Source organism: Arachis ipaensis, chromosome B3 (assembly GCF_059453495.1).
Source record: "Arachis ipaensis isolate K30076 ecotype BB chromosome B3, ASM5945349v1, whole genome shotgun sequence".
In the NCBI taxonomy this organism is placed as follows: domain Eukaryota; kingdom Viridiplantae; phylum Streptophyta; class Magnoliopsida; order Fabales; family Fabaceae; genus Arachis; species Arachis ipaensis.
This window is the reverse complement of record NC_142438.1, coordinates 29120078-29192166: the sequence shown is the minus strand read 5'-3', so window position 1 is coordinate 29192166 and position 72089 is coordinate 29120078. Positions and strand designations below refer to the sequence as shown.

General features: G+C 35.4%; 4 protein-coding genes and 1 pseudogene across 5 annotated transcripts in view; 3 read left to right on the top strand and 2 right to left on the bottom strand.

The window, feature by feature from the left end:
- LOC107630097 (chlorophyll a-b binding protein 13, chloroplastic) overlaps positions 1-1115 on the bottom strand; it is a 1440-nt gene extending 325 nt beyond the window's left edge. Inside the window, exons 1-3 of the mRNA XM_016333138.3 lie at positions 663-1115; positions 339-500; positions 1-253 (exon numbers count right to left, since the gene is read on the bottom strand). The exon at positions 1-253 is cut by the window's left edge and continues 325 nt beyond it. Coding sequence (XP_016188624.1) covers positions 1-253; positions 339-500; positions 663-800 — 553 coding nt within the window. The 5' untranslated portion in view covers positions 801-1115. The remainder of the gene's footprint in view (positions 254-338; positions 501-662) is intronic.
- Positions 1116-17886: 16771 nt separating this feature from the next.
- LOC107630098 (Pentatricopeptide repeat (PPR) superfamily protein) lies at positions 17887-24197 on the top strand. Its single transcript, XM_021118564.2, has 5 exons — positions 17887-18326; positions 19817-20399; positions 20635-20675; positions 21803-22430; positions 22531-24197. Exons 4-5 carry the CDS (start codon positions 21805-21807, stop codon positions 24125-24127), a joined length of 2223 nt encoding a protein of 740 aa, XP_020974223.1. The 5' UTR covers positions 17887-18326; positions 19817-20399; positions 20635-20675; positions 21803-21804; the 3' UTR covers positions 24128-24197.
- An 18478-nt stretch (positions 24198-42675) lies between these two features.
- LOC148570153 (uncharacterized) lies at positions 42676-43248 on the bottom strand (annotated as a pseudogene).
- A 6825-nt stretch (positions 43249-50073) lies between these two features.
- On the top strand, positions 50074-54473 carry LOC107630099 (uncharacterized). Its single transcript, XM_016333140.3, has 6 exons — positions 50074-50409; positions 51259-51498; positions 52423-52534; positions 52637-52811; positions 53311-53551; positions 53776-54473. Exons 1-6 carry the CDS (start codon positions 50226-50228, stop codon positions 54054-54056), a joined length of 1233 nt encoding a protein of 410 aa, XP_016188626.1. The 5' UTR covers positions 50074-50225; the 3' UTR covers positions 54057-54473.
- Positions 54474-55689: 1216 nt separating this feature from the next.
- LOC107630100 (uncharacterized) lies at positions 55690-61562 on the top strand. Of its 2 annotated transcripts, XM_021118559.2 has the most exons (8): positions 55690-55935; positions 56138-56300; positions 56418-56512; positions 58545-58609; positions 58703-58732; positions 58824-59805; positions 60020-60286; positions 61208-61562. In XM_021118559.2, exons 4-8 carry the CDS (start codon positions 58563-58565, stop codon positions 61274-61276), a joined length of 1395 nt encoding a protein of 464 aa, XP_020974218.1. In that variant the 5' UTR covers positions 55690-55935; positions 56138-56300; positions 56418-56512; positions 58545-58562; the 3' UTR covers positions 61277-61562. The 2 variants fall into 2 exon arrangements, with proteins under 2 accessions (XP_020974218.1, XP_016188627.1); XM_016333141.3 differs by lacking the exons at positions 55690-55935; positions 56138-56300; positions 56418-56512 and adding an exon at positions 57963-58219.
- The last annotated feature ends 10527 nt before the right edge of the window (positions 61563-72089 follow it).

The window sequence follows — 72089 nt, the reverse complement described above, 5'->3', positions numbered from 1 at the left end:
CGCCGGGGAGGCCGTTGATGCGGAAGCCCTCGACGAGGCCCATGAGGACAACTTGGAATCCAAGAACTGCCAGGATGCTCTGTGCATGGGCTAGATTTGGGTTGCCCAAGTAGTCGAGGCCGCCTTCGGAGAAAATTTGTGCTCCTGCTTTGAACCAAACTGGCTCCTTGAAGTCCACTCTGACCCACTTTTCTAGCACTTCTGGGGTGATGCACCCTAGTGCTCCCAGCATAGCCCAACGTCCATGGATAACCTAATTATGTCATGTCACATAATGCTTCAGTTCATCTATGTGAGAATTCAAGCAAATGAAAGAAAAGAATACAAGTGAGAGTGACCTCAAGAGCCCTGTTCCTGGCAAATGCTTCAGGATCAGCAGACAAACCAGCAGTGTCCCAACCATAGTCTCCTGGGAACTCTCCAGTCAAGTACGAAGGTGTCTGAGCTGAAAAGGGTCCCAAGTATTTCACTCTGTCTGGTCCATACCACAATTCATTTCCCTGCTCATCATTATTCATCAACACAAACCCACTTCATAAGCCACGCAACACACCCAACAAACATTAAACATGTTAAAAATTATTGCATGCCATCATTTCTCATCATCAATCAGAAGAGCTGTAAGAAAGAAACTATAAACATTTTTTTCCGGGAAAAAGTACCATGGTGTATTTCCCAGTTCCCATAGAGACAACATCTCTAAGAGGGTTAGCGTTGGATCCCCTAGTCTGACCAAAGAAGGGGGTTGATTTCAGGACAGTGCCAGAGCTAGCTGTGGCTGCCATTAATGTTGCTGCCATGACTTCCAAGCTTCTAGGTACTTCAGTTCAAAAATTGAAAGCTTATTAATTTGCTTAAATAGGAGACACTAAATTGATAACCGAAGCTTGTAGAAAGGAGGTCTCGGTGAGTGTGACATCATTTGTAGGAAATAAAATCGTAGGGAATGTGTGATTAGGAACACAAGAAGGGTTGCAAGTTTTTGTGGTGGGGATGGGTGTTGCTTGGAGCAACCAATAAGAAGGCTTCAAAAGATTTTTAGTATCTTCAACACATATCTTTCTATCCGCATTTTATCCTTGCCTTAATACAAGCGCTTTTTAATTTTGGGGTTAATACTCAAAGTCGTCCCTAAAAGATCACGCGATTTTTATTTTTGTCCTCGAATGATTTTTTTAATCAAATTAGTCTCTGAATAATTTTTTTAAATCACGCTCGTCCTTCCATTAACCTCGTAACGTCGCCGTTAGAAATCTGCTGACGTGGAATGTGAGTTAGCAACCCACCCAACCAAATGACGTCATTTGGCACCTTGAGAGCCATAATTTTAAAACGTCACTGTTTTGTGACTAGAGTGTAACGTTTTACACTTTGTTTGTGGAACAAGTCTTCACTTGTTCTTCTTCATTCTTACCGTGACTTTCTGTTTCTCTGACCCATAAGCAACCATTAGGAAGATGAAGACGACCGCGCCATCATCCGCAACCATTTGAATAGTCATGGAGCATTGTTCGTGCATATGTTTTGGAGCTTGGTGGAAAACTTGAAGGCAACTACACAGCATTGTCTCTGCGTTCGAAGTGAGAGGTAAAGTTTTTTGTATCTTGTGAAAAAATTGGTAACGCTATGTAAACCCCTAGTTTTCGCATTATATGATTGAGTCATCGTTAAGAATCTATTAGTACATAGGGTTTAGGATTTCATCCCAGAGTTTGGTTTATGATCGGTTATATGCGTAACTGAGGAAAGACTCTGTTTTTGTGGCTTAGAAAAATGATAACTATTGTTTGTGTTAATGGTGTAATGGTTTCTGGTTTAGTTGCTGTGTTGGTGATGATTTAGTGTTTTTCATGTTCTGTTTTAAATTTTTATAGGGTTTGGAGGCATTGCAAGTCTTAGATGGAGGGTCCTCCGATGACATTCATATTTCATCATGGTGAAAATTTTAAAAATAATGAGAAAGAAAGTAGAATCTACGAACCAGATAATACAAAAGTCTTGATGGGGGTTGATGGGGATATGCTTGATGTGTTTTTTGTTAAAGGATACTATAAGGAACTGGGATATGCTGGGGGGGGGGGACATATGTTGGTGGAAAGTTCCTTGGCTGTCGCTTGAGAGTGGGCTGAGAAAGTTGGAGACTGATAAAGATCTGCTGAAAATGTGTAAGACTTGTAGAAGGAATCACAATGTCATGAACATATTCTTTGAACATGGAGTTTCAGAGCCACATGTGGTAGAATGCATGAATGAGGATGATGAAGTAATTCTGCCAACGAATGCCTCTTTGTTGAAGCTGCCCAGCACACAGCCTGCAATGCAAGCAACGAAAATTGCATCCCAGCCCACAAAGAGCTACTCACAGCCAGTGACAACTAACTCTTTGCATCCCACTTCCAAAAATAAAGCCAAAACCACTCCCAACTCTACTGGACCCAATCCTCATCCCAAGAAAATGGACTATGTGAAGCCCAAAACAAGGTCCTCCCAGCCCACAGCAAAGTCAAGTGACAAGCCCAATTCTCAACCCACTAGAAAGTGTAGTTCTCAGCCCACAGAAAAGCCCAAACCCCAGGCAGACTAAGGTGAGGGGAAGACCACCAAAGCTTCAAGTTTCTAAAGGAAAAGGAAAAAGAGTTGTCTCTCCCCAACCTCCTCTAACAACTGCAACAATTCTAATTTCTGCTGGAATAATCAAAGGATCTAGTGCTGTGACAACCAAAAAGCTTGCAAGTTTCATGACCTTTGTGCTGACTCCGGGGTTCAAACGGCCAAGGAAGAAAGATAACACCATCTGAAGACCTTCATCGAAACATATGCTTTTTTATTAGGCTATAGATTAGGAAAGATATGTTTGTGTTAAACACTATCAAGTCTCACTGTTTTGTAAGTCCTTTATTTTGGATGCATGTTTTGCCTTGGTATGAAGTGTTTCTGATGAATCACTTTTAGGAACTTTACTACCTTTTGTGGTGACAAACTCAATGTTGGAAACTTCATATTCACACTTTATATTAAGAAATTTAAGAAACTTTATTATCTTGTTATGTCTCTGGTTTGCCATTTACTTCTTTACATATTACAGTATGACTGATGCATAAATATATTTCATTCAAAGGTGTACTCAAAATCCAAGTTGCCATTTATAACCTCTAGTCTCAGATTACAATAGTTTAGCCATTGAAGGTTGTGGTAGGCTTAGAGAAGGGGGGTTGAATATATGCCTTCATTTTAAGTTGCTGTTATGGCCCTTTTTTAAACAAACTTTCAATTCTGATTCTGTTTGAACTCAGCAGCGGAAATTTATGAGACAATTTATTTTTGTCTCATGAATATCAGAGAACAGAACACAGCAGAGAAGAGAAAAGCTAACACCAGCATGTATCCTGGTTCGGTTGCCTTGTGCTATGCAACCTACGTCCAGTCTCCTCCACAACAATGGAAGAATTTCACTATAGTTAATAGTATTACATACACCAATTTCACAGGATTGACACAGTCCTTTCACACTCAAGTTCTATCCTAACTTGACATTGGCTATGCTACTACCTAACTATTTTCTCTTAGTGCTAACCCAACTAAGAAAGGGATACCTCACAGGTACAAGATACAAGACATAGACATACCTAAAGAAATCTGAAAATAACTCTAGGCTTTTCTCTCAAGTGTTTCACTCAGCCTTTTTCCACTCATGGCTTTTACTTGAACTTTCTCACAATGCCTTTTCTCACAAGAAATTACAGAAAGATAAACATAGAAAAGTAAATCACAATCTGTAAAACATGAAGGAGATTGACTTCATCAACAGCCTTTGTGCTATGCGAAAAACCAGATTAGCAAGCCTCTGATTTAGTTCTTCATACTGGCGGAATGCACCTTTGATTAGGTTACACTGTCCAGTTAGTTGAACTTCTTCAAAGAGCTCTCTCAGAACAAAACCTCTATTCACTGGTTTTCTCTCCTTGGTTTCTGAATGAACAGCAAACCTCTTTTATTTCCTTGCATGTTGTTGGGTTCTTCTTCCAAGGTCAACACCTTGAGCCTTGAGCTTCACCAACCCACAGAGTCACTTTTTCTCCTTAATCCCCAGAGTAGAAACTTTGCTTCTGACTTCCTCATCTTGACCGAAAGCCATAAATTAGCAGCCATAGAAATCTTCCCATTGTCAACTTGATCTTAGCCCTTGAAAACCAACTTGGTCCCCAAGTCATGTTTAAGACCGTGGATACACAGCAGAGAAGAACAGAAACTATATTTCCTTTGTATCCCATTTCGGATAGAGCAGAGAGTTGGGAAGAAGAGAAGAAGATCCGATGCATGTAAGAGGAAATGGTTTACCTTTGATCTTTTCTTAAGCTTGATTTGGCTTGAACTTGTTGATTTGACATTCTGTCTTTCAAGCTTAAACTTTCTCTCTCTTGCTTATTTGGTTACTAGCTTAGGGAAAAAGCTCTTTCTCTCTTTCTTACTTTTTTGAATTTCTGACCAACTCTTCAGAAGTGAACGTTGCTTTTGGTAAGGCAAAAGAGAGGGATTTGCTTGCTGAAAGAGAATCAGGCTTGGATCGGGTAGTGATGTGCTTGGCCCGTTTTGATTTCTTCAGCTTTGATTTCTTTTGGGCTTTGCTTGATTTACCAGCCCACCAACCTTGTTGTATTCTATTCATTCCAATTTTGGGTTGTAATTCAAATTTTGGCCTACAACAATTTATGAATAATTAGTAATATGTAATTATAATTAATCAACACTAATTATTTATTTTGCCCAAAAATAATGTTTGTCAACCCTAATTAATTTGGTTAATTTCTTAACTCAACAATCTCCCTCTTGTGACAAACATGATTTAAGCAATAATAAAAAAGGAAATGAGTTTGAGTAAGGTTTAGAAACTCCCTTTGATTTTTGTCATTTGCTTTTATGTTGCTCCCCCTGTCCTTTTCAGGATTAGCTCCCCCTGGATTTGTGCTTTCCTCTTTATTCCTGTTTTTCATTGTTCTTAAAGAGAGCACAATAGAGAGCTAAGGATTCAGCATGTGAAATCAAGTTTTAATGCAGCAAACATACAAAAATCCCAAAAAAATACTAGTAGCTGCAGCAAATGCCAACAAATTCCTAGGACATATTTACCATCCTATTGCTATTACTCCCCCTTTTGTTATCAAGGGCGGATAACAAACAAGATCAACAAAAACAGTTTCTTGAACCCTGCAGAAAAGAGTTAGAGCACAGTTCAAAGTACTAACTAACTTATCAAGAGTGCATCAGTATTTTTAGAGTTATTACAGTCATCCAAAATAAAACAGTTTAACAGTAGCAAAAAAACAGAAATCATGAGACAAAAAGAGAGCAGCAGCAGTTTTCATGAGACAATTTCTAGGCATCAGAACCATTCCCTTCCGAATTAGCTTCCTCCTCAACATCAGTGGCAGGGTCTTCATCTTCTTGAAGGTTATCGATGAATGACATGAACACAGCCACTCTATCCCTTGATTTCTTTAGAAAGTTCTCATGCTTGCTAGCCAGCTTCCTTTGCTCTTTGCTCATAGCAATAAAGTGATTTGATTGAGAAACAAACTCCTGAACAACATCTTTGACCACATTCAGCAAGGCAGATTTCTTTCCAGTAGAGATGGATGTACCCTCAGTAGAAAGAGCAGGAGAATCCTCAGGGAAAAAGTCATCATCTTCATCATCTAGGACAACCCTTTTCAGATCTAGTGGGTCCTTTTTGCTGTTTCACTGAACCACCCCTTTTTAGGTATGAATGTCTATTTTGATATTCCTCATTGGTCAATTCAACACCAAAATAATCAAATATGCAAGTTAGAAACATGCCATAAGGAAGTGCTTTGTCCTTTTCACTCCTAACAGAGTCAAACATATATCTAACCATCAAGTATGCAAATGAAATTTTAGTTTTGGTGAGAAGGGCATATAAAACAAGAGTATCAGTGTAGGAAACCCTTTGATATGAGCCGCTTTAAGGCAGAATAATGTGGTTGACCATTCGATGCAACTGAGCACGCTCATATCCTAGGGCTTTGTGAGTAGGTGTAATACCATCAATTAAAGAAACATGTTCACAAATGTGAGCCAATGCATCATGATAAGAAATTTCAACTCCTTCATCCCACTTAACCGAAGTGTAAGCACAAGGCCCAACATCAGTATACTTCAATGCATCACTGATAGTTTCATTGTTTAAAACTATGTCTCGGCCCTTTACATATGAATGAGCAGTGCCTTCATGATAAGTCATGTTTGCATAAAATTCTTTGACCAATAAGGGATAAACAGGCTTTTTGATGTCAAAAAGATGATTCCAATCCAGAAAAATTAAGTTATCAACAAATGGAAAACCTTTTCTTTTCAAAGATAGCAGATCAGCGAGAAAAGATGGACATAGGGTATGATACTTGATAACCCCATCATAAAAGTCATTTTTCATGGCAGATTTGAATCTATAGGGGTTATAGTTCGAGTTAGAGGTCAAAAAGTGAGCTTTGTGATCAAAAGGTCTAATGTCTGGTTCTTTAACATTTTTGAGAGGGACTCGAGTGTTACCTCGTTGAGAGCGCACAGGAACCGACCTGGATTTGGGTTGTGTTGGTTCAGGAATAGGTTCCTCAGCCGCCGGACGTTTGCCCTTGGAGGAGCTAGGCTTTGCAGAACCAGGTTTTGAGGAGCCTGGCTTGGAAGGTGTGACCTTCGGTAGTGGTGTCGGCTTGGCAAGGGCAGGGTACCTTGGCGTGGTCTTGGTTCGTGCCATGGGAGTAGTGCGAGGAGGAGAGGTAGGAGGAGAAGGAGATGGAGTAAAGGTCCGGTCTTGGGAGCGAATGGAAGGCTTTGTGGGAAGCTTGTACAGTTTTTCACGAGGAGGCCTTTTAGCAATGGTTTTCTTCCTTATTTGGTTAGTTTCAGTCTTTTGAGGGAAGATAAGCAGTAAAGTGAGTGGAAAGAAACCGAAGAGTTGGAGGAGAAGTTATGGAGGGAAGAGAGGGAGTGTTGGTAACCGTACCCAAAAGAAAGTTTCTCAAACCATCCAACTGCATCATCTATTGAAACGACTTGAAAAGACATGACCTCATTCAAGAAAGATTTTATTTGATTTTAAAATAAAACAGAAAATTAATTTTAAATTTTGAAAGACAACAAAAATAAACTGAAACACCTTTTGGACTAAAACAAAAAAAATTAAATTAGTTCGAAAACCTTTTGGGCCACAAAACATTAAATGAAAACCCTTAAAGAAGACTTAAACACACAAGTCATCACAAAATCAAGCAAACAAACATGTAACATTCATAATGGGCCCAGATGTGGTTTGAATTAAGGAAACACATTGGACCACTCATGATCTGATTTTGAGGTTGGCCCAGATTAACTTCCACTTTAAACAAGCCCAGAACACATTGGTTTGAATGGAAACGTTTATCACCTGCCCAGAATTGTCTCATACCTGTTTATGAGACAAAAACGCTCCAGCAAATACATCAGCATTTTTCAAATAAAGAATCATAACTCAAAATTTCTAGACAAGTCCTAAGCATGCAGAATCTGTCCTCAGCTAATGGTTTTGTGAAAATATCTGCTAATTGTTCCTCTGATTTAACAAATTGAATACTAATATCCCCCCTTTGGACATGTTCTCTTATTGAGTGAAATTTTACTTCAATATGCTTAGTCCTAGAGTGAAAAACTGGATTTTTAGAAATATTAATGACACTCATATTATCAGACATCAAGAAAATATTTTTAGCATTTAATTTATAATCAGCAAGCTATGTTTTTAACCATAAAAGCTGAGAACAACAAGAAGAAGCAGCTATATACTCAGCTTCTACAGTGGATAAGGCCACTGTTGGTTGCTTCTTACTTGACCAAACATTTAAGGACTTTCCAAGGAAGCAACATAAACCTGAAGTGCTCCTTCTATCAACTCTATCACCAGCAAAATCTGTATCACAATAACCAACTGCAGAAAAATCATCAATCTTAGGATACCACAGACCGAAATTCGATGTGTCATGAACATATCTAATGATCCTTTTAACTGCAGAAAGATGTGACTCTTTTGGTTTGGATTGGAACTTAGAACACAATCCAACACTTTGCACAATGTCGGGTCTAGAGGAAGTTAAGTACATAAGAGAACCAATCATTCCTCTATACCTAGTCTCATCAACATCTTTCTCAGTTTCTCCCTTATCTAATTTAGAATTAGGATGCATGGGAGTTCCCATGGGTTTGGCATTTTCCATACCAAATTTCTTAACTAATTCCTTGGCATACTTCTCTTGGTGAATGAAAATACCATTTTCAGTTTGTTTGATTTGCATACCAAGAAAAAAATTAAGTTCACCCATCATACTCATGTCAAATTCACTTGTCATGAGTTTTTCAAATTCAGAACAAAGGGATTCATTTGCTGATCCAAAAATAATGTCATCAACATATATTTGAACTAGAATGAAAGAATGATTAGAATTTTTAATAAATAGAGTTGTGTCAGTGGTGCCTCTTTGAAAACCATTTTTCAAAAGAAATGAGCTAAGTCTCTCATACCAAGCTCTAGGAGCTTGTTTTAAACCATAGAGAGCTTTAGATAATTTGAAAACATGATTAGACTGCTATTTATTTTCAAAACCAGGAGGCTGCTCCACATACACCTCTCTATCAATCACCATTCAAAAATGCACATTTCACATCCATTTGATATAATTTAAAACCACAAAATGCAGCATAAGCTAAGAGAAGTCTTATGGCTTCCATTCGGGCAACAGGGGCAAAGGATTCATCAAAGTCTATTCCTTCTTCTTGGTCATATCCTTGTGCCACCAGCCTCGCCTTGTTTCTTGCAATGCGACCATCTTCTCCCAACTTGTTCCGAAATATCCACTTGGTGCCGGTCACTTTCTTTCCACTTGGCCTTGGAACCAAAGTCCATACTTGGTTCTTTTGAAACTCAAGAAGCTCATCCTCCATAGCTTTAACCCAAGAGGGGTCACTAAGTGCTTCCTTGACGTTTTGAGGCTCTATTTGTGAGAGAAGGGCAATGTTTGATCCTTCATTTGCCTTTCTAGTGGAAGACCTTGTTTGCACTCCATGAGAGACGTCCCCAATGACAAATTCCTCAGGATAATTCTTCAAGAATCTCCATTCACGAGATCTGGTGGACTTGGAGGCAGATTCAGTTACCAAGGGATTCTGGGTGCTGCTGGCTTCAGAGTTTCCTTCAGATTCGTGAGACAAATGGAATTGTCTCTTAAATTTTTAGCAACAGCAGTTTCTGGTTCAGTTTGAACAAAATTTCCATTCTCTTGATTTTGCACAAGTTCAACTTCCTTTTGAGCTTGATTTCCTGCATCACAATCTTCCAAAATGCTTTGTACCAAGTTAGTATCACAAAATGTAACATGTATGGACTCCTCAATAATTCTAGCATCTTGATGATAAACCCTATATGCTTTACTAGTTGTGGAATATCCTACAAACAAACACTCATAAGTCTTTGGATCAAATTTACCCAAATTTTCTTTGTTATTTAAAACAAAACATTTGCATCCAAAGATGTGCAAGTAATCTAAGTTTGGTGGGTAGCCTTTCCAAAGTTCATAAGGGGTTTTCTTAAAAAATTTCCTTATGATTGTTCTATTCAAAATGTGGCAAGCTGTGTTAACCGCTTCAGCCCAAAGGAATTTTGGAACATTACTCTCACAAAGCATAGCTCTTGTCATCTCTTGTATGCTTCTATTTCTTCTTTCCACAACACCATTTTGTTGTGGTGTTCTTGGACAAGAGAAGTTGTGAGATATTCCAAATTCCTCACAAAAGGATTCAAACAAATTATTTTCAAATTCAGTTCCATGATCACTTCTTATAGAAGAGATCTTTAAATCCTTTTCATTTTGAATTTTCTTGCAAAAAGGTTCAAAGGCCGAAAAGGCTTCATTTTTGTGTGCAAGAAATAAAACCCAACCAAACCTAGTATAGTCATCCACAATTACTAAACCATAATGTTTACCACCTAGGCTTTGAGTTCTTGTTGAACCAAATAAATCAATGTGTAGCAACTCAAGTGGTCTTTTAGTCGAGATGTCTTCCTTTGGTTTAAAAGAACTTTTTGTTTGTTTTCCCATTTGGCAAGCATCACAAGTGATGTCTTTGTCAAACTTTATCAAAGGAAGGCCTCTTACTAATTCTTTCTTTACAAGTTTGTTTATTTGAAACATACTTGCATGGCCTAATCTCTTGTGCCATAACCACTTTTTAGATTCTTTAGAGTGAAGACAAGCTACATTTTGATCCTTTAGTTCATCAAGAGTAAGTCCATACATATTATTGAAGCGCTTGGCAACAAACATCACTTCATTTGTCTTTTCATTAACAACACAGCATTCAAATCTTTTGAAGTCACTAAATATCCTAAATCATACAGCTGACTTATGCTCAAAAGATTGTGCTTCAAACCACATACCAAAAGTATATCATCAATGAAAGTAGATTGCTCATTACCTACTTTTCCAACAGCAATGATTTTACCTTTACCATTATCTCCAAAGGTCACAAAACCTCCATCATACTTATTTAGTTTGATGAAGTAAGTTGACCTTCCAGTCATGTGCCTTGAACATCCACTATCCATGTACCACATGTCTTTTTTGTTCTTGGATGCTAGGCAAATCTACATGATGAGTTTCACGTAGCCTTAGGTATCCAAATTAATTTGGATCCTTTGAAGTTAATCCATCTTGGTTGCCCAAGTGCATTGAAATCACATACAACATTGTAAACTTTGTTTCCTACAACTCTTTTTTCAATGAAACATTGTGCATATGAGTAACTAAATTTCTTGCAATTGACACAATGATTTTCTGATGTATGTTGCTGAAATTGAGGTGAGTTATATTGCTTGAAATGATTGAAGTGTTGAAATTTTCTGGTTTTTGGAGGAGATGCATTTCTTTTGACAAACTGATTTTTATTAAAGTTGTTCCTCTTTGCAAAAGCATTTTTACCAGAATTTCTTTGAACATTTTTAACTTTCGAATATGAGGTTTTGTTGTAAAATAGTGGTTTCTTGAAAATAGCCTCATTTTTCGAAATGTAACCCAAACCTGGCCGGTTTGATCTCGGATCAGTTCTTGGTGAAGGCTTAGTTTCACTTGTGTATACTTCATCAAATTTTTCTTCAAGAGTTGAAACATATCCAATACCCGATTTGTTTGGTATGGATTTGGTATTTGATGAAGAAGCCACAAATTTTATAGAGGAAGTGTTGGAAATTGCATCTTCCTTGGCTATGTAGCCTAAACCAGATTTTTCAAACAATGGTCTTTGACTTGCAAGTAATTTGTCCAAGTTACTAGAACCTTGAGCAAATTTTGCTAAGTCACCATTCAGCCTTTTAATCATATCATTTAATCTTTTATTTTCAGCAATTAACTCATGAGAAGGATCCACAATGTGCTTTCCTTTTAATTTTTCAAGTTCAGATTTTAGAAATCTGTTTTCTTCAATGATGTCCAAAGCACATTCAGTTTTCTTCACTTTTTCTTTTAAAAAATCATTTTCAGCTCTTAACACATCTCTTTCAGATTTGCATTCATTGTACTTGTCAAGCAGTTTTGAGGTGTTTAAAGTGAGATCATCAATAATAGCATGTAAGTCCTCAATGGTCAAATCATAATAATTTACCTCATCAAGATTGTTGTTTCCAGCCATGAAGCATTCTTTGTCATCTCCTTCAGATTCTTCTTCTTCATTTGAGTCGTTCTCAAGATCCTCCCAAGCTGGCATGAGTACTCTCTTCCTTTCCTTCTTTCCTTTGTCCTCCTTTTTGAGTTTTGGACAGTTTAGCTTGAAGTGTCCAGCCTCCTTGCAGTGATGGCACGTCACTTTGCTCAAGTCGATCTTGTGCTCCTTTGAACTCGAACCCTTGTATTTGCCCTTGTTCTTCATCATCCTTCTAAATCTCCTAGCAAAAAACAAAAGCTCGTCATCTGAAATACCATCACTAGACTCACTCTCTTTCGGTTCTATTTGTGACTTGAGGGCTATTCCCTTTTTCTTTGAGTTTGTGTTTGTGTGTGTGGCTTCATAGGCAAGGAGTTTTCCTCTCAGCTCATCATAGGTTATGGGACTTATGTTGTTACTCTCGGTTAGGACAGTGGCCGTATTTTCCCATTCTTTTGTGAGGCTTCTAAGGAGTTTTCTCACTAAGGTTTGTTCTGCATAGTTTGTACCCATAGCATCAAGGTTGTTGATTATGATTGAGAATCTCTCAAACGCTTCATCAATTCTTTCTCCATCCTTCATGCTAAACATCTCGTACTCTTTTCGCAGCATATCAATCCTCGTTTCTTTGACTTGTTTAGTGCCTTCGTGTGTAACCTGGAGTTTTTCCCAGATTTCTTTGGCTATCTTGTATCTAGACACCTTCCGGTACTCTTCAAAGCTGATAGCATAGTGAAGAAGGTTGATTGCTTTAGCATTCAGCTCTATCTTCTTCTTATCATCTTCATTCCATTCAGCTTCTTCTTTTGGAGTCACCACTCCATCAGCACTTGTTTTTGTTGGGATCTTGGGACCGCTCACAACAATCTTCCATATATTGTAGTCAATGGATTAGATGAAGATCCTTATCCTTTCTTTCCAGTAGGAGTAGTTCTTCTCGTTGAAGAAAGGTGGCCGGTTGTTTGACTGACCTTTAGTGAGGGTGTAGGCAACTGTGGTTGTGCCCAAGTTGTTCGCCATTGGATCTTTGCTCCAAGCGGTTAAGCTTGATTCTTGAGACCTTAGCTCCTGATACCAATTGAAGGTTGTGGTAGGCTTAGAGAAGGGGGGTTGAATCTATGCCTTCCTTTTAAGTTGCTGTTATGGCCCTTTTTTAAACAAACTTTCAATTCTGATTCTGTTTGAACTCAACAGCGGAAATTTATGAGACAATTTATTTTTGTCTCATGAATATCAGAGAACAGAACACAGCAGATAAGAGAAAAGCTAACACCAGCATGTATCCTGGTTCGGTTGCCTTGTGCTATGCAACCTACGTCCAGTCTCGTCTACAACAATGGAAGAATTTCACTATAGTTAATAGTATTACATACACCAATTTCACAGGATTGACACAATCCTTTCACACTCAAGTTCTATCCTAACTTGACATTGGCTATGCTACTACCTAACTATTTTCTCTTAGTGCTAACCCAACTAAGAAAGGGATACCTCACAGGTACAAGATACAAGACATAGACATACCTAAAGAAATCTGAAAATAACTCTAGGCTTTTCTCTCAAGTGTTTCACTCAACCTTTTTCCACTCATGGCTTTTACTTGAGCTTTCTCACAATGCCTTTTCTCACAAGAAATTACAGAAAGATAAACATAGAAAAGTAAATCACAATCTGTAAAACATGAAGGAGATTGACTTCATCAACAGCCTCTGTGCTATGCGAAAAACCAGATTAGCAAGCCTCTGATTTAGTTCTTCATACTGGCGGAATGCACCTTTGATTAGGTTACACTGTCCAGTTAGTTGAACTTCTTCAAAGAGCTCTCTCAGAACAAAACCTCTATTCACTGGTTTTCTCTCCTTGGTTTTTGAATGAACAGCAAACCTCTTTTATTTCCTTGCATGTTGCTGGGTTCTTCTTCTAAGGTCAACACCTTGAGCCTTGAGCTTCACCAACCCACAGAGTCACTTTTTCTCCTTAATCCCCAGAGTAGAAACTTTGCTTCTGACTTCCTCATCTTAACCGAAAGCCATAAATTAGCAGCCATAGAAATCTTCCCATTGTCAACTTGATCTTAGCCCTTGAAAACCAACTTGGTCCCCAAGTCATGTTTAAGACCGTGGATACACAGCAGAGAAGAATAGAAACCATCTTTTCTTTGTATCCCATTTCGGATAGAGCAGAGAGTTGGGAAGAAGAGAAGAAGATCTGATGCATGCAAGAGGAAATGGTTTACCTTTAATCTTTTCTTAAGCTTGATTTGGCTTGAACTTGTTGATTTGACATTCTGTCTTTCAAGCTTAAACTTTCTCTCTCTTGCTTCTTTGGTTACTAGCTTAGGGAAGAAACTCTTTCTCTTTTTCTTACTTTTCTGAATTTCTGACCAACTCTTCAGAAGTGAACGTTGCTTTTGGTAAGGCAAAAGAGAGGGATTTGCTTGCTGAAAGAGAATTGGACTTGGATCGGGTAGTGATGTGCTTGGCCCGTTTTGATTTCTTCAGCTTTGATTTCTTTTGGGCTTTGCTTGATTTACCAGCCCACTAACCTTGTTGTATTCTATTCATTCCAATTTTGGGCAGTAATTCAAATTTTGGCCTGCAACAATTTATGAATAATTAGTAATATGTATTTATAATTAATCAACACTAATTATTTATTTTGCCCAAAAATAATGTTTGTCATCACTAATTAATTTGGTTAATTTCTTAACTCAACAGCCATGATACTGGAAACAAAAAAACCAGCTCCTTAAATCACACCACCATATCACATTCACTCACTCCTATTTGTACATATATGACATGCAAAGTAAAGCTCCTATTAAGATGACTAGCATCAGACTAGTGAACATGAAGCACATTAACATTCTATGTACTCTGACTTCTGCTTCTAAACTACCTATTCTCCATGCTAATTTAACCTTCCAATCTTCATAATCAATGTCCAGTTCTTCTTCGATTTCTAGGACACCCCTAGAACCTTCTGCAACAGCTATATTTTCATTTTCTTCGACCCATTTAAAAAAATTGCAATGACTCCCTTTTTGAAAACGTTGAACAAAACTGTTAACCCCACATAAAGAGTGAAAGCCAAGATGATCCTATCATTCATACAAAATTAAACTCACCCGATATCTTGGACAAGTATGAAACAACAGATCTGGATTCTTTTATGTCCCAGATTTCTTAATCAAAGTTTTTAAGCCGCAGAAACAGGTTTCCTCATGGTTTTGTCTTCTTCTTCGCATGGACGAGCTTGAAGTATAACTACCGTGTGAGTGCGACGGAAACCCACCACCGGACCCTCCACTTCCACTCCCCATCATGGCGCCGAGATCAACTTCCTCCTCCCTGAACAGCAGTTGGGTCTGCGACAACGCTAAAGCAAGGCAATCATGTTCTTTGGAGGATGGCAATTAGGGTTTATTTATTTGAGACTTAGGGACTAAATTGATACAATACCCTAAACATATCTCGTCAACAACACAGACACCATGCCAGGTGTTACTCATATTGCCAGCTCACATTCCACGTCAGCAGATTTCTAATGGCGGTGTCATGAGGTTAACGGAAGGACGAACGTGATTTAAAAAAAATTATTCAGGGACTAATTTGATTAAAAAAATCATTCGGGGACGAAAATGAAGATCGCGTGATCTTTCAGGGACAAATTTAAATATTAACCCTTAAATTTGGTGTTAGGCTGTCAAAGATGTATTTTTTTTTATGTGAAGACCATAAATTTAAAGATTAGATTTTTAATTTTTAATTTTTCTTAAACATGTAAATTTGAGTACTAAATTTAAATTTTTTTATTTTAATTTTTTTTAAATATACAAATTTGAGAGTCAGATTTATATTTTTGTATTAAAAAATTTTTTAAATGTACAAATCAGACATTGAATTTGTATTTCAGACAAAATTAAGCCTCAAATTTGTTTATCACTTTTATTATGTCACAAATCAAATTCTAAATTTTGTATTTCAGGCAAAACTGAATCTCTAATTTATAAATTTTAATTTAAAAAAAATATTTCTATATCTATAAAAAATACGTCATAATTCTCTAATTATACATAATGCATACTAGGTGTCTATTACTAAAAAAATTAGCCTAACACAAGTATACTATTTTTTATTTTTGTTTTCATGATGTATCCGTTATCTCATCATTTTTTTTTGAATTAGAATTAAAAGATATTTAGAAAAAAAAGTTGAAAGAAAGGTGAAAAGAAGGTTAATTGATTGGGAAAGATGGTAAGAAAAATATTGGAATAAATGCATAGAAGTATATACGAAAGAGTTACATTGAAGATTAAAAAATATTATACTACATTCAAAAAAACAATTTAAAGGACAAAAATATCATATTATTAATGAAGTTCTCTTAACATTGAGTGAACGTGTATATTACATAATTACTAAATTTATTACGTAAACATTCACTTAATATTAACAGAACTACTAATAATATGATATTTTTGTTTGTAACTTTATTTAAGTAGTTTTGGAATTACGAAAAAGTTATTTTTAACTGTTATCTTTAACATTTTTTAAAGAGTGATTTTTATGTTAGTCTCTTTTGTTACACGTGAAAGTTTCAAAGTGTATTTGTAACATATGAAAGAAGTAGTTTTTCTAAACAGTTTAATTTATTGGATAGGCTCAACTTTTTTTTTTGGTCAAACGGATTGAACAGTTCTCAATCTTAGGTATTACACCCATGTTTTACACACTCACACAACACATTCATATACACTACCATAAATACTATGAGTTCTTAAACAACATCGAGTCTCAACTAATATTTGAACTCGATGCACCTTCTAGCAAGGCAAACATAGTTGCCACTAAACCAAGCATTGCGGTGTGGATAGGCTCAACTTTAAACATTGAATCAAAATGTGTTCTATATGATCACCTTTTTGAAGTAAATAATTTTGCATTTACAGCCGTTTGCACAAAAAAAAAAAAAAGACAATATACTTTTGAAGTGTGCTATATTATTTTTGAAGTAGCTTGACTACTTTTGAGAGAGTTTATTTACTAGGACTTAATTTTTGAGGCAGTATACTTTAATGGTTACTTGAAAAAAATTTCTTAATTCATTTCACACTTTGAACGAATTTTAAACTATACATTAATAAAATTCTTAAATTATAGTTAGGTTTGTTAATAATCAAATACTACAAGAAAGTACTGGAATAGCGATCGAAAAAATTGGTTGCTAATAGCGATCGATTTAGCGACCGAAACAGAATTTTCAAGACCAAATCAATATTGGTCGCTAATAGCAATCGAATTAGTGACAGATAAATTTTAAATACAACCAAAATAAAATCGATCAATAAAATCGGTCGCTATTTTTTTATTTAGCAATGGATTTAGCAACCAAAACGGAAATAATGTCTTTGGAACAATTGGTCACAAAAGCGGTCGCTAATTTTTATTTTAGCGACCGATTTTGCAATTGATAGTGAAATAGGGTGAACAACTATTTGGTCACTAATTCAGTTGCTAAATTACTGGTCGCTAAATCAGTTGCTAATTGTTAATTTAGCGACTGGTTTTAGTGACTTCACTAATAGCCACCGAATTATCGACCGACTAGTTTTATACAACTAGAATATAAATGGCAAGGTTATGAAAACCAGTTTGAACCAACCATTTGAACCGGTCACACCACAAACCGAAGGAAAAAGTAAAAAGCGAATCGGTTAGATGTCAAAATCGAAAAATTCAAAAACCGCTCTTGAACCGTCAAACCGGCTAGAAACTGGTCGGTTGAATCGAACCGTGACCTGACCGATTTTTTTAATTAAGCTTAGAAGGCGCCGTTTTGCGGCACATTAGGGCACGGAAGGTAACTCTTACCAGCCCTTGCCCTAAGCCCCTGCCCCCTAACCAAAACGCGCTCCTGCCCAATTTTTTGAAAATTGGACCGGACCGGCCAGTCAGACCGGTTTAACTATGAACCGGTAACATTAACGGTCCGATCAGACATATAAAACCGGTAATAAAAAAACCGACGAAAAACTGTTGAATCGGACAAGAACCGGCCGGTCGGACCGAACTGGAACCCGGCCGGACCGCACCGGAACCCGGCCGGTTTACACAAAAAAGGGAAGCTCCTTCGTTTCTTTCTCCCTTTCTCCCTATCTTTCTTTCAGTCAGAGAAATCACCCACACCCAACCACAAAACCCTAGCACTGTAAGCCTACACCATTGCCAGAAGGGCATACTGCCGCCGTCCGTCGCACTCAAAGTTCGCCATCCGTCATCTAGCTTCCCTCGTGCTCCAAGTCTTCAACCCCTGTTCGCTGTCAGCGATCGCGGTTGCTTCTTCGAGCTCGGCGTCCGTCGTCTTTGTCTGCTCAGCCGCGCTTCCGTCGCCTTTTGTTTGCCGTTCACGTTCGCGTCTTCGTTCGCGTTCTTCGCCGTTCGCGTTCGCTCGGCGTTCACCGTTCGCGTTCACAAGCTGTTCACCGTTCGAGTTCGCGTTCGTCTGGAAGCCACGTTGCTCTGCTTCAAACTCTCCGACCAACCCGCGCGCTCCACTCAGCCGTCGAACTGCTCTCTTTTGTCCCTGCCGTGAGTTCCCTAAACCTGCCACCAGACAATACACTCACACAACACCAATACTCTTCTTCAAACTCTGCAACTTCTGATTTCTATTACAATAAGTAATTATTTGATTTGGTAGTGATTTGGATTTTTTCATAGACTAAATTAAAGTTACAATAGTTATGTTCTCTTCTCTATCACATTGAAATTAAGCTTTGAATGCTCTTATTTCGTTTTAATTTTACCGCACTCAACATGTTTGATGAAATGCTTTAACCATATTTCTGGTTGGTTTTATAATTTCTAGCTTTTAGAAACTTAGTAAGTTGATTGCATGTGAAATTAGAATAATTGGATCATAGTAATTAGGAAATTTTAGCTGTACAAATAACATCTTTGCAGAAAACATGTTAGCATGATGATTCCACTTGCATTAGTGTTCTTCTGGTAAATTTTTTAACTGTTATTGTGAACTTGTTAATTTGCTAATTGTTCTTGTGTTCTTCTGTTACTTTTAATTTTTTTTGTTTTGTTGTGATTTTCTGCTGTTGAATTTGTTAAGTTGATAATTTGCTAAATTGTTGGGCTGCTGTTGTTTTAATTTGTCAAATTGTTAGGTTGCTGCGACTTAATTTGTTGGATTTTCTATTTAGGTCTTGTTCTTGTTTATTTGCTAAATTGTTGTTGTGTATTTATTGTTTATTTGCTGGATATTGGTGATCATTGTCTTTGAGATTATTTACTATGCAGGTTTAGTGTCATCACTGTTTTGGAATGTTTTATAATGTAGTAATGTTTGTTGCTGCTTTGTAATTGCTGGTTGCAGGTTTAGTGTGATTATTGGTTAATGTTTTGTAATGTTTGGTGCTGAATGCTGATTGTTGAGTTCAGATATGGTTATTTATTTTGACTTGGGTAAAGAGACTTATGGTCATTTTTTCCTGCCTTATACCGATTCAGATGATTATTTTCAGAGGATGAGCACTTATTTATGTATCTTGAGAAACTGTCTTTCTGTGTGTTATGAGCATTTGGTGAAGCCTGTATTGTACCTATTCAAAGCTTAGTTTTACCAAATGGTCTTTAAAAGCCTATTGTCTCTAAAATGCTACTGCACAGATCCAAGTCTATTGTCTTTAAAAGCCTGTATGCACCTTCATTTGGTGAAGCCTTTCTAGCACTAGTACACTACCAACTTTGTTATTAATAATGTTATCAAGTTTATTTATCCGAGTACTATGTTTATTTTTTAGTTGGATTTATGATAATTCTATTCTTCCTATTTTTGTCAGACATTTCTTTTAACGTTTTGTGTACCGATGAGGAATTGTACTTGCTTGGTATCATGCTTTCATCTGGCATTTTTGCATTTAATATAAAAAAGGAAAATCCTAAGAGTAATTCACCACTCCATTAGAAAAACTTCATACTACCTTATACCCTCAACTTAATACTTGCATATTTATAATTTTATTATTCTATTCTAAAATGGTTTTTCCGGTTGAACCACCGGTTAGACCGGTTGGATCAATAAACCAGTGAACCAATAACTAAAGCGGTTTGATAACCGGTCCGGTTCTCAGAACCTTGCTCCTGCCTCCTCACACTCAGCCAGTCCGAGCTCCTCTCATCGAGATCCTGCTCCTCCGTCACTTCCGTCCAACCACCGCCTGCTACCGCCGCCGACGCAATTGTGAACATTGAAGCCACCATCGCGGCGTCGCATCGCAACGTCGAAGCCTCCGAGGTGAGGGACCGTCACTCTCAGTCTCTCACGGCCTCACCTTGTCGCGCTCTCGGTCTCTCACCTCGTCCCCTCACCTCGTCCCCTTACCTCGGTCGTCGTTGTGGTCCCGTGCCCCTGCACTCGCTTCACCGGCGGCAGAAGCAGACGGAACCGCATCTGGTCCCTCTGGTGGTGGTGGTCGTCGTCTTCTTGCTTCTCACGGTCTCTGTCTCGCACCTGGTCTCGATCTCTCCCTTCCCTGCCCTCTTCGTTGCCGGTAGCAGAGGCAACAGATCCCGGTGGCCTTGCTGTCAGCTTCTCCCTCGCCATCAGCTTCTCCTTCGCCGTCAACTCCCTTCGTGCAACCTGATTTGGTGAGTTTCCCCTGTTCTTTCTGTTTCAATTTTGTTGTTGCATCACTGCACTTTGATTTTGTTGCCGAAAGTAATTTGTTGCTGAAAGTTGAATGTGTTGCCGAAATTTGTTACTGATCATCATGAACCTTGAGTTTGTTGTTGACTTGCCAAAATAATCACTTAGCCTAAGTTTGTTCGTTGCCGAAAATCATTACTGAGTTTATTGAACCTTGAATTTGGTGCTGTTTTGCAGAATAATCACTTAGTTAAGTTTTGCTTCATCTCTCTGTCCAGGTGAGTTTCAGCTTCGGCCTTGTTATTCCTCTTTCAATTTCATTGCTGTAAATTATTAGTACATCTTGAATTTGTTGTTGAAAGTTGAGTTTGTTGCTGAAATTATGATTAGCTAATGTTAATTTGCTGTAAATCATATTTGGAGAATTGGAAGTTTTTTGTTGCTGCCTGAAAGTTATCATAGTTATCATAGCTGAATTTGTTGCTAGAACTTTAGAAGTAGAATTTGTTGTCAGCTGTAAGTTGAATTTGATGCTGAACATATCATAAATGTGGTTGTTGCTGAAAGTAGAATTTGTTGCTGGATAATTGAGTTGAGTTGAATTTGTTACTGAACCTTGTTGTTGTGTTGCTTAAAAAATGCTAAATCTTTTGTTGCTGTATGTTAAGGGATAAGAGATAAGAGAGTTGGTCAGTAACAAAATCAGTTTGGTACAGTTAATTAGGGTTTGTTATTCTGATATCTAATCTTTCTCTCTTTTCCAACTCTGTTATAAATGAAGCTCTTGCATCCCTCTAAGAGGTGTGTAGAATTGATTCATTGATGGAAAGATAAGATGAAGTTAATTCAGTTTGCTAGTTTCTTGTAGTTCTCCAAACTCTTCTTTCTCTGTTTCTGATGTTCTGCATAATGCAGTGTTTCTTATGGAAGATATAGATGCAAATCAAAATGAGGAAAATGTTGATCAAGCTCCAAATTTGTCCTATGAAGATATAAATGTTGATTTTAAGATCACTTGGACTTGATTTATCGATTGTGTTATCTTTTACTTGCTCTTGTTTATTTAAATGGAGAAAGTATTTTGTATTAGAAACTAGTTTATTATCTCTTTTTGCATCATTAGTTATGTCTAAAAATTAATATTTGATTATTATTATTATGTTTGTAAAGACTTGTATTTTAAGTTTTAATACATAATTTTAATTTCATTTATATAATTTTATATTTTTTTAAATTATGATTGGGTCAACCGGGTGAATCAGTGACCCACCGGTTGAACCAGTGACCTTAATTGCCGGTTCGGTTCTGATAACTATGGTTGCAACCTTGATCCGAACGGAATATGTTTGATTAATTGCTTCATTTTGAGACGGCAGCTTTATCCTTCCTTCATTCTGTTGGACAGGAATGGCGACAACCTTAAACATGGCGATGCCCGTGTCCATGTGGAGCCCTACACAGACGAAGACAACCAAAACTGTTGCCCAACCCCGCGAGTTCCAAAGCCAAAAGTTGAATATATTGCTGAAAGCAATAACATCTTCGACAACTTTGAGACAACTAAAGCAAGTGCACACTCAAATTCTGCGCTCCAACCTGGAACGCTCTCACTCCCTCCTCATCCGCCTGCTCCTCTCCTCCGCCGCCTTCTCCTCCGAGTATGCCGTCTCCCTCTTCTCCCAAATCCCAAACCCTCCCACCCATTTTTCCAACCAACTCCTCCGCGACTTCTCTCGCGGCCCCACACCCTACAACGCTCTCTTGCTCTATTACACCCTCAGGACATGTGTCCCCCTTGCTCTTGACAACTTCAGCTTTCCTCCTTTGCTTAAGGCAGTTTCCAGAGCCTCTGCTTTGAACCAAGGTTTGGAGATTCATGGCTTTGCTTCCAAGTTGGGCTTCGATGCTGATCCTTTTATTCAAACGGGTTTGATTGGTATGTATGCGGCTTGTGGCCGCGTTGTGGATGCACGCTTGCTTTTTGACAAAATGTCTCATCGGGATGTTGTTGCTTGGAATATTATGTTTGATGGGTATGGATGTATGCCGCAAATAGTTTTTGGGTGAATTTTTTGCTTGCTGCTACTTTGCTCAATAACATTCCAACCTTTTCACTCTGGTGTTATGATACAGGTACTGCCAAAATGGTTGTTATGATTGTGTTTTGGAGCTATATGAGGTGATGAAGAGCTCTGGTGTGGAACCAGATGGTGTGATTTTCTGTACTGTGCTTTCTGCTTGTGGTCATGCTGGGAATTTGAGCTATGGCAAAGCAATCCATGAGCTCATTCGGAAAAGAGATATGGTTCTTGACTCTCACTTACAGAGGGCCTTAATTAACATGTATGCAAACTGTGGTGCAATGGATTTGGCGCGGAAGCTGTATGATGAATTCTCCACAAAACACTTGGTCGTTTCTACTGCAATGCTTTCAGGGTATGCAAAGCTTGGAATGGTTAAAGAGGCTCGTATGATATTTGACGAGATGATTGAAAAGGACTTGGTGTGTTGGAGTGCAATGATATCTGGTTATGCTGAGAGTGATCAGCCTCACGAGGCTCTTAAATTGTTTGATGAAATGCAGCTGCGCAGAATAGTTCCTGATCAGATAACAATGCTGAGTGTCATTTCCGCTTGTTCTCATGTTGGTGTGCTTGAAAAAGCAAAATGGGTTCATGCATATGTAGATAAAAATGGGTTTAGAAGAGCTCTGTCTGTCAACAATGCTCTAATTGATATGTATGCCAAGTGTGGGAGCTTGGACAGAGCAAGAGAGGTATTTGAGAACATGCCAAGAAAAAATGTGATATCTTGGTCCAGTATGATCAATGCTTTTGCCATGCATGGGGATGCTCATAGTGCCATAAACCTCTTCCATAGGATGAAAGAAGAACATGTTACGCCCAACGGTGTTACATTTATTGGTGTACTTTACGCATGCAGTCATGCGGGTTTGGTTGAAGAGGGTCAGAACTTCTTTTCATCCATGATTGATGAGCATGGCATCTCTCCCAAGCTTGAGCACTATGGTTGCATGATTGACCTGTATTGTAGAGCCAACCTCTTGAGGAAAGCTATTGAGGTTATTGAGACAATGCCTTTCGCTCCAAATGTTATCATTTGGGGATCCCTTATGTCTGCTTGTCAAGTGCACGGTGAGGTTGAATTAGGTGAATTTGCAGCCAAACGACTTCTTGAGATAGAACCTGATCATGATGGAGCCCTTGTAGTTTTGTCAAACATTTATGCCAAAGAAAGAAGATGGGATGATGTTGGATTGATAAGGAAATTGATGAGTCATAGAGGCATCTCCAAGGAGAGGGCATGCAGTAGGATTGAAATGAATAATGAGGTGCACGAGTTCATGATGGCCGATAAATATCATGAAAAATCAGATCAAATATATGAGAAATTAGGTGAGGTAGTGAGTGAATTGAAGCTAATTGGCTACACACCAAGTACCTCAGGCATTTTGGTTGATATAGAAGAGGAAGAGAAGAAAGAACTAGTTCTCTGGCATAGTGAGAAATTAGCATTATGTTATGGGCTAATAAGTGGGAGGAAAGAGTCATCATGTATTCGCATAGTTAAAAATCTCAGAATATGTGAGGATTGCCATACCTTCATGAAGTTGGTTTCGAAAGTGTATCAAATAGAGATTGTTGTGAGAGATAGAACTAGGTTTCACCATTGTAAAGGTGGTGTCTGTTCTTGTAGAGACTATTGGTGACTTTTATATCATTTTTTTTTTCTATTTGTAAATTGAACTATAGTATCACATATTTTCATCTTCATTGATAGACCTACCTTGCAATTGCAACAGCATTCATGTAGATTGACTCGTCAAAAGTCTATGGTTGTTTGAGTCAAAACCACCACACAGACTTTGATATATTCCGGTGCGTGTGATATTATTTTTTCAAGAAAATATTGTTGAAATAATATTTTATTCTTTATAAATATGAGAGTCATTTAAATATTGGTCATTTGGAGGCAAACTTAGGCCTTAGCTAACCTTCCTTTCGAAGTTAAACAAAACCGAAAAGAAAAAGAAAGTCGAGACTTTGAATGTTGTGTGAGAGAGAAAGTTGGGGAGGGGGCTTGGAAGGCTTAGGTTTCTTTTTGGGAAGTTCTGTGGTGCTGATTCTCTTTATCAACATGGTATGCTTATAAGTCGTGTAAGCATAAGCAGGTAACAGGTGTATTGAAATGTGTAGAAACGGTGTTGAGGGAATGGCACTGAGGATTGATGCGTCTTTTTTGTTCTTGTTTTCCGTAGAATGAAAGATGTATAATTAGTTGTTAATGGAATGGAAAAGTATAGGGTACAAACATATTATCTGCCAACTTCTGCCAACTCTTATTTATAATTGTGTTTTATGGAAGTGTGTTCGTGGATGTGTCTAATAATTAATATATTTTAAATACATATATAAAGAGACACATCCAGAAAATATATTTATAAAGACACTTTTATTAAATATAGCTATAAAAAAGACATTTTTATTAGACACATCCACGGACACACTTTTATGAAACACAATTATAAATAAGTTGGCAAAAGTTGGCAGATATGCTGTTGGTAATGTAGCGGAACCGTAATGGAATTGCTTAAGGAAAATAATAAGTGGGCTGCATAAATTAATGGAACAACTATTTTATATGGTTTCAATAGAAGATAATATTGGACTCCAAAAAACAGCATACATACGTGGCCCTAATTGGAGGAACGCGGGTTAATGTTCCGTCATAGTACTACCACATTCTTCTAAATCGTATACGGTATACCATTTAAAATTGTATTTTCTATAATGTAAACCTTGAACAACAAACACCATATAGCAAACTATTCACCCTAAATCCTATAAATCATAATTACTATAATTAGTATAATGTAATTAAAAAATAAACAAAAATCCTAAATCCTCTATGGTATTAAAAAAAAACACTCTTTCTATTCCCAAAGATAATTAGTCAAATTTTTTAAAGATAAATATTATCGAAAATAAAATTAATCTTTTAAAATGTTATAAAATTAATGTTTTTGTATTAAATAAAAAACAGTTTTTTGAAAAGAAAAATCAAATTTTAGATTAAAAAAATGATTTTTTAAATAAAAATAGGTTTTATAGGATTTAGTACTATGACGGAACATTAAGCCATCGTTTTAATTACTTTTTTTTTTTCAGTCTTGATCGACTCAATTAATTTCACTTTTGGTACTTTTTTTCCTTTTTTTTTTTGTCACAACAAAATTTTACATTCCCGTGTTCCTCCAATTAGGGCCACGTATGTATGCTGTTTTTTGGAGTCCAATATTATCTTCTATTGAAACCATACAAAATAGTTGTTCCATTAATTTATGCAGCCCACTTATTATTTTCCTTAAGCAATTCCATTAACAACTAATTATACATATTTCATTCTACGAAAAACAAGAACAAAAAAATGCATCAATCCTCAGTGCCATTCCCTCAACACCGTTTCTACACATTTCAATACACGTGTTGCCTGCTTATGCTTACACGACTTGTAAGCATACTATGTTGATAAAGAGAATCCGCACAGAACTTCTCTTTTTTTTTATAAATACAAAATGCCGATGGAACTTATTTGTCTATCTGAGTCCTTGGACACGTCATGGATCATGTGGGTGTCTAAATGTGTCATTTCATCATGGATTATGTCATTATGTGGGTGTCTAAATGGATCATGTGGGTGTTTAAATGTGTCATTTAATCATGGATCATGTGAGTGTCTAAATGTGTCATTTCATCATGGATTATATGGGTGTCTAAACGGATCATGTGGGTGTCTAAATGTGTCATTTAATCATGGATTATGTGGGTGTCTAAACGTGTCATTTCATCATTTTTCGTTAAGTACAAACGAAAAAAATATGTCAGGGACTAATTTATTTGTCAAAAAAAAATTTAAAGATATTTTTGTGTATTAATTTCTTTTAAAAACTAAAGTGTTCGATTTTAATTTCCAGGGACTAATTTAAATAAGGGGTAAGTACTGTTTTGGTCTCTAAAGTTGAGCGTGAAAATCGAAACTGTCCCTCATCTAATTTTCGATTTAGAATAGTCCTTAATGTTTTTTTCGTATTAAAATCGTCCTTTTTAATAAAAAATTTTTTTAAATGACAAAAATACTCTTTTTTTTCACCATTTCATTCTTCTTGTTCTTCTTCTTCTTCCGGGAGAATTGTTCTTCTTCCATTAACAAATTTTTCAATTACAGATTCAGAATAATTTCAGAAGAACAAATTCTTCTTTCATTAACAAAACTCAAAATTTCAAAATTTTAAATACAGTTAACAAAATCCAATTACAAGAATTAAAAATATCCAAATTCATCTTCAATTACAAAAATAAAAAATCTATAAATTTAGAAAAATAAGAAACATATTAGAAAACAAGAACAGATTAGGAAAATAAGAAACAAGAACAAAATAAGAAACAAAAACAAGAAATAAGAACAGATTAGGAAAATCCATAACATCATCAAATTCAATGGCAAATTAAAAAATAGAAGAATCAGAAATAGATGCAACAGATGCAGAAAAAGAAGCAAATTCAATAACAAAATTCAACAGATGCAGAAGAAGAAGCAAAATTCAAATGCAATAGCAAAAACAGATGCAGAAGAAGAAGCCGAAGAAGAAGGAGATGCAGATGCAAATGCAGAAGCAGAATCAGAAGCAGATGCAGAAGAAGAAGCAGATGCGAAAGAAGAAGCAGACCCACTCGCGCATCTCCTCTCTTCGCTGTTCTGCTTCCCCGACGGCAACTCGTGGGCGAATCAGCGGTGACGGCTCAGCAGCGTGGTCTCCCTCCAAGGCCCGATGACGACGCGACGGCGGCGGCGAGCCCTAGCAGCGCTGGCATCTCCTTTCCCTCTTCTCTTCTCCCCCTGTCGCAGCCCTTCTCTCGTTTCTTCTTTCTTTCTTTCTTTTGGGTTTCCTGACGGCGACAGCGGCTTCAAGCTTCGCCGCCGACGCCGTCCCCCCCCCTTCCCCCTATCCCTTGCCCCTTTTCCTCCCTCCCCCTTTCCTTTCTCTCCTCCCCTGGCGTTCTTTTTTTTTTTTACTTATTTTTTATTTATTAGAATAGCGGTATTTTTGTAATAAAATAAAAAAATTTATTAAAAAGGACGATTTTAATACGAAAAAAAAACGTTAAGAACGACTCTAAATCGAAAATTAGATGAGGAACGGTTCGATTTTCACACTCAATTTTAGGGACCAAAACCGTATTTAACCCTTTACTCTCAAAGTTTTCATGCATTGCACAGATCTATACTAAAAAAAATTTGAAGATGAAAAAATAAAACGCCATCTTTATAATTCTTCATATACATACCATAAGTCAAGTCAATTAATATAATTTTCAACATATGTCTTATACTTATATATACCTTTTGTAAATCTATCGTGAAATTTTCTTAATTTTTTCTTGGCAATATTCTTTTATTTATATATTTTTTTAGAGTTAAGTATGATTTTGGTTATCCCACATTCTCATCACTTTTGCCGAATCACGCAAGCTTGGGGGAAAGCTTCACTATCAATTTCTCCGAATAAAAGTGACGTCAACTTAAAAAGAAGAAAAATACGAACACTTTAATCAGATTAAATTTTTTCATCGATGTTACGGATCTAAAGAAATCGAACGTCAAAAGGAGTTCGCCAAGGAATTCACGTCCTTTCTCTCTCTCTCGGTTCTCTTTCTTTTCTTTTTCTCCGAAATAAACTCATGCATGGCTGAATGATGATTAGTGGGTTAATGGTGGTTAGGTGGCAAGAATGGGCGCTGGGTGTCAAGCTTTAGGGCTGCTGAGTCAGCGGTTTAAATTATAAATATCTTAAACGGATAATTATCAAGGTAAATGTATTAAAACACAAGTAATTATATATATATATATAAAAGTTATTAATATAAATGACATTAGTAACATAAGAATTAAAATAAATTATGTTGAATTAAGAAATTAACTAAATTAATTAGTGATGACAAACGTTATTTTTGGACAAAATAAATAATTAGTGTTGATTAATTATATTTACTTATTACTAATTGTTTATTGTTGCAGGCCAAATTTCAATAGCCCAAATGGAATAAAAAGCAATTAGCAAGGTTGATGGGCTGAAAGCAAAAATCAGAAGCCCAAAAGAAACAAAGCCAAAGAAATCAAAACGGGCAAAAAGAAGTGATCCGATCCAAGCCCAAAGTGAATTTCAATTCCCTCCATCTTGCCTTACCAAAAGCAACGTTCCCCTCCTCTCTGACCAAGTCAAATCACAGCTTCAGAAAAGTAAAAAAGAGAAAGAGAGAGAGCTTCTTCACCAAGCTAGTCACCAAAGAAGCAAGAGAGAGAAGGATTAAGCTTGAAGCTCAGAAATCAAATCTGAAAATCCAAACCAAATCAAGTTTAGGTTATAGGTAAATCATTTCCTCTTACATGCAACTCGGTCTCATCTCTTCTTCCCAACTCTCTGCTCTATCCGAAATGGGATACAAAGGAAAGATGATTTCTGTTCTTCCCTGCTGTGTATCTACGGTCTTAAACATGACTTGGGGACCAAGTTGGTTTTCAAGGGTTCAGATTAAGTTGACCATTGGAAGACTGTTATGGTTGCTGATTTATGGCTTTCGGTCAAGATGAGGAAGTCAGAAGCAAAGTTTCTAATCTGGAGATTAAGGAGAAAAGTGAATCTGTGGGTTGGTGAAGCTCAAGGTTCAAGGTGTTGACCTTAGAAGAAGAACCAAGCAACATGCAAGGAGATAAAAGAAGCTTGCTGTTCATTCAGAAGGCAAGGAGAGAAAACCAGAGTGTGAGAACAGTGTTCTGTTAAGAAGTTCCTCTACTTGGATAATGCTTTCTTTCAAAGAAGTATTCGGCCAATACTGAAGAACTGCATCTGAGGTTTGCGAATCTGGTTTTGCACATAGCAAAGAGGCTGATGATGAAGTCAATCTCCTTCATGTTTTACAGATTGTAATGTACTTTTCTATGTTTATCTTTCTGTAATTTCTTGTGAGAAAAGGCATTGTGAGAAAGCTCAAGTAAAAGCCATGAGTGGAAAAAGGCTGAGTGATACACTTGAGAGAAAAGCCTAGAGTTATTTTCAGATTTCTTTAGGTATGTCTATGTCTTGTATCTTGTACCTGTGAGGTATCCCTTTCTTAGTTGGGTTAGCACTAAGACTGATTAGTTAGGTATTAGCATAGCCAATGTCAAGTTAGGTTAGAACTTGAGTGTGAAAGGATTGGGTCAATCCTGTGAAATTGGTGTATGTAATACTGTTAACTATAGTAAAATTCTTCCATAGTTGTGGAGGAGACTGGATGTAGGTTGCATAGCACAAGGCAACCAAACCAGGATACATGCTGGTGTTAGCTTTTCTCTTCTCTGCTGAGTTCTGTTTTCTGATATTCATGAGACAAAAATAAATTGTCTCATAAATTTTCGCTGCTGAGTTCAAACAGAACCTGAATTGAAAGTTTGTTTAAAAGGGTAATAACAACAGCAAAAAGGAAGGCATAGATTCAACCCCCCTTCTCTAAGCCTACCACAATCTTCAATTGGTATCAAGAGCTAAGGTCTCAAGAATCAAGCTTAACCGCTTGGAGCAAAGATCCAATGGCGAACAACTTGGGCACAACCACAGTTGCCTACACCCTCACTGAAGGCCAGTCAAACAACCGGTCACCTTTCTTCAATGGGAAGAACTACTCCTACTGGAAGGAAAGGATAAGGATTTTCATCCAATCCATTGACTACAACATATGAAAGATTGTTGTGAGCGATCCCAAGATCCCAACAAAAATAAGTGCTGATGGAGTGGTGACTCCAAAAGAAGAAGCTGAATGGAATGAAGATGACAAGAAGAAGATAGAGCTGAATGCTAAAGCAATCAACCTTCTTCACTGTGCTATCAGCTTTGAAGAGTACCGGAAGGTGTCTAGATGCAAGACAGCCAAAGAAATCTGGGAAAAACTCCAGGTTACACACGAAGGCACCAAACAAGTAAAAGAAACGAGGATTGATATGCTGCGAAAAGAGTACGAGATGTTTAGCATGAAGGATGGAGAAAGCATTGATGAAGCGTTTGAGAGATTCTCAATCATAATCAACAACCTTGATGCTATGGGTACAAACTATGCAGAACAACCCTGGTGAGAAAACTCCTTAGAAGCCTCACAAAAGAATGGGAAAACACTGCCACTGTTCTAACCGAGAGCAACAACATAAGTCCCATAACCTATGATGAGCTGAGAGGAAAACTCCTTGCCTATGAAGCCACACACACAAACACAAACTCAAAGAAAAAGGGAATAGCCCTCAAGTCACAAATAGAACCGAAAGAGAGTGAGTCTAGTGATGGTATTTCAAATGACGAGCTTTTGTTTTTTGCTAGGAGATTTAGAAGGATGATGAAGAACAAGGGCAAATACAAGGGTTCAAGTTGAAAGGAGCACAAGATAGACTTGAGCAAGGTGACGTGCCATCATTGCAAGGAGGCTGGACACTTCAAGCTAAATTGTCCAAAGCTCAAAAGGGAGGACAAAGGAAAGAAGAAAAGGAAAAGAGTACTCATGGCAGCTTGGGAGGATCTTGAGAATGACTCAAATGAAGAAGAAGAATCTGAAGGAGATGACAAAGACTGCTTCATGGCTGGAAACAACAATCTTGATGAGGTAAACTATTATGATTTGACCATTGAGGACTTGCATGCTATTATTGATGATCTCACCTTAAACACATTAAAACTGCTTGATAAATACAATGAATGCAGATCTGAAAGAGATGTGTTAAGAGCTGAAAATGATTTTTTTAAAAAAAAGGTGAAGGAAACTGAATGTGCTTTGGACATCATTGAAGAAAACAGATTTCTAAAATCTGAACTTGAAAAATTAAAAGGAAAGCACATTGTGGATCCTTTTCATGAGTTAATTGCTGAAAATGAAAGATTAAATGATATGATAAAAAGGCTGAATGGTGACTTAGCAAAATTTGCTCAAGGTTCTAGTAACTTGGACAAATTACTTGCAAGTCAAAGACCATTGTTTGAAAAATCTGGTTTAGGTTACATAGCCAAGGAAGATGCAGTTTTCAACACTTCCTCTATAAAATTTGTGGCTTCTTCATCAAATACTAAACCTATACCAAACAAATCGGGTATTGGATATGTTTCAAATTTTGAAGAAAAATTTGATGAAGTATACACAAGTGAAACTGAGCCTTCACCAAGAACTGATCCGAGTTCAAACCGGCCAGGTTTGGGTTATATTTCAAAAAATGAGGCTACTTTCAAGAAACCATTTTTCTATAACAAAACCTCATTTTCGAAAAATCCAAAGAGTTTTAAAAATTCTGGTGAAAACATTTTTGCAAAGAGGAACAATTATAACAAAAATCAGTTTGTTAAAGGAAATGCGTCTCCTCCAAAAAACCAAAAAATTTCAACTATTTAATCACTTCAAGCAATTTAACTCACCTAAGTTTCAGCGACATACATCAGAAAATTATTGTGTTAATTGCAAGAAAGTTGGTCACTCATATGAACAATGCTTCATTGAAAAGAGAGTTGTAGGAAACAAAGTCTACAATGTTGTTTGTGATTTCAATGCACTTGGGCAACCAAGATGGATTAACTTCAAAGGATCCAAATTAATTTGGATACCTAAGGCTACTTGAAACTCATCATGCAGATTTGCCTAGCATCCAAGAACAAAGAGGACATGTGGTACATGGATAGTGGATGTTCAAGGCACATGACTGGAAGGTCAACCTACTTCATCAAACTAAACAAGTATGATGGAGGTTTTGTGACCTTTGGAGATGATGGTAAAGGTAAAATCATTGCTATTAGAAAAGTAGGTAATGAGCAATCTACTTTCATTGATGATGTAATTTTGGTATGTGGTTTGAAGCACAATCTTTTGAGTATAAGTCAGCTGTGTGATTTAGGATATTTAGTGATTTTCAAAAGATTTGAATGCTGTGTTGTTAATGAAAAAACAAGTGAAGTGATGTTTGTTGCCAAGCGTTTTAATAATATGTATGGACTTACTCTTGATGAACTAAAAGATCAAAATGTAGCTTGTCTTCACTCTAAAGAATCTGAAAAGTGGTTATGGCACAAGAGATTGGGTCATGCAAGTATGTTTCAAATAAACAAACTTGTTAAGAAAGAATTAGTAAGAGGTCTTCCTTTGATAAAGTTTGACAAAGACATCACTTGTGATGCTTGCCAAATGGGAAAACAAATAAAATGTTCATTTAAACCAAAGAAAGACATCTCTACTAAAAGACCACTTGAGTTGCTACACATTGATTTATTTGGTCCAACAAGAACTCAAAGCCTAGGTGGTAAACATTATGGTTTAGTAATTGTGGATGACTACACTAGGTTTGGTTGGGTTTTATTTCTTGCACACAAAAATGAAGCCTTTTCGGCCTTTGAACCTTTTTGCAAGAAAATTCAAAATGAAAAGGATTTGAAAATCTCTTCTATAAGGAGTGATTATGAAACTGAATTTGAAAATAATTTGTTTGAATCCTTTTGTGAGAAATTTGGAATATCTCACAACTTCTCTTGTCCAAGAACACCACAACAAAATGGTGTTGTGGAAAGAAGAAATAGAAGCATACAAGAGATGACAAGAGCTATGCTTTGTGAGAGTAATGTTCCAAAATTCCTTTGGGCTGAAGCGGTAAACACAGCTTGCCACATTTTAAATAGAACAATCATAAGGAAATTTTTGAAGAAAACTCCTTATGAACTTTGGAAAGGCTACCCGCCAAACTTAGATTACTTGCACATCTTTGGATGCAAATGTTTTGTTTTAAATAACAAAGAAAATTTGGAAAAATTTGATCCAAAGACTTATGAGTGTTTGTTTGTAGGATATTCCACAACTAGTAAAGCATATAAGGTTTATCATTAAGATGCTAGAATTATTGAAGAGTCCATACATGTTACATTCTGTGATACTAACTTGGTACAAAGCATTTTAGAAGATTGTGATGCAGGAAATCAAGCTCAAAAGGAAGTTGCAACTGTGCAAAATCAAGAGAAAGGACATTCTGGTCAAACTGAACCAGAAACTACAACTGCTGAAAATTCGAGAGACAATTCCATTTTGTCTCATGAATCTGAAGGAAATCCTGAAGCCAGCAGCACCCAGAATCCCTTGGTATCTCAATCTGCATCCAAGTCCACTAGACCTCGTGAATGGAGATTCTTGAAGAATTATCCTGAGGAATTTGTCATTGGAGACGTCTCTCATGGAGTGCAAATAAGGTCTTCCACTAGAAAGGCAAATGAAGGATCAAACATTGCCCTTCTTTCACAAATTGAGCCTCAAAATGTCAAGGAAGCACTCAGTGACCCTTCTTGGGTTAAAGCTATGGAGGATGAGCTTCTTGAGTTTGAAAAGAACAAAGTGTGGACTTTGGTTCCAAGGCCAAGTGGAAAGAAAGTGACCGGCACCAAGTGGATATTTCGAAACAAGTTGGGAGAAGATGGCAGCATTGCAAGAAACAAGGCAAGGCTTGTGGCACAAGGATATGACCAAGAAGAAGGAATAGACTTTGATGAATCCTTTGCCCCTGTTGCCCGAATGGAAGCCATAAGACTTCTCTTAGCTTATGCTGCACATTGTGGTTTTAAATTATATCAAATGGATGTAAAATGTGCATTTTTGAATGGAGTGATAGATAGAGAAGTGTATGTGGAGCAGCCTCCTGGTTTTGAAAATAAAGAGCATTTTGATCATGTTTTCAAATTATCTAAAGCTCTCTATGGTTTAAGACAAGCTCCTAGAGCTTGGTATGAGAGACTTAGTTCTTTTCTTTTGAAAAATGGTTTTCAAAGAGGCACCACTGACACAACTCTATTCATCAAGAACTCTAATGATTCTTTTATTCTAGTCCAAATATATGTTGATGACATTATTTTTGGATCAGCCAATGAATCCCTTTGTTCTGAATTTGGAAAACTCATGACAAGTGAATTTGACATGAGTATGATGGGTGAACTTAATTTCTTCCTTGGGCTGCAAATTAAACAAACTGAAAAAGGTATTTTCATTCATCAAGAAAAGTATGCCAAGTAATTAGTTAAGAAATTTGGTATGGAAAATGCCAAACCCATGGGAACTCCCATGCATCCTAGTTCTAAATTAGATAAGGGAGAAACTGAGAAAGATGTTGATGAGACTAGGTACAGAGGAATGATTGGCTCTCTTATGTATTTAACTTCCTCTAGGCCTGATATAGTGCAAAGTGTTGGATTGTGTTCTAGGTTCCAATCCAAACCTAAAGAGTCTCATCTTTTTGCAGTTAAAAGGATCATTAGATATATTCATGGCACATCCAATTTTGGTCTTTGGTATCCTAAGATTGATGATTTTTCTGCAGTTGGTTATCGTGATGCAGATTTTGCTGGTGATAGAGTTGATAGAAGGAGTACTTCAGGCTTATGTTGCTTCCTTGGGAAGTCATTGAATGTTTGGTCAAGTATGAGACAATTCTGGGCAGGTGATGAACGTTTCCTTCAAGTCAGCGCGTACTGGGCTTACTTCAAGTGAAAAGTTGATCTGGACTAACCTCAAATCAGATCTGGGCAGTCCTAAATGTTTCACTTAAATCCAAACCTCATCTGGGCCCAATATGAATGTTACATTATTGTTTACTTGATTTTTTGATAATTTAAGTGCTTAAGTTTTATTTAAAATTTTTTTTGGCCCAAAAAGGTTTTCAAGCTAATTTATTTTTTTTTTGTTTTGATCCAAAAGGGGTTTCATTTTAATTTTGTTGACTTTCAAAATTTAAAATTAATTTTCTGTTTTATTTTAAAATCAAATAAAATCTTTTTTGAATGAGGTCAAGTCTTTTCAAAATATGATGCAGTTGCATGGTTTTGGAAATTCACTTTTGGGTACGATTACCAACACTCCATCTTTTCCCTCCATAACTCCTTCTCTATCCCTTCGGTTCTCACCACTACCCTCATTATTTTTTCTTAAACCAAATAACCACCAAATGAGGAAGAAAACCATAGCACACAAGCCTCCTCGTGAAAAGGTGTATAAACTTCCATCTAAGCCCTCCACTCGCTCCCAAGACCGAACCTTCACACCTTCACCATCTCCTCCTACCACTCCTCCTCGCACTGCTCCCATGGCGCGAACCAAGACAACACCACGATACCCTGCCCCTGCCAAGCCGACGCCACCACCTAAGGCAACGCCATCCAAACCAAGCTCTTCAAAACCTGGCTCATCCAAGGGTAAGCGTCCTGCTGTTGAAGAACCTGTTGCTGAGACAGCAAAACCTAAGTCAAAGTCTATTCCTGTGCGCTCACAAAGAGATAACCCTCATAGCCCTCTCAAATCTGTTAGAGAACCAGACATTGATCCTTTTGCTCACAAATCACACTACATGACATCTTACTCAGACTATAACCCCCATCGTTTCAAATCTGCCATGAACCACGATTTTTTTGAGGGAGTCATTCAATATCGCACTTTATGTCCCTCTTTTCTTGCGGATTTACCTGAATTGAAAAAGAAAGGTTTTTCTTTTGTTGAAAATTTGGAGTTTTTAGACTGGAATCACCTTTTCAAAATCAAAAAACCTGTATATCCTCAGTTAGTCAAAGAATTTTATGCAAACATGACTTACCATGAAGGAAGTGTGCATTCTTATGTTAAAGGCAGAGACATTATCTTGAATAATGAAACTATCAGTGATTCCTTGAAGTACACTGATGTTGGGCCGTGTACTTATACATCTGTGAAGTGGGATGAAGGTGTTGGTATCTCTTACCATGATGCTTTGGCTCACATTTGTGAACATGTTTCCTTAGTTGATGGCATCACACCCACTCACAAAGCCCTAGGATATGAACGTGCTCAGTTGCACCGTATTGTCAACCACATCTTGATTCCTCAAAGTGGTTCATATCAAAGGGTTTCTTACACTGACACACTTGTTTTGTATGCCCTAATCACTAAAACAGAAATCTCTTTTGCCTACTTGATGGCTAGATACATGTTTGATTCTGTTAGAAGTGTAAAGGATAAAGCACTACCTTATGGCATGTTTTTAACTTGCATATTTGAGAATTTTGATGTTGATCTGTCAAATGAGGATTACGAAAACAGACATTCATACCTAAAAGGGGGTGGTTCAGTGAAACAGTAAAAAAGACCAACTAGATCTGAAAGAGTGGTTCTAGATGATGATGATGAAGAGTTCATTCCAGATGACTCTCCTCCTCCTTCCACTGAGGGTACTTCCATTTCCACTGGGAAGAAATCTACTTTGCTGAATGTGGTCAAGGATGTCGCTCAAGAATTTGTTTCCCAATCAAATCACATGATTGCCATGAGCAAGGAACAAAGGAAGCTTGCTAGCAAGCATGAGAACTTCCTGAAGAAATCAAGGGATAGGGTGGCTGTGCTCATGACCTTCATTGATAACCTTCAAAATGATGAAGACATTGCCACTGATGTAGAAGAGGAAGATGCTTCGGAGGAGAACGGTTCTGATGCCTAAGATTTGTCTAATGAAAACTGTTGCTGCTGCTCTTTTTTTGTCTCATGAATTCTGTTTCTTTAGCTACTTTTGAACTGTTTCATTTTGGATGACTGTAATAACTCTAGATATTGCTGCACCTTTGGTAGTTTAGTCAGTACTTTGCACTATGGGCTAACTCTTTTCTGTAGGATGCAAGATTTTGTTTTTTTGTTGATCTTGCTTATTATCCACCCTTGATGACAAAAGGGGAGTAATAGCAATAGGATATAGATCCTATTACTTCTTTTGGGATTTTTGCTGCATTAATACTTGAGTTTGCATGCTGAATATTCTTTGCTGCATTAATACTTGATTTCACATGCTGAATCATTTTGCTGATGATATTAGCTTGATGTTGGGCTGATTATGTGATTTTGCTTATCTGATATCCCTTAGCCAAGATAAATGTATTTTAGCTCTTTATTGTGCTCTCTTTAAGAACAAAGAAAAATAGGAACAAAGAGGAAATCATAAATTCAGGGGGAGCTAATCTTGAAAAGGAAAGGGGGAGCAACATAAAAGCAAATGACAAAAATCAAAGGGAGTTTCTATACCTTACTCAATTTATTTCCTTTTTGATTATTGCTTAAATCATGTTTGTCATCAAGGGGAAGATTGTTGAGTTAAGAAATTAACTAAATTAATTAGTGATGACAAACATTATTTTTGGGCAAAATAAATAATTAGTGTTGATTAATTATATTTACTTATTACTAATTGTTTATTGTTGCAGGCCAAATTTCAATAGCCCAAATGGAATAAAAAGCAATTAGCAAGGTTGATGGGCTGAAAGCAAAAATCAGAAGCCCAAAAGAAACAAAGCCAAAGAAATCAAAACGGGCAAAAAGAAGTGATCCGATCCAAGCCCAAAGTGAATTTCAATTCCCTCCATCTTGCCTTAACAAAAGCAACGTTCCCCTCCTCTCTGACCAAGTCAAATCACAGCTTCAGAAAAGTAAGAAAGAGAAAGAGAGAGAGAGCTTCTTCACTAAGCTAGTCACCAAAGAAGCAAGAGAGAGAAGGATTAAGCTTGAAGCTCAGAAATCAAATCTGAAAATTCAAACCAAATCAAGCTTAGGTTATAGGTAAATCATTTCCTCTTACATGCAACTCGGTCTCATCTCTTCTTCCCAACTCTCTGCTCTATCCGAAATGGGATACAAAGGAAAGAAGATTTCTGTTCTTCCCTGCTGTATATCTACGGTCTTAAACATGACTTGGGGACCAAGTTGGTTTTCAAGGGTTCAGATTAAGTTGACCATTGGAAGACTGTTATGGTTGCTGATTTATGGCTTTCGGTCAAGATGAGGAAGTCAGAAGCAAAGTTTCTAATCTGGAGATTAAGGAGAAAAGTGAATCTGTGGGTTGGTGAAGCTCAAGGCTCAAGGTGTTGACCTTGGAAGAAGAACCAAGCAACATGCAAGGAGATAAAAGAAGCTTTCTGTTCATTCAGAAGGCAAGGAGAGAAAACCAGAGTGTGAGAACAGTGTTCTGTTAAGAAGTTCCTCTACTTGGATAATGCTTTCTTTCAAAGAAGTATTCGGCCAATACTGAAGAACTGCATCTGAGGTTTGCGAATCTGGTTTTGCACATAGTAAAGAGGCTGATGATGAAGTCAATCTCCTTCATGTTTTACAGATTGTAATGTACTTTTCTATGTTTATCTTTCTGTAATTTCTTGTGAGAAAAGGCATTGTGAGAAAGCTCAAGTAAAAGCCATGAGTGGAAAAAGGCTGAGTGATACACTTGAGAGAAAAGCCTAGAGTTATTTTCAGATTTCTTTAGGTATGTCTATGTCTTGTATCTTGTACCTGTGAGGTATCCCTTTCTTAGTTGGGTTAGCACTAAGACTGATTAGTTAGGTATTAGCATAGCCAATATCAAGTTAGGTTAGAACTTGAGTGTGAAAGAATTGGATCAATCCTGTAAAATTGGTGTATGTAATACTGTTAACTATAGTGAAATTCTTCCATAGTTGTGGAGAAGACTGGATGTAGGTTGCATAGCACAAGACAACCGAACTAGGATACATGCTGGTGTTAGCTTTTCTCTTCTCTGCTGAGTTCTGTTTTCTGATATTCATGAGACAAAAATAAACTGTCTCATAAATTTTCGCTGCTAAGTTCAAACAGAACCTGAATTGAAAGTTTGTTTAAAAGGGTAATAACAACAGCAAAAAGGAAGGCATAGATTCAAACCCCCTTCTCTAAGCCTACCACAACCTTCAAATTAAAATAGCAATTCTAAATTCATCAAAAAATACCGATATTTACTCATATCGGCAGATATCGAACCAATAATAATAATAATAATGATGATGATGATGATGATGATGATGATGATGATGATGATGATGAACCGAATTGGGTTGGTCCAGTGGTCAGTTTACTAGTCCGCTTAAGTAAGTGTCAGAGATTCGAATCCTGCCTTGTGCATGCAGCAACCTATTAGCTAGCAGCAAACCCTTAGAGCATCTCCAAAGGGAGTAAAAATTGAAGCCCAATTACTATTATGTCAGAAGGAAAGAAGGCTTATGCGTTGGAGTGGGAAAGAAGAGAATTCCCACATGAATTCCAAGGAGGAGGAGTCCCTCTGAACAGGGACTCCTGTGAAACAATCAACACTTGCCATTTGGCAAGTTAATTAGAAAATAAATAATTATATATAATGTTAATTAACTAAATAGGTATATTAAATAATTAAATAATAATTAATTCAATAATAATTATAATAATTAATTATATTAAGTAATTATATTTTTATTTAATTAATAATTTATATTAATTATAATAATTAATTAAATTAAATAATTAAATTTACTTACATCAAAAAATAAATTTAATTTTTATATTTCTCCAAAAAAATATCCAATTTCGAAATAGACAGCAGCATAGACAATTGAAAGAGGACTTAATTGAATACAAATGGCAATTTCACAATGTTTGTCGTCAACTATAGAGCTTAATTATATTTTTCTTTATATTAATTAATTTTACAAATTAGTGTAATCCCGAATTATATATTGTGTATTATTGTTATATATGAATTTATTTAATATTAATATCTTTTAACTGTGAATTATTTTTAAATTTATAAATTTAAATTATATTATTGAAAAAAATTAATTACATTTATTTTAAGTATTTTAATTAATTAATTAAGTGGGACCACAACAAGGATTAAAGTTAGTTCCTCCTAATGGAGAAGAGAGAGATGCTTTGAGTTCCTATTTACTGTTTATGACGCAAAAGCTGATGTGGAGTTAGAGCAACTCCAATGGGCATATGTTGAGGCCCTGTTTCTGACAAAAGGGGAACTGGGACCGTTGGAGCAAAATGGAGTGGGGACCTTGCACAAGGACCGATGGGACAAAGTCCCTTTGAACAGGGACTGAGAGCAACAAATAATAACTTGCCATTTGGCAAGTTATTATTTAAATAAATAATTATATTAAAATAAATAATTATATTAAATAATTAAATAATAATTAATTTAATAATAATTATAATAATTAATTATATTAAGTAATTATATTTTTATTTAATTAATAATTTATATTAATTATTTAAATAATAGTTAAATTATAATTAATTTATTAATAATTATAATAATTAATTAGATTAAATAATTAATTTTTATTTAATTAATAATTTATATTAATTATTTATATCAAATATAATATTAAATATTATTTATATTTATATTATTATATTAAATTAGCCGTTGTAAAAATAACCGTTGCACAAATAGCTGTTAGAAACTAGCCGTTACTATGTTACCGTTATTATTAATAAATTAATATTTTTTTACTCTATATATACCACTTAGATACACTTGTATTCTCACACTCTCTACTACTCTTCTTAGAGTATGATGATGTTGAAAATGGCTTATCACAACCTCAGCTGGTAGAGGAAGATTTTGCACCATACCATCAATTTCTCCAAAGAAATGCCCAATTTCGAAATAGGCAGCAGCATAGACAATTGAAGGAGGACTTAATTGAACACATATGGCAATTTCACAATGCTTGTCGTCAACTATAGAGTTTAATTATGTTTTTCTTTGTATTAAGTAATTTTACAAATTAGTGTAACCCTGAATTCATCTATTGTGTATTATTGTTATATATGAATTTATTTAATATTGATATCTTTTAATAGTGAATTATTTTTAAATTTAAATATTTAAATTACATTATTAAAAAAATTAATTACATTAATTACAAGTATTTTAATTAATTAATTAAGTGGGACCACAACAGGGACTAAAGTTAGTTCCTCCTAATGGAGAAGAGAGAGATGTTTTGAGTTCCTATTTACTGTTTATGACGCAAAAGTTGATGTGGAGTTACTTTTTATGACAGGTGGGCCATAAACAGGAACTGGGATGAGTTCCCTACTGGAGATGGTCTTAAAATGGAGCTCTGATTCGCGACGGATTAATCCTTAGCCTGCCAGATTAGGGGATACCGTGAAAAAAAAAATCAAAATATACTAACATATCAACTAAAACTAAATAAATCAAAATATCCTAACATGTCAACTAATTAACTAATTAAAATAAGAGATAGACAAACCGATCTTAAAATCTAATGCCTCGGTTACGTGCCACATCGCGTTTAGCCTGTTTAATGTTTTCTGAGACACAAACACTAGTACTCACATATTTCAAGTGCTCAGTTTGTCATATCCCAGATGCACCCAAAATGTGTAATATTAAGCGTGTCATATTTTAGTTAGGCAATTACTATGAATACATTATTCGAGATATGTCAAGTAACATATAACATAAATATTTGACTATTTATACATTTTAATCAATATTGTATTTAATTAATTTAAATAAAAAAATCTTTTTAATGTATTCAGTTCAATAATTAGAATTGAACCTTTAAACTTTAGAAATTTTTAAAACTAAAACTTAGCCTGCCAGATTAGGGGATACCGTGAAAAAAAAAAAACAAAATATACTAACATATCAACTAAAACTAAATAAATCAAAATATCCTAACATGTCAACTAATTAACTAATTAAAATAAGAGATAGACAAACCGATCTTAAAATCTAATGCCTCGGTTACGTGCCACATCGCGTTTAGCCTGTTTAACGTTTTCTAAGACACAAACACTAGTACTCACATATTTCAAGTGCTCAGTTCTCGTTTTTAGCATATATGTCATATCCCGGATGCACCTAAAATGTGTAATATTAAGCGTGTCATATTTTAGTTAGGCAATTACTATGAATACATTATTCGAGATATGTCAAGTAACATATACCATAAATATTTGACTATTTATACATTTTAATCAATATTGTATTTAATTAATTTAAATAAAAAAATCTTTTTAATGTATTAAGTTCAATAATTAGAATTGAACCTTTAAACTTTAGAAATTTTTAGTTGGGTTAATAGTCAAAATCGTCTCTGAAAGATCATCCGATCTTCATTTTGGTTCTCAAAAGATAAAATCAATCAAAATAATTCTCGAAAGATAACTGCGTTGGTCAAGTTCGTTCTTTTGTCATCTGAGTGGCTCATGTGGCTAACATTTGCTGACTTTAAATATTAACTGATAGCGTAGCAATCCCAAAAACGACGTAGCTTTGTTGTTTTTCACCAAGTCGTGATACGAGGTCGTTTGATCTCCAGAATGAATATTCAAACATTTCTTCCCATCACCAATCCTCGATTTCTTTCCTTGAAAGCTTGATCCAGAACTTCCTCGAGCACTGTCCCTCCTTCACCATTCGCCGCTTCCACTCCTTCGCCATTCCCGCTCGTCGATGTTCTACCCGTAATCGCCAGTGCCGTATGCTTCCTCGGCCTTAGGCTCCACGGCTTCTGCACCGCCTCCTTCGTCCCGGCCACTTCAGCTACCCCGGTGTCATTATGCTTCTCCTCCTCCTCGGCCTCATGCTCGTTATTGGTGTTATTGATGTGGTTATGAAGTGGAGGAGTGTGGGTTTTGTTTTGGTTTTAGTTGTGGGCTTGTGGCTGTTGCTGTAGTGGTTGGAAGGGAAAACAGCGTAGCAGTTGGTCTTTGGTGGTCGCAATCCGACACGTGGTAGGTGGTTATCGGAGTTAGAGTCATGCTTGTGATCGAAGACAGGGCGGCGGAAGCAGTGGTGGTGGTTGTTGTTGCTGGAGGTGGTTCCGTAGTGGCTCTTTACAATGCTGGTACCTCCCTATTTCAGAAACGATAAAGTGAAGCTGTGAAGAGGTTGAGAGTTCAACGGTACTGTAGCCATTCACACACGTTTTCTCTTCTTTGTTTCGCCAGTGAAAAAGAAGAGCAATAACAAAAGTTGGTTGAAACTCGAAACGTTGTCATATAGAAGGTGAAAAAGTGAAAAACCCTAGCCTAGGAAATAGGGGTGTTCATGGATCGGATCTGATCCGCATATCCATGGTGTTTATCCGAATCCGATCCGAAAATTGCGGATATGGATCCGATCTGCAAGGCTTTCGGATCAGATCGGATAAGATCCGCACACTAATCGGATCGGATTGCGGATTTTGTGTTGGTATCTACATATCCGCGTATCCTCAAAAATAAAGAAATAAATAAGTAAATACTCTTTTTATGTTTTATTTCAACTAATAATTATCATATATGTTATATTATTTTAATTTATTATTTAAGAAAAGTATGTTTAATATTATTTTAAGAGTAAATATATTTAAAAGAATAGAAAAAATGAATATTATTGATATATTTTTAATAAAAATAAGCTTTTAAAAATATTTTTGTGTTTTGCGGATATATCCGATATCCGATCCGATAATTTTAGTGAGGGTTGGATTGAAATTTTGACAATATCCGATCCGATCCGATCCGATCCACGTTCACCCCTACTAGGAAAAATTAAACGAGGGACAATTATAGGAGATGATGACGAATTTAAGATTAGATTCTAACATTGGGATTGATTTGAGTTAATTTAACAAATTTATCTGCTCAGTATCAACGTGACTAAAGTTTGGGATATATCTTAATATTTAACATTGATATGACGGAAGGACGAACTCGACCAACGCAGTTAGTTATCTTTCGGCGATTACTTTGATTATTTTTTTTGGGACCAAAAATAAAAATCGAATAATTTTTTAGAAACGATTTTTACTATTAACTCATTTTTAATTCTTTGTAATAAATAACTTTTAGAAGAATGATAAAAAAATCTTATCACCTTTTTAAAAAAAATAAATAAAAGATGATAAATATTACAGTATCTTTTTTGGTGAACAACCAAGAGAAAAAATAAAAGAGCAGAAAAGAAAAAGAAAAGAAATCAGGTTCTTAACAGCAAGAGAGGACAAACCACCTCTGGCGGCTGGTGCCAAAGGTGAACCTCATCAGCTCCGCTACCTCCAGATCCCATCTTTGCCAACCGATCTGCCACGACATTAGCTTCTCTCGGGATAAGCTCAAAACGAATATCCCAATCCCTTCTTAACTTCAAGTCAAAGATCAGTTGTATCACTTCTTTTTCAAGATGCCAGAGTGGAACTTGCCAACTAGTCACTAGCTCAAAAGCTGATGCGCAATCTGTCTCACAGACAACAAGCTTAAGACCCGCCTCCCAAGCCCAAGCCAAACCTTTCCATATACTCCACAACTCCATCTTGATGACACTAGATCCAAAGGAATTTCCTGAGCATCCCATTACCCATTGACTGGAGCTATCGCGGATTACCCATCCAAAACCAGCACAATCATCTCCCAAGTTCACACTCCCATCACAATTTAACTTCCAAGCACCAGGTTCTGGCAGAGACCAAGACAGAGATTTTAATCCCTGGATGCAACACACTCGATTCTGAGTTGTATATTCAAAATCCACCATGCACCTGCGAGCCTTGTATGCAATTGACCCAGCAGATCCAAAAATTCCCTGAAAATTACCCATATTTCTGTCTTGCCAAATTGACCATATTATAGCTGCAAATTTGGAACAACCTTCATTGAGGAGGCCATGCTTGAACCAATCAAGCACCTCGTGAGAGCCAAAGAAACACACATCAGAAAAACCTAGAGAAACCCAAACTGATCGCACCACTTTACAATCCCGAAAACAATGAAGAATTGTCTTCGGAAGTTGATTGCAACGTGTACATAAGGATGAGGAGGAGAGATGTCGCCGAAAACGCAGATATTGAGTTGGTACAGCATCATGAAGGCAAAGCCACACTAGGAGCCTCAACTTTTCAGGGACCCGCGCCTTCCAAAGCCAAAGCCAATTGATATTCCTATCCCAATTCACCTTATTCTGAATTAACTATAAATATCCTTATTTAGCAGAGTAAAGAGTGTGCTCCCAACTCCAACCCAAATCACGACCAGAAGCCGAAATATGTACTAAACTAAGAATGTCTTCCCTTAAGTCCATAGGAATAAAAGAGTAAATCCTCTCCAAATGCCAAACTCCATCACGATAAACATCTTCAATGGTCAAAGCAGCCTCACAAATATCAAGAAATTCAACCCTCGCTCCTACTGGCCCAGAGTGCAACCAAGAGTCAAACCAGAAATTCTTAGAAAGAGCTCCCACTTCCCAAACAAACCCTTCCTTTAATACGGAAGCTGTGTGCACAATAGACTTCCATATATACGATGAAGAACCCATTGCTTTAACTGCAAATAGGTTTCTATTCTGGAGGTATTTTTGAAGCATAATCTTGACCCACAGTTTCTCTTGATTCATCAAAATTTGCCAAACTAGCTTTCCTAATAAAGAAAAATTGACCAACCGCGACTCCCGCAAAGCAAGACCTCCAAACTTTTTCGGAGTCGTCAAAACTCTCCAAGATGCTAAATGAAGACCACGGTGATTATGACTACCACACCAAATGAAACTTCTAGTAAACTTATCAATGTTAGAGCACACACCTGATGGAAAAAGGCTTACTTGCATCCTATAAATAGGTATAGAAGATAAAACTGATTTAGCAAGGCAAATCCGACCAGCTTTATTAAGGAAGCGACCTTTCCAAGATGCTAGCCTATTAGTAAGCTTATCAACCACATCATTAAAATCAGCTTTAGTAACTCTGCCATGCTTAAGGGGGACACCAAGGTATTTTCCCAGAGAATTAACAAATCGGATAGAAGAAATACCAGTGAAGAGATCCTTGCGTTGTCTAGAAACATTCATAGAACAGATAGCACGAGATTTTTTAAAATTCACCTTCATACCAGATGCTCTGCAAAAGGTGGCCATAGTGTCCAAAACATGAAGCACTTGAGATTTCTTCGCTTTGCAAAAAAGGATAAGGTCGTCTGCAAAAAGGAGATGGGAGATTACAGGACCTCCCCTAGACACAGTCACTGGTTTCCATCTACCAACCTCCACTTGCCTAGCAATGAGGCAACTCAACCTCTCCATACAAATAACAAATAAATAAGGAGACATCGGGTCTCCTTGCCTCAAACCCCTCTTTGGCTGAAAACCATCCAACCGGTTACCATTCCACATTAGAGAAAGGGAGGAAGACTTTACACATTTCATAATAAGAGAAACATTAGTACCTGGAAAGCCAAACATTAGGAGAGATTGCTCCAAAAACTCCCAGCTCACCCTGTCATAAGCCTTTTCTATGTCAATTTTAAAAGCAAGAACACCTTTCTTTGATTTGGTTTTCTTCATAAAATGGAGAACTTCCTGGGCTACAATGATATTGTCTGGGGCACCCCTTCCAGGAATAAACCCTCCCTGCAGAGGACCAATGATATCTTGTAGAAAAGGTCGTAACCTCTCCACAACCACCTTAGTTATAATCTTGTAGATGACATTACAGAGGCTGATAGGACGAAACTCTTTCATGCGAGACGGGTTATCAACTTTAGGAATCAGCACCACCAAAGTGTCAAACAGAGCACTATCCAGATCAAACCCAGCGAAAGCCTTCTTAACAAGTTCCCATACCTCTGTACCAACCACTTCCCAATATTCCTTGAAGAAAAAAGCCTGAAAACCATCGGCACCTGGGGCCTTAAAAGAGTTCATGCCCATAACCACCTTCCTAACCTCTTCTTTAGAAACATTTCTTATGAGACTTTCAATAGCCTCACGAGATAAAGAAGGTAATTCCTGATCCCCCATCACATCAAGTTCTACCTGTTCCACATTACAAAAAAGATCTCTATAAAATCCAATTGCACATTCTTCGAGTTCTTGCGGATCAGTACTCCATCTTCCATCCTCCAAAAACAACCCCTGAACCTTGTTACGCTTCCTCCGCATAATGGTTTGCATATGAAAGAACTTAGTATTTCTATCTCCAAATCTGACCCAGTGCTCTCGGGATTTTTGATACCAAAACAACTCCTCTTGCATAAGCAGATTACTATATTCAGCCTGTAACTCCCTTTCTTCCTGTATGAGGGATAAAGCATCAACTCTCTCCATTCGCTGTTGGATACTGGTCACACGCCTCTCCAATTCCCTCTTTCTTTTAAAAATATTCCCAAAGACATCTCGGTTAAAGGCCAAAGCATCATCTCTGACCTGAGAAAGGCAACGAATAGGATTGGGTCTACCCTTGTCCCAAGCACCCCTGACCACCGACAAAAAACTTGGGTGATAAGACCAAGCTACTTGAAAACGGAAAGGTTTTACCCCGACTCTTCTATCATTACCTTGACATCGTATCATAATGGGACAGTGGTCAGAATGCATCCTCGCTAAATTCTCCACATAGCTTTCCGAAAAACGAAAATACCAAGTATCAGTAGCCACAGCCCTATCTAGCCTCTTCGAGATGAACCGATTACCCTGCATATGTCTGAACCAAGTGTACAAAGATCCATGGGCTCCCAAATCAATCAAACCACACTCATCTAGGAGAGCTCCAAACCGCTCTGCCCTTCGAGAGACAAAGTTCCCACCTTTAACCTCAGATGAAAGAAGGATCTCATTAAAATCCCCAATAGCTAATAAAGGACATGAATAATTTTTAGAAAAATCTGTCAAAACCCTCCAAGCTTCTTCCCTTTTGCTAGGAACGGGACTTGCATAAATTGCTGCACAGACCCAAGAAAAACCGCCATTCGAAAACTCAACACACACCACTTGCGAACTCGCTGCCACGACATTGCAAGATACTCCGGGCCATGCAGAGAGCACCCAAATACCTCCACTATGCCCCTGAGCTTCTTCAATATGAATAGGAGTATAACCTAATCTGTTCCAAAAGACAGCCATCTTTTGGAAAGCACAATGAGTCTCTAAAATGATAAAAACGTACGGATGAAAATTCTTCACCAATTGTTTCAGATGCACCCGAGCCAGCTTATTTCCAGCTCCTCTCACATTCCAAGCTATAATGTTTGCACAATCCATATTAATATTACTTGGAGTGAGACCCACACCTCAGATTATTTGAGGGTAGTGAGTGGGGTCTCCACTGTAACCACACTGTGCCCATTCTCAACCGGAGAATTCTGAAGAGAATTAGGCCTTAATCTCTTTAAATTGCTTTTGAATGGCGTTTTAGAAGTCCCCGCGCCTTGCGAATAAGCCCCTGCCCATTCTGAACCAGGTCCTTGCTTGCCACCCGTCACACCTTGAGTAGAGGTAAAACCTGACGAAGCTAATTTAAAGTTCCTTGCTTGTTTTAACACTTGATTGCCCTTACTTATGTGTAAAGATGATTCAACCACATTGATGCCTTTCATAGCAGGTTCTCCTTTAGCAACATAATTAGAAGATTTATCCACATAAACTTTTTTGGACTTATCCTGGTCATGCCTACCCAAAAAGACCTTCTTGCCCTTTGCCTTTCTTTCCACTTTGGTCCACGTTGTATCCCCTGCATGTGCCCCTTCCATTACATGCACTTCCTTATCCTTATTCTTCTCTATCCCAATTGTAGTACTACCAAAAACAAAAGGCTTCTCAATATTAGAAGAAAATGGCACCTGATCTATCTTCTCATGATCTTGTTCCTTGTCTTCATTCACCCCTGTTTTATCAATGTTCGCTGAAATTGAACTAATCAATTTACAGTCCACACCAACATGCCCATAACAACCACACGTATTGCAGACCAACTCAAGGCTTTCATATTCAACATCCAAAATCCTCCCATCCACCTCAACACTACGAGTAATGGGAATGCCTAAATCAATCTCCACACAAGCCCTTGCATACTTCCCTCTTGCTGCCATCTTAGTTGCTACATCGACTTTCACTGGCTTTCCCACCGCAGTGGCGATCCTCAACATAGCCTTCTCATGGTAGTAACGAATCCCTAAGCCGTAAAAGCGTACCCATACCATGGTGGATCCAAAAACCTCCTCCTCTGAATAAAACTCAGGTAACCATGGTTTTACAGCAAGATAGAACCCAGATATCATCCAAGGACCACCAAGTAATACCCTCTCCTGATCTTCGAAAGCATCAAACTTCACCGGAAAATAACCATTTCCTACATCCAGAACTTGAAACCCACCCTTCAATCTCCACACCATACCCAGCTTATGCACCATTGTCGTGTAACTCATATGCTTGCCCAAGACTTTGACGACGATCGTTTCCTTATATAGTACAGATAACGCCGCCAGCCCTTCTTCTGAGAAGATGACCCGAGGAGGATGCGAATCCCTGTGGTTTCCTTTGATCACCTTGGCTAGCCTCTCTCCATCTAAAGCCTCATTCCAAAGCATAGGAGACGGAGACTTCTGTCCAGTCACCATGTCGCGGAAGGAAACCTTTTGAAAGCCATGTTCTTCCTTAGAAACCCTAGTACCCTCCTCCTTCTCACCAGATACAAACCCCCCGACGCTCTCCCTCTTAATTCTACCGCCGGCATTACTGGTTACCTCACTGTGTGTCACCCTCTTCGTGAACCCCCGTTCACTCCATCACTCATACCTAAACCCTAGCAGAAAAAATACAGAAAGAGTGAATTATATGTACAAAAAGTTTTAAATATTACAGTATCTATGATATTATGTCTAATTTACTAAAAAAAAAATAAAACAATATTAAATAAATTTTAAATATTTAATTTTTATTTTATATATTTTATTTTTTATTTATAAAAATAAATTAGACCGTTTAAACACCATAAAACTCAACTTAAAAGATTGCCTTCCGATCTCGGTCTGCACTCATCGCCTGGTCTCTGCCCAATCCAAGCCAAATACCCCCAAAGTCTCGATTCCATTAACCAAAATCCCCAGTTCGTAAACCCTAATTTGATCACCGAATCAAGAAGATCGATGTGGGCAGCTTCCTGCCTTGCGTCATGCTGTGCCGCGTGCGCATGCGACGCGTGCCGGACTGTCGTTTCGGGAATCAGCCGCCGTTCAGCGAGGATCGCCTACTGCGGCCTGTTCGCCTTCTCCCTCGTCGTCGCATGGATCCTCCGCGAAGTCGCTGCTCCTTTGATGGAGTCTCTTCCTTGTAACTCTTCGCTTCTTCAATTTCACTTTTTTTCCCCTCTTTTCTTTATTTCTTTCCAGTCGTGTTTGTGTTTTACAATTTATTTGTTTTTTTTGTTTCGCTTGTCGAATGTACCAAAGATGTGGCAAACTTTGAATTAATCCTGATTTTGGCAATTTCTGTTGGACATTGTGTTTTGTTTGATCACATTACTGATATGTGTATTACTTTTTGGGATTTGAATGAAATTTTGTTGTCTTTCATTTTTAGTTTTATTGTTTGTTGTGGCAATTGCATGTGCAATTTTTGGGCAGTACGTATAGTTGGAAAAAAGATATACTCACTTGATTGGTAACTGATGAAGTGAGAAATTGAGGGTTTAAATCACCTTGAATTTATAACTTCCATCATATCTGACCCCAATTTCTTTCAAGGTGATTAGAGTAACTTTTTCACCTTGCCAACCTCCTCACTTGGAGCTTGATCCTTTTGATCATTATAAGTGTTAAAAGGTTTATTTATGAATTCTGAGATTGATTACTGTCAAAGTCAAATAGTTTGGAAAGTATTTAGTTGGATCATTTTTAAAAAAAATTATCAATTTATCTCTGAGATGGATTTTGAATCTACGTATTTCTTTTGTTAGTAATTCTTTAGAAATTAGCTTTTGTCAATGATCTCTGTTATTTTATGGAACCCAAATGCTTACTTTTTCGGCCTTCGTTTTTCATCTCCTGACGTGCTAGCAAATAAGTGGTAACTGGGTTGATGATTTTGCTTAGGTTAACTGGATGGTCAGATATGATGATGACGATGTCATAACTCCTTATTATGTGATGAGGAAACTAATGTACTTGGTACTTGTTGTAGGGATCAATCACTTTAAACATACCCCTAGCAGAGAATGGTTTGAAACAGATGCAGTTTTGCGAGTTAGCTTGGGGAACTTTCTCTTTTTCACTATTCTAGCAGTTCTAATGATTGGCGTCAAGAACCAGAAGGATCCTCGTGATGGTTTGCATCACGGAGGTTGGATGATGAAAATAATTTGTTGGTTCCTTCTGGTAATCTTTATGTTTTTCCTTCCAAATGAGCTCATCAGCTTTTATGGTAAGTGTTTCTTCTAAATTTTTTTCATCTATTTACTTGAGCTGATTCCTTATACTTAAGTAACTTGACTACCAGGCGACACTAAATTTCTTGATTGATATCATATATGAGGGCTTATCAGTTATCACACACTTAAAAGTGTTGGTTTGAAGAGCCTGAGGTTATTGAAAAATGGACACTGCATCTTGAATGAAAAGTGGAAAATGTAGATAAAGATTTTCTAAGTTGTTTAGCAAACTGGAATACTATCAATTATTGGTTTGAGTCCTGAATATTTTTTTTCCCGTAACTAATATATGAATGCTTAAATCATCCTATAACTTTCTTTAATTTCCCAGCTTAGTGATTCCTTCTTTGATCCATGTAAAGATAACCCAATTTTTAAAATTTGCTGTTGACAATGTCACACTGGCCCCCCTTTTTAACCCCACCTTGAGACTGCTTATGTAAGCTTTTGAATAAATCTTAACTTGATTGGTAAAAGCAAACAAGAGAATATGCTAAATGTTGCAAATGAGGTTGTTGAGATGGATTAGTGGGAAGACAACTAGATAGGATTATGAATGAGTACACCATACAAAGTGGGACAACGCCAATTTTAGGGATGGAAAAGTCTCCTCTCAAGTAGTTTGCATCTATTTGGAGAAGACCTTTAGAGGTCATACTCCTAGTAAGGTGATTGGACTAGACAAAGGAGTTCTATAACTAGAGAGACCCAAAAAAGTATAGGAGGGTTATTAAATATTTATATGCTAATTATTTAAGCATGGATATGATTCTTAATAGAGCCTTATGGCCTCATTTGATCTAACCTTCTGGGACAAGGCGTAGTTGTTGCCTAGTTTGACAAGCCTTTTTCCTATAGGTTTTGCATGTAATTTATTTCATTGTTTATGATTATCTTGAAGTATGTTCTCTTTGCAGAAACCATATCAAAGTTTGGCTCGGGTATGTTTCTTCTAGTTCAAGTTGTGCTCTTGTTAGATTTTGTTCATCGATGGAATGACACCTGGGTTGGATATGATGAACAATTCTGGTTAGTTTTAGACGTTGTTTGACATCTGTGATAGCTGTGGCTTTTCTTGACATTATATATTTACATGAGGATTTTCAGTATTTAAATGTTCTTTTCATACAGGTATGTTGCTCTGTTTGTGGTTTCACTTGTTTGTTATGTGGCTTCATTTGTGTTCTCGGGAGTTCTTTTTCACTTCTTCACACCATCTGGACAAGACTGTGGAATCAATACCTTCTTTATTACAATGACCCTCCTTCTTGCATTTGTTTTTGCTATTGTTGCTTTGCACCCTGCGGTAAGTTATTGACTTCTCATTGCAGTTAACCACTTCTAATTTGGTTTCCTTTTAATATATATTGAATGCTTGTTTGTCAGTTGTCTTTTCCTATGATATTTGATATCACATCTTGAAACTTGGGAGGTTCTAGAGGTTACTGTTTCCGTTTTCACTTTTAACTTCAAAACAGGGAAAAATATTATCCTGTGCAAGTTCATATGTAATCTGTTATTCTGTTATGGTGTTATGTTCTAAACCTGGTCTTATCTGCTGTGTTTATCATATTGATTCAATTCAATGTTTTTTATGGATTGAGAATTTCATGAAGATGACATATGTTCCTTCCCGTTGGCTTAAGATGCTATTGAAGTTTTAGATTTGGTTGAAGGATTAATTAGTGGATCATAATCTTGTATGCAAAAATAGTTTATGCTATATAACAAATATGCACAAGTATTCATGATTGTAGATGTAAATGTGTCTGCAATTGAGGTCTTTGAATTCTTTTTGTATACAGGTAAATGGGAGCATTCTGCCTGCTTCAGTAATTTCATTATACTGTACTTATCTCTGCTATAGTGCATTGTCTAGTGAACCCCGAGATTACGAGTGCAATGGCCTCCACAAACACTCAAAAGCCGTTTCAACTGGCACCCTTACTTTGGGCTTGCTTACGACAGTTCTATCTGTTGTGTATTCTGCTGTGCGTGCTGGATCTTCTGCCACAGTGCTTTCCCCACCAAGCTCTCCTCGTGCTGGTAAATTCTCAAAATCTAATATTTGTCATGATATGCCATACTCATATTCATAAGTATATATCTGAACATGGAATGCAATCATATGGATATATGATAGCCGTGAAGCTGAATTTTATTTTTTGATGTTGATGCCATGAAGAACATAACTATTTATAATATTGTACTTGATGAACATCAATTCCCCACGATATTAAATATCTGCCGCCATTATGGTAATTATGCAGGGAAGCCTTTGCTTCCGTTGGATGGAAAGGAGGAAGTTGAGAATGAGAAAGCAAAGCCGGTTACATATTCATATGCCTTTTTCCACTTGATTTTCTCTCTTGCGAGCATGTATTCTGCAATGCTTCTGACAGGTTGGTCAACTTCTGTTGGAGAGACTGGGAAGTTGGTTGATGTCGGGTGGCCTTCTGTGTGGGTTCGGATTGTCACTTGCTGGGCTACTGCTCTGCTCTACTTATGGTCACTTGTGGCGCCAATTATGTTCCCAGAAAGGGAGTTTTAACTCTAAATGCCATCCTCCCCAGTTTCAAGGTTTATGGGGAAAAAGGTTGTGTGTAACTTAACATATTTGTTGCAGATGTGTTGCCTTCATTATCTGTAATTAAATAATATGTATGGTATGCATCTACGTCAACATAACGGCAGAAACGTGCGTTATGAATGACAACTTTGAATAGGGTGTGTATGGTGAAAATATTTGTACCCCGAAAAATTACTCTGCATGTCTCCCAGCATCCTTCGCCATTCGTAGTTTCTAAACAAAGCATGCGAAAGGGCCATATCTGCGTTTCTGTGTCGGCTAAGGATTTATTAGCCCGCTTTAAAGGAAGGTTGCCGATAGCCTTTTCAAATAATTATGATTTGAACCTTATTTATTATCCAAAATTATAAATATTCTCATGAATTGTGATATTTTAAATGTTGGTATTGCCATGGATGTGGTTGGAATTTCAGTTCTAGATTCCTACTTGCTTCATTAATTTTGGGGGAAAAAGTATTAACTTTGTGGTTTGATTCAACTTATGAACCATTGGGGAGATACACCAGTATGAAATGATTGCTTTGGAGAGGGATGGAAAAATTTTTAATTTAGAAAAGAGTAAAGTGATAAATTTTTTCTTGAAGATTCATACTTCGAACATATTAATTCTTAAAGAAAAAAAAAAGTACTTATGGAATCTTCTACGGTATTCCCCAATCCGACAGGTTAAGGACTAATCTGTTGTGGATCTGAGCTCTATTTAAGGGTTTGCCGTTGGCCAATGAGTTGCTACATATACAAAGCGGGGTTCGAACTCTCGACATTTGCTTAAGTGAACGAGTAAGTTGACCACTCGACCAACTCAAGTTGGTTCGGACAAGTTAGTTTAAATTAAGACTTTCTATCCAAATTATAGGAGTTAATTTGAAGGTAATGGGTCTACATTTGTTATTCTAGAGAATTTTATTGGTATTTTTTATTTTTCAGAGGTTAATATGTTCCATGTAAATTTTTAGGAGTTTATTTGTCACTTTACTCTTTAAAAAATCATTAACAAAATTGGAAAAAGGAAGCAATATGGTGGCCACAAAAATTATCTGAGATAACTAATTAATCTGGAGAGATTAATCTAGAGAGATTCATCAATGGAGCTACCATGAAAATTTGGATGGAATAGTTTGCTTTGTTTATCAACTTCAACATCAACACCAAATCCATCAACAAATGCACTTGCCTCAATTCTACAAAGTTTTATCTTTTTGAGAAAAATCTGTTACTAATAATTAGATTTCGATTTTGAGGGGAAGCTATTAGTATTTTAAAAAATAATCAAAAAAATTTGTTTTGGTATAACATGACTAAAAAGATGCCCAAAGACTACTAATTATAAACTAAACGGGATAAGGTAGTCTTTTGTTCATCATCAGTTAAAATTCTAATAACCTCTCTAAAAGATGTATCCAACAAATGATATCCTATCTCAAGATCTAAACTAATCTGAACTAGATAATCAACACATCTATTTCTTTTCAGGATATATTTACCAAAAGAACATCCCAAGTTTTCTTTTTCGAGCAACTAATACTTCTCAAAAGGGCATTAGAATTTTGCTAAAATTTCCTTCCCCATTAATTTTGCTAATCACCGTTTAAGAGTCACACTGCACTACCAATTTCCTAATGCCCATAGTCCATGCAAGTTCAAGCCCTTTCTCGATGCCCCAAAGTTCTGTCTTGTACGCCAAACAACTCCCAAAATGAGAGAAACCTGCTGCCCATCTTTCGTTTGCGTCTTGCAGCAACCCTCCGCGTTTCCGTCCTTTGAGTCGTCTGTGTTTAGCGCTGTCCACCCTAGTAGTGGTGGAGTCCAACTAATGTGGATCTCCTCTCTTTTCTTTGTGGTCATTCTTCTCCTCCTCTTATTAAATGCTTCTTTTGATTCTTCCACACTTTTAGGATTAACTTCTTTGATAATTTTGTTCATTTACTTCTCTTTCTCCATGTCCACATTTTTCAGCAAGTAAAGATGAAGATATCTAGCTAATTGTGTCTTTGGCTTTGACCCAATTGGTTATCTAAATTGAAAGTCATCCATTGTTGCAGGTTATTATTGTTGAAGAAATTCATTGCACTTTCGGGTTTGATAAGCTGCATCCACGTTCTTGAAACCTTCGGACAGTCTCTGATGGTGTGGATAATGTCCCCGCTCATTTACATTGCAAATTGGGAAGATTTCACTACCCCCAAATAGACAAACTCTTCTTTGGTAAGTTAAAATTCTCCCATGCATAATTCCACAGATGACCGTTTTGGATTTTTGGGCTCCCTCCCACTTCCAAATTTTTGTCAAATGATTTTGATTGGGTTTTGTCCAATGTTGCAGAGCTTTATATGTAGGGATGGCAACACTTCCAAATTGGTTGCAGAGCTCGGGGCGGGTTTTTAGCTGGGGAGTACTTGGAGCAGGATTGAGTTTAGGTAATACTCAATCTGCTATATATATAATTTTAATATATAATATATGTAAAAGATTAATATTATTGTATCATATTTAAGTTTTTACTTTAATTTATGTTATATATATGATTATGATTATATAAATTTTAAAATTTAATTTATTGAATTTTAATAATTATAGAGGAGGATACCAACGATTTAGGATTCAACTTTTTACTACCTACGGGTAAGAGCGGAATGGGTTTTATGTGGCTCCTACAAAAAAATTTCCATCTTCTGTTTTTTTTTTTTTTTTTTTAGTCATGATCTTCTGTTTGTCTCCAACCAATTCTGTCTTCTTCTCTATCATGTGATGGTGCTGGTGAAGCTAGAATCTTCAACACATAGTCTTCTGGTAGGTAGTTTCTGAGTTTGTTTGTGTCCCAATTGCCTCAAATATTAGTCCATTCTCACACTGAACTCACAATCTATTATTGTTTGGATTGCAAATTCCAGTAGGTTTCTAGTATCATTTACCCAGGGATCAAGCCCAAAAATGCTGTTAAGCCCATCTCCTATGAAGTTAATTGAGTGCTCCTTAAACATAGGTCATAGTTTCATAAGTTCCTTCTAAAGAGGTGAGTCTCAATTTCTTAAAAAGAATTTTAAACCAAAACAAATACAAAAAGATGAAAATGGACTATTAGTGATAGTTTGGATTAAATTTTGGGTGAGATCTAAAATATTAAAATTTTAAAATCCAAAAAATTACATTTTTTAGTATATAATTAATAATAGTTTGATAAAATTATTTAAATAGAAAAATTCACTACAAAAAAATTTTAAAATATGAACAAAAAAATTATTTTGTAATAATTTTATTATGTTTACTATTTTATGTGAAGAATATTTTTGTTTATTAAAGTGTGAAAAATGAGATTAAAATTAGTAGGATTAAAAAATATTAAAAATTTATATTATGAAAATAATAAAAAAATTTATATAAAAAATGATTTGATTAAATTTTTTTAATTTTAGAGACAAAAATAATTTATATGTGTATATTCAGAGATTAATTTAACTCTAAATAATATTATAACAAGTTAGATAATACTTAAAAATTAACCTACTATATTATAAAGTCACTGTAATACTTAATGTGATACGTCATTATATAAATGACAAATGACAAAAAGATCGATTTAACTATTTTAAGAATTAATATAACTACTTTAATTAAAAATTAATTAAAAAATAGATGATCTTTTAACATGGAATTTTAGTTTTAACCCATATTTTAATTGAAAAGGGCCTTCGTTAACAAGTTCAAATGTCTCTTCAATTCTATTTTGAATGCTACGCCAACGGTCGAATATTCCATACCATGCAAACGAACGATCTCGATCGTACACTAGGGCTCCCTTATATCATCCAACGGGGCTAAATCTCCATATTGAATAAGATAGGAGCACAAACCTGAAACGCCGTCGTATTTGAACAACCCTCTTCCTTTTTTTTTTTAGTTTAGCGCGCCATGCCCCCACTTATCTGCGTTCTTCATAATTCCAGTATTCCACCCAACGTAGAGCATCGTACCCTTCCGCTCTGGGCGTCTCCCACTGAATCATCCACACTCCGAAAGATTCAGAGCGTTCTCAGAGGTTAGCTCTTTACTCTTTCGCGATCATGGAAGCTTCGAAAAAGAATGAGATCATCATCAAGGAGGCCAACAATCACTGGACTTTTTTGGTAATCATCCTTAATCTCGTTTAGTCATTGATTCGATCCATTTTCATCAAATTTAGGGTTCCGGCGTGCAGATGTTGAATTCTTGTCACTTTCTCATGTTCTCTATGTCCGTTTCTTATTAATTTTTTTTTCTTGCATTTGAGGTTCAATCGAGTTTGATGATTCTTAAGATAACATCAATCGTTTTTTTGAAGTCTAGAATCATGATGAGGCATAATCGGTTATTATGCTTTTTCTGATAGTTTTCTTATGGTATTGAAAGTGTTGTTCATTTGTTTCTGATTTTGATTTTTCTTTTGGTGTGTGCTGATATGGTGATATACAGGAACATATTGAAGCACCTATGTGGGTAGATTTGACTATTGAAGCTAACTCTTTTAGTGAAGATATGTGAGTTTTCCAATAAAATTCTGTGTTTCATTTTAGTTTTTAAATTACATTCACCACCAGCACGTTTTCATTTTGTTATATGTTGTGTTGCAGAAATGATGACTGGTTCAACACAAGCCACCCGTAAGAACCTCAGGTTTTCAATATTAGGATTGTTCATTTTGAAAACCATGTACGAATGTTACATTGGTGTCACTTGTTAAATCATTGTTAGGTTCCACCAGTGGTCTGCTCGGCAGCTGAAGGCTAAGTTCTCTCATCCTGGACAGGAGAAATTGACATCAGAAGTAGTTGACTCGGATGGACAAGACTCGCAGCAGGTTCCTTCTTCAGTCTCAAGGTCGAGGGGCAAACACTACAATAGCAAGAAATGGGAAGTTATGAATCTGAACAATTTGTTAGACAAGCAACAGGGTTTGAGTAAGAGATGCTTCCAAGCAAGTTCCAGCTTTGGTAATGAGGTGAAGCCCAAAACAAAATCTAATGTTGGCCACCCAAAAGGAATGTTGAGTGAAAATTTAGGACCGAACTTTGAAAGCAAGGCAAGAGGAAAAGCTAAGTCTTCGGCCAGTTGCAGTAAGCCTGTGATTGGAACAAATTTTGTTGATAAAAGGAGTGGTGAAAGCAGTACAAGAAGCACAATAACGTCGGAGGACACTCATCAACAGCAGAAATGTAAAGTGGAACCTACTCAGCTTTGTGATAAAAATGGTAGAAGTTTGTCAGATAGGGGTGTTGGTCTTAGGAAAAGTTGTATAACAGACAGAGCCTCGATAGTTCAGCAACAACAGAAATCAATGGAGGTATGTAGTCAACCTTGTAAAAGTGGAAGTTCGTCAGCTGTAAGTGTTTGTCTTGGTAAAAGTTGTGTTACTAGAAGAGCTTCCAGAATGGAGGTTGCTGGTGATATAATGCAATCAAGGGGTCGTAAATCTTCTTATGGGAACTCTAGTGTTGGATCATCTTCAATCCCTGGTTATGAAGTTAAATTTGTATCAAAACACATCAGAAAGGAAATTGCAGATGGGAATGATGCCGTTACAATGAATCTTGCAGATAAGAATAATTGGAAGCCTGCTAATGTATCTCAGACGCAGACATCTACCTATCTGGTTAAGGGAGCAAAATCAAGCAACAAGCAGGGAAATAGTGTCAATTGTGCAAAACCAGCATGCCTTAGAAATACAAAATCATTGGTAAGAAGCTGCACTGTCCTCAAGTCACCTGTGTTGTATGAAAATTCTGACTTTCTGCCATTCTGATCCATACAAGAAATGTTTATCACCACATGATTATGGATGCATCGATGCATGTTCCCATAGGCTGTTTTTTCCCCCTGCTATTCCCTTTCACATAATTAACAATGCTCAGAGATTATAATGTCAATTAGGCAATTTAACATTTTTGCAGGTCCAATATCGGTCAATACGTCAGACATCTTTGATGCCTGTTAGAGGCAACAAAGAAGATGCTTGTACTGGTGCTAAGAAGAAACTTGGAAAGATAAATAGTTTGACTGGCAAGGGAAAAGAGAATGTTGCAAATACTGTGACATCAAATCCAAAGTGCATTGAAAAAGGTGTTACTAGCGGGCGCATGTTAAAAGATCTTAGAACTACGGAATGCTGTCGTCTGCAGAAGGGCAACGCAGGCTCAGCTGCTCTAGCAAATAAACTGGTATTATAATCAACTGATTTGGTTCACTCTTATTTTGTTTCTCTCGTCCTTACCCTCCCACTCTCGTTTCTCACGCCACCACATCAATATTTTGTTTACAGCCTACTATTATGAACAAATGAACTTTCTGAATCTCTAATATCCCAATCCTTTCTCTAGTGCCCGTTAACCTATCAGAAGCAAAGAACAATGGGATTTATTATCAGACCTACTAGCTGAAGTAATCATAACCAGTCACATGATTAAAATTGTTTGCCAAGGAGTGAATAAATCTCGTCTTTAGGTGATTAAAATCTGGGAGGGATGACCCCCAGGTGGCATATGAACTTTCACAGATTGTGAATGTAGATAATTTTGATATATTAGAAGAGAACATTCAAATCATAATTTGGTCGAAACCAGAATGTAGAGGGCAACAACACTAGAGTATTTGATACGGAGGTGTCAGTTGGATCCATTGTGGTTCACTTTATGGAATGGAAGTTGAATACGGTGTTAATGTATCTTAGAATGGGTGAGGAAGTACCATAAAGGGTTAAAGCAATGCAAGCAAGAATGAGAGAAAGCAGGGACTATTAACTGTAGTGTACTATATTATATTTTTCTAAAACGTGCTGTTGAAATAATATTGTAGATTTTTCATTATGATTTAATAGGGAGCATATAACTCTTTAAGGTTCTGGTTGAGTGTTACAATGTGAATTTCCCATGTGCTAATGACAATCTTATACAATCAAGTGTCATAATGCAATTCTGAATATTACAACCTCATAATCGATAAGCAAAAATTAAGATTATGGGGAAGGTTCTATGTTATTAATATGAGCATATTAGAGTGGAAGTGCATTTTCTTCTCTCTTTTGGATTTCTTTTCCCCTTCAAGTTTATCAAACCTTACTCTAATTAGATTCAATACTGCAGGGAAAAGACAATGATCGACCTGAAGCAAAGAATCGAACTAATCTAGTTCGAAGGATTTACCTACGATAAGTGAGTTAAAGCTCCATGCTAATCCTCCGCATAATCTCTCTGTCTCTCTCAAATTTCTTTTTAGGGACAGAAAATGTTAACTCCATTACAAAATTTTGTCATGTTCATGAAGCCTTTATTACTTCGTGTCATTAAAAAGGGATCAAGAAAGGCCTTACCGTGGTATGTGGTAACTTTTGTATATAAAGCATGAAGAAGCTACTGTTAGTATCATGTCTATGCAGCAAAGCTGGCACCATTTCTAATTTTAGTGACATGGTATACATTTTGTTGCTGCTTACAGTCATTCCGTGATTCTTGCAATATCCTTTTTTGTAGTAGCACTTTCATTATACCATATAATGCACCCAGGTGCTCCTACATAAACTGCATTTTTTCCAATATACCATCGTTTTTAATTTACCGAGGTGCCATCGTTTTGCCAAGTTAGCACCTCGTATATTTTTTTTTCGTGTGCTGGCTGCGAGGCGCCTAAGCAAATCACGCATTCCGTGAAATTTTAGAACCGTATATATTATTGGATGAGAAATATTAGATAACCCTCGGAATTTATTGTTTTTTTGTCATCAATTTAGTTATCAGTATTTAAAAATATTAGACTAAAGTATATTGTTGGATATTAAATTTGAATTAAATTAATGACTAAATATGATTGTATAAAAAATAGATTTTGATGGTCTTCTAACATTTCTTTTATTAGATTTAGCCAAGATGTGTTTTAAGGGCTGATATTTTTAGATATTGACCAAATTTTGGTATACCACTTAATTATTGAATTTTATGGTGTCTTTCAAAATTTTGGAATAGAATAATTTGCAAAGGATGAATTGCAATAGCAGAACTTTTTTTTTTTTAATATGCAGGAGTGTATTGTATCTTTAATATTTAAAAAAGTAATACATACGGAGCACGTATTATATATTTTAATATTAAATATACAATATACAGGTGGTATATTGTCAATACATGGGATATATTCACTGTAGTTAGAATCGAACCGGTGATCGAACCGGTCAAGTTATTGGATCATTGGATTACTGGTTCAACCGGTGAGTCACTGGTTGAACCGTTTAATCCGGTCCTATATAAATAAAAAATAACTAAAAATTTAAAATACATATTTTCACTAACATTTTAAGAATATTAAACTATTTTAAAATAATATGGAACAGAAATAATAAGTATTTTGTTATTTTTATTCTATCAAATATTTTTATTTTGTTTTTGTATTAAAATAACTATTATTTTTAAATTTTAATAATTTATTAATTAATTTATATCTATTATACTATTATATACTACAAGTATTTATTAAAAGAATAATATTAATATATATTATATAATTATGAAAAAAAAAAGAATATGTGAGTTTATAATTATTATTAAATAAAAATATAATTAAAAATATCGAATTTATAACTAAAATTAAAATAAATTAAATAAAAGTAAGTTATTTGATAAAAGATATTTATATATATATATATATATATATATATATATATATATATATATATATATATATATTATAATTTGCATATAAATGAATTAGAAACGTAACAGCCTAGTGGCTCTGTTAGTATTTTAGTTTTCTGAGGACAGGGGTTCGAACCATAGTTGTCAGAATCGAACCGGTTAACCCAGTATAATTAAATAATTATATAAAATTTAATTATTTTTCTTTATTATAAGTACTTTTATTTTGTTTTTATAAAAATAATTATCATTTTTAAATTTTAATACTTTATTAATTAATTTATATTTATTATATTATTATATTATTATAAGTAAAAACTTACATACAGTTAATTTTCATGTGAAGTTGATATTTAAAAACAGTTAGATGATTTGACAAGTTTAACTAAATATCATCTAACGATTTTCAATTATTAACTTCATATGAAGATAACTACATGTGAGTCTTTACCTATTATTATATACTACAAGTATTTATTGAAAAAATAATATTAATAGATATCATATAATCATAAAAAGAAAAAATAAATTATGGTTAATAATTTTTTTATCTTTTTAATATATATATATAGTTAAATAAAATATAATTGATTTAAAAATGAGTGACTTTAAAATTAAAATTAATTGAATATAAGTAAAATAAAAAATTGCTATATGTATTTATTAAAAATAATATTAATATATTATATAATTATGAAAAGAAAAAATAAATGAGTTTATAATTATTGTTAAATAAAAATATAATTAATTTAAGAATGAGTGAGTTTATAACTAAAATGAAAATAAATTAAATAAAAATAAACTATTTGATGAAAGATATCTATATATATTATAATTTGCATATATATTGTTGAAAATTAACATAGTTTAGCGGCAAAGGAAAGGTTTTGATCTTATAGAAGATAGGGGTTCAAACCCCATATCACACATTTTGGATAATTTTGACTTTCAAACGGATATCACACATTTTGGATAATTTTGACTTTCAAACGGTTCAGTGGTCTTACCGAGTTTGACCGATTCTCATTGGTTCACTTCGGATTTGATCGGTTCGTTTCGGTTTCATACCTTACACGGTCTAAATATCAAACCGGACCGATACTAGATTCGGTTCACCATTTTTTTTATCAAACCGGTCGGTCCGGTTCGGTTCTGCTAACTATGCCTCTAACATTTTGAATAAATTTGCATTTTCAATCGGTTCGATCGGACCGGTCTTGACCGAGTTTGACCGATTTTCAACGATTCATTTCGGATCTGACTGGTTCGTATCGGTTCCCTTCCTTACACGGTCTAACTATCGGACCGGACCGGTATAGGATCCAGTTCACCGATTTTTTGGTTGAACCGATCGGTTCGGTCTGATTTTTACAACTATGATATTGACATTATATGAGGGACATATTGTAATTTTTTATTAAAAAAAACATAACTAAGGTATTATAAAAGAAAGAATAGATTTGTTAGGTTGAGTGTAAGAATGTTTTTTTATTTAGAGAGAAAGTTTTGTATGTGAAAATTTATGTGATGTTATTCCTTTTATAATAACATATAAAAAAATTAAGAGTATATTTTGTTAATATGTTGATAATTAAGTATTAAATAGTCATAAATATTTTTTATAGACAGTCCGTGTTAGTATTTAGTGATTTTGTTCAATTTAATGTATCTGGCTGATGAAGCAAGTATGCAAGTATGCAAAGAATGCTTTTAATCTACTAACAAACACAAATACAAGTATCAGTTATCGAGTTATATTATATAAAAAATATATTTAAACATATTGAATTTAAACATATTTCAATTTTAGAGAAAATCTATACGTATGTTAAAATTATAAATATATTTATATATGCTTGAATTTTTAAAAATTTTTTTTTGGTGACTGAATTTTTAAGATATATTCATACATTTTTAAATATACATATTTGTATTTAAATATATTTATAATAATATATAATATATAAAATATATTTAACATGTTTGAACAAGATATATATTTAGTATTTTTTTTTTCACAAACTTAAAATATAACTTAGTTAAGGGTCATATTAACCCGTGATTCGATGTTGCACTGCAGCTAATATTTAGTATTTTTATTAACACTTTTATTATTATCAATTAATTAATTGACACATTAACACTTTTATGTCATTCTCTGATTATGAATGGTCTTTTAGGTTTAGTTGATCTAAGAAAATGAATTATTTTTTTTATGAGTTGTTTTATGCTTAATAACTTATTGTAACATCTCCTCTTCATATGATGTTCTTTAAGTCTATGGATAGTCAATATTGTAATTTTCTCTTTAAGAGAGGAATAATAATTATAACATTACCATTAAACTCAGCGTTGAGCCATATAGATTTAAATAGATTGCTAAAAAATTATTATTGTGATTTATTCGTTTAAAGTATAACATCTTAAAATTTGAGATAACACATAATTATCAAATTGATTTTTTTAGATTTTAGATATTTTTTAATTTAGTTTTTAAAAATAATAGACTTAGAGAAATAATTCAAAACAATTTTAATTTAATTTTTTCACTAAACAAATTGATTTATTTAAAATGGGTTAGTTTAATTTCAGCTCAGTTTAGTTAAACTAAGTTTTTTAACCCCCAATTGAATCAGGTTAGCTTGAAAAGTTTTTGGTTAAATAATATTTTTGTTAATTTGTTAATTTTCATAACGTGAGTTCTATGATGTAGAAGGAAGATTTCTTCTATTCCTATATATTTGTGCTGTCAAAAGGACTGTGACACAAGTGTATAGAGAGAGTGTGTGGTTAAAGACGAATTATGTCTATGATAACTGACATGCTTCGTATTGACATCAATGTCACGTGATAATAGTATACTGGTATATGGTATATAGAGTAAGCTAGTTAATTGTATTTATTATAATTAATTATTAAAAATAAGCTGGTTAATATTGTATTTATTATAATTAATTATTAAAAATGGTATTAGACTTGGTTATAGTTGTATTTTTTGTTTAAACTATTTTGAGAAAGTAAAAATAAATTTTGATTATGGATTAACCTATTGATCCCAATATATTTTTGTCCTATGAAATTTTGAACATTATTTTTGTGAATTGTTAAGCTTGCAAAAGGATTATATGTACTCATCAAACTAAACTAAACTCACATAAAATTCAAACTTTCTTTTTTTTATGAATTAATTTCTTTTATTTACACATGAAAAATTAAACTTAACTCCCAAACATTTATTAATAACTACTTATTTTAATATGTATATATAATTATATATTCATATATAAATATATATTTAATTATTTATATATAAATAAATTAAATTATGTATATACATTAACATATATAAATAAATTAATATCTTTTTCAAGGTATATATTACTAATTAAAATTTTTATTATTAAGTAATTATATTCTAACGGTATTTTTAATAAGTTTCAATAATTATTTTAGAAAAAAATATTTAAATTAGTATTTTAAATACTAAACACATATAACCCAAACGGTAAACATTCATTTATAAATATTTAATTAAATCTTACACCGTATATTCTAAATGTTAAATCATGCCTTTTAAATTCTAATCTATAAATCTTAAACCTTAAACCTAAATTCTAAATTGGAAACCATAAATTTTAAACTCCTAAATTTTTAATCTTAAATTCCAAATCTTGTAGTTAAAGTCAAATTGTGACCCTAGAAGCAAAACTTCAAAAAAGTTTGATTACTTTTATGTATTTTCATATGGAAAAATATTGTTTATACCATTAATTATATCTATATAATAAAAAAAAAGTTTAAGGTGTAACACCCTAACTTTTAGCACCTCATGATCGTACTAAAAGTCCGAGTGCTACTTACCTCTAAACCTTTTTATTATATACTATCTTTATTTAATATTGAGCCTTCGCGAATACGAACCGAAACTTTAATTAAGAAAACGAAAAGAGACTTTATTTTACGCCACTAAATCACAAAAGTATATATATTCACATAGTATTAAATACATAAACTTATTTCAAGATTCCCAAAAACAAATCCTAAACTCTAACTAACAAGGCGAGGGGAAAACAAATCATAACAACTCAACTTATAAACATATTTCTCTGTGCTCCCGTAACTTGACAATGAGCCTTTGCACCTGTAGCTGAAAGGGGTGGAGATAGGGGGTAAGAACTGGGAAGTTTTTAGTAGGGTCGGGGTTAGAAGTTAAGTTCATTTTGCCATTATTAACCGACCGCAACTAACAACAAAACACTTATAAACATGAATAATAAAAGAACTCAGAAGTCAATCAGTCATGCAACACACACACACACAATCACAGAGTTACATAGCACAGAGATATGCGCAAACAAGCATGATGCATATCTATTCCTATCGCAGGTAATGAGCTCATTTGTCGGTTTCGACCCGCACCCGACGCAATCCGACTCGCAAGTCAGATAAGACATTCCAGCGGCATAACCTCTGCAAGTTTCCACTTCTTGCAGGCGCTGATTCTCCAGCTGAAGTATGCCGAACATGACCTCTGCAAGTACTTGCAGGCGCTGATTCTCCAGCTGAAGCATGTGCCACTTTCTCCTGGAAGCCGTTCCATACATACGGGCGTCCCCGCACAATCATTCAAAAACAAAGCCCACGGCTTAACACTTTCACATCGGCACCATAACTATTTACTTTCCGTCACCCTCTCGTGACCTTTCAATCATTCTCATAAGTACACGTGCCGATTTATCTTCTCTTTTTCTTTTAAAACTAAAACCACATCTTTATGCCATTCTCCAAAATCTTTAAAACAATTAATAATCCAACCGACTCCAGCAGCAAAAATATTTCTTTAATAATTCAAAATTAGTTAATATATTTCTTAAAGCTTTTGAAAATTCCATTTTTTACTCCCAAAATAATCAAAGCATCCCAGCTAGTTGTTCATACATAATTGAATCAAAATCTCAAGCAAACAACAATAATTCAACAATAATTTAACATAAACTCATTCAAATTCAAGCAATAATCAACTAAATCAACATTCACTTATCAAACCCACATTTAATTATTATAAAGTTACCAAACCCTACCTCCATACGAAATCAAACTAACGGGACCTCCGGAGAAATTTTCTGATCGAACTGTTGAAGAAGAAAACGTTAAGAATCGTCTGTGCCTCCTAAAATTCTAATTGACCGAACTCAAGAGAAAGAGGAGCTATGTCACCGTCAACTTCTACCAGATAAAAGTAACGCCAACATGTAGAAGAAGAGGATACGAACACTTTTACCGGATTAGATTTTTTATTAGAGTTACGGATCTCAAGAAATTAGAGCCGGAAACTCATGGTTTCCATGGAAGCTCATTCGGTCTTTCTTTCTTCTTTCTCCCAAGTTCACTCGGTGAATAATGAATAGAAGGGAAGATGATTGTGATAAGTGAAGTTTTGTGATGATTAAAGCATTATAGGTGTCATTAGTTAATAAGGAATGAAACATGTGTCATGATATTAACATATATATACATATATGTATTAATACAAGCTACCCTAGGTTTTTCTTACTTTTTGTTTCCTTAATGGTTTTGGCGAATAATAATAATAATAATAATAATAATAATAATAATAATAATAATAATAATAATCAATTTTTATTTTGTCTGCTAAAATAATTTTTAATAAATAATTCAAACTAATAGAATAAATTATAATCAAATTAAATTTTAATAATAATAAAATTTTATTTAATTATTTTTGTTAGAAATAATTTTTTTAAAAACAAAATTCAACAAATATAATAACTCATAAATAGCTAATTATTTAATTTTAAAAAACTTGGGGTCTTACATCCTACCCCACTTATAAAAATTTTCGTTTTCGAAAATTAATATAAGATAGAAAAGGTTTGCATCAACTTCACTTTCAAAACGTCAAAAAAAGAAAGAAAAAGATTTGGCATGTTCAGTTCATGTGAAGGAAATCATATCTTATAAATGACAAGATATGGTCGGGAGTTATTCAAAACATTTCTCAAGAAAGAAGTTCGAAACAAAAATTTCTCTGCAAGCAATCAAGGAAGAAATGACTTCAAACCACTTTAGCACGAATAAGTTGTATACGTTTTCCTAAAACTTTACTTCTAACATTTTCAAACCCCATGATTCACGTTACCTATCACTTCTATCTCGTCTATGATAATCCATTAGTGTTTCCATATACATGAATCATTAGTATTAAGTTGGCCAGACCTAATACCATGAGAGATGCAATAGTCGACTAACAGAATTAATCAATAGACAATCATGCATTTGAAACTCAAACACTTGTCAGTCGGACAAGTCCTACTGCATGACAAACACTCAGAGTATGCAGTAAAGCATAGTCAGTCCATTCCCAAGGCTCTAACGGAACGAACTGCTCTGATACCATAATGTAACACCCTAACTTTTAGCACCTCATGATCGTACTAAAAGTCCGAGTGCTACTTACCTCTAAACCTTTTTATTATATACTATCTTTATTTTATATTGAGCCTTCACGAATACGAACCGAAACTTTAATTAAGAAAACGAAAAGAGACTTTATTTTACGCCACTAAATCACAAAAGTATATATATTCACATAGTATTAAATACATAAACTTATTTCAAGATTCCCAAAAACAAATCCTAAACTCTAACAAACAAGGCGAGGGGAAAACAAATCATAACAACTCAACTTATAAACATATTCCTCTGTGCTCCCGTAACTTGACAATGAGCCTTTGCACCTGTAGCTGAAAGGGGTGGAGATAGGGGGTAAGAACTGGGAAGTTTTTAGTAGGGTCGGGGTTAGAAGTTAAGTTCATTTTGCCATTATTAACCGACCGCAACTAACAACAAAACACTTATAAGCATGAATAATAAAAGAACTCAGAAGTCAATCAGTCATGCAACACACACACATAATCACAGAGTTACATAGCACAGAGATATGCGCAAACAAGCATGATGCATGTCTATTCCTATCGCAGGTAATGAGCTCATTTGTCGGTTTCAACCCGCACCCGACGCAATCCGACTCGCAAGTCAGATAAGGCATTCCAGCGGCATAACCTCTGAAAGTTTTCACTTCTTGCAGGCGCTGATTCTCCAGCTGAAGTATACCGAACATGACCTCTGCAAGTACTTGCAGGCGTTGATTCTCCAGCTGAAGCATGTGCCACTTTCTCCTGGAAGCCGTTCCATACACACGGGCGTCCCCACACAATCATTCAAAAACAAAGCCCACGGCTTAACACTTTCACATCGGCACCATAACTATTTACTTTCCGTCACCCTCTCGTGACCTTTCAATCATTCTCATAAGTACACGTGCCGATTTATCTTCTCTTTTTCTTTTAAAACTAAAACCACATCTTTATGCCATTCTCCAAAATCTTTAAAATAATTAATAATCCAACCGACTCCAGCAGCAAAAATATTTCTTTAATAATTCAAAATCAGTTAATATATTTCTTAAAGCTTTTGAAAATTCTATTTTTTACTCCCAAAATAATCAAAGCATTCCAGCTAGTTGTTCATACATAACTAAATCAAAATCTCAAGCAAACAACAATAATTCAACAATAATTTAACATAAACTCATTCAAATTCAAGCAATAATCAACTAAATCAACATTCACTTATCAAACTCACATTTAATTATTATAAAGTTACCAAACCCTACCTCCATACGAAATCAAACTAACGGGACCTCCGGAGAAGTTTTCTGACCAAACTGTTGAAGAAGAAAACGTTAAGAATCGTCTGTGCCTCCTAAAATTCCAATTGACCGAACTCAAGAGAAAGAGGAGCTATGTCACCGTCAACTTCTACCAGATAAAAGTAACGCCAACATGTAGAAGAAGAGGATACGAATATTTTTACCGGATTAGATTTTTTATTAGAGTTACGGATCTCAAAAAATTAGAGCCGGAAACTCATGGTTTCCATGGAAGCTCATTCGGTCTTTCTTTCTTCTTTCTCCCAAGTTCACTCGGTGAATAATGAATAGAAGGGAAGATGATTGTGATAAGTGAAGTTTTGTGATGATTAAAGCATTATAGGTGTCATTAGTTAATAAGGAATGAAACATGTGTCATGATATTAACATATATATATACATATATGTATTAATACAAGCTACCCTAGGTTTTTCTTACTTTTTGTTTCCTTAATGGTTTTGGCGAATAATAATAATAATAATAATAATAATAATAATAATAATAATTTTTATTTTGTCTACTAAAATAATTTTTAATAAATAATTCAAACTAATAGAATAAATTATAATCAAATTAAATTTTAATAATAATAAAATTCTATTTAATTATTTTTGTTAGAAATAATTTTTTTAAAAACAAAATTCAACAAATATAATAACTCATAAATAGCTAATTATTTAATTTTAAAAAATTTGGGGTCTTACATAAGGATCAGCACTTAATCAATAAAAAAAAAGTAAGTAATTCAATATCATTAGATGTAATCTCACACTATTAAAAATACTAATAATAATTAATTAATAATTATAAATCACAAAATTTACTACCTTTAGCACTTTTTTATAATGAAACTATTTGAAAAATATATATTTTAAAACGCGAAAAAATGCCCAACGGTAAATATATATTTTCAAAAAATGCCTTAGATATTGAATTTTGATGTGATTTTTTGTAAGTAAAACTATAAAAATGAGATATTATTATCCTTAAAATTTGATCATTTTTTTAAGTATATATTTTTTTGTAATTTTTTTGTTAACAACCAATAATATTTTAAAAAAATCACAAGAAAATATATACTTAGCGAATAATAATATCTCATTTTTCTAATCATGATTGCAAAAAATCGCATCTAAATTCAATCTCTAAAGCATTTTTTGAAAATATATATTTACTGTTGGACATTTTTATCGTGTTTTTAAATTATTTAAAAACATTTTTGTTGATAATAAAACTCGAGTACATTTTTATCAGGATTTGAATAATTTGAAAACTTTTTTTGGTGGTTAACTATAATACATATGATATATTTTTATAGTATATTAATTTTACATGTACCAATTTTATTAACGTGACACAACGACATTTATTAATAATAATAATAATATGACCCTAATATTTTTTCTTTTCAAAAAGCTATAAAAGAAGCTGAATGAATTTTAACTATTGATTGTAGGGGTGCACAAGACCCGGTCCGACTCGAAGACACGGATCGGACCCGATGACTTCAGGGCTAATTTGGTCCGGCTTCGTTATGGCCCGGTCACACCCGAGGTTTCAATAGATGGCTCCGGTTATTTATTAAATCGGATTCGGGCCAAGCTTCA

Bases quoted from the DNA above. Each gene is read 5' to 3' on its own strand.
- LOC107630098 (XM_021118564.2), top strand. From the start codon at position 21,805: ATGGCGACAACCTTAAACATGGCGATGCCCGTGTCCATGTGGAGCCCT. The intron at 22,431-22,530 runs GTATGGATGTAT...GTTATGATACAG, and splicing joins TGGAATATTATGTTTGATGG to GTACTGCCAAAATGGTTGTT.
- LOC107630099 (XM_016333140.3), top strand. From the start codon at position 50,226: ATGTGGGCAGCTTCCTGCCTTGCGTCATGCTGTGCCGCGTGCGCATGC. The intron at 51,499-52,422 runs GTAAGTGTTTCT...TTCTCTTTGCAG, and splicing joins TGAGCTCATCAGCTTTTATG to AAACCATATCAAAGTTTGGC. The intron at 53,552-53,775 runs GTAAATTCTCAA...GTAATTATGCAG, and splicing joins ACCAAGCTCTCCTCGTGCTG to GGAAGCCTTTGCTTCCGTTG.
- LOC107630100 (XM_016333141.3), top strand. From the start codon at position 58,157: ATGGAAGCTTCGAAAAAGAATGAGATCATCATCAAGGAGGCCAACAAT. The intron at 58,220-58,544 runs GTAATCATCCTT...GGTGATATACAG, and splicing joins ACAATCACTGGACTTTTTTG to GAACATATTGAAGCACCTAT. The intron at 59,806-60,019 runs GTAAGAAGCTGC...ACATTTTTGCAG, and splicing joins TTAGAAATACAAAATCATTG to GTCCAATATCGGTCAATACG.